Genomic DNA, 72089 nt, shown 5'->3' with positions numbered 1-72089 from the left:
GAGGGCCAGCTCCGCCTGGGCTAGGGGATCAAGGGGGTACATCCGTAGCATACTTCTCAGTCATTCTACCCAGTCCCACAGTGACATGCCATCCCCTGAAAACTTGGGAAGATGGCTGAGCATAGCCCCCAGGGGTATATGGGTCTGACAGAACCCAGCCACAGACTGATCCCCCATCTCTGCGTCTGAATGTTGCATCCTGCCGACTACGCCAAATGTAATGCAGGTGCGGGAATGCAACGCACAGAGACACAAGACGAGAACAGTCTGAGATGAAAATAAACAATTTTATGCAACAGGTATTCTGAACAAGGGATTAGTAACAAGGGTAATGAACAGTAATTCAATATATCATCAAAAGGCAAAATCTCTCAAAATAAGACACAGTCTCTCAAAGTAAGGTGAAGCCTCTCAAAGTAAGGTGAAGTCTCTTAAGTAAGGTGCAGTCTCTTTAGTAGGGTGAAGTCTCTTAAGTAAGGTGAAGTCTCTTAAGTAAGGCGAAGTCTCTTAAGTAGGGTGATGCCCTCAGTCATGGGAGACACCACGTAAGTTCTTTAACTGTACATTTGGCCCTAGCGGGGGTCATCGGTTATTCACGCTAGACCGTGAGTCTCTTCTGCATAAATTCAATTAGATCACGTTGTGCTCCTTTAGTCCCAACCGTTCCCCTCCCAACCTGAGTATCTAAACCCAATTGTCCCCGGTACTGTGGGTGAACAGTGGAAGTGACGGCCCTGTTCACGTATGCCGCTCCTCCGCTTCCGCTGGCGTGACTTTCCTGGGGCAACCGTCTCTCAACTCCTCTCTGCTTGGCTGTTGGAGGCAGTCTCTCGAGCCTATGCCCCCCGTCCAGGCCTCGTCTGTCGGCGGGCGACGTCGGGTTCCGCGAACTCACTCAGCAACGCAATCAGGTTCCTAGTCTCCTCAGCAGGCAAAACACTCAGGTAACATCCGCGAGATATCCGGAGCTCTTTTACCGGTGCCCGGCTGTGGCACCTCACAGGCCTCTGGCTTAGGCCTGTCACGCGGGGTTTCTCAGGACGCAGGGAACACATTTGCTCCTTTCTGCTGCTTGGCGCCAAAGACCCCTCAGGTTTGGTGTGCTGGCCTCTTATTTTCCGGAACTCCTGCCTGGAAGTCACCTGATCAGGTCCAGCATCTGAACTTGCTCTCCCTGCAACTTCCCTTGCATATCTTGGTTCCGCTTGACTGCCTCTGGCCAGTAGATGGCAGTCTCTTTCCATCCTTGAAACATCATGTAGAAGTTCTTTTACAAGCTCTCTTGACTGGGCTACAATCTCTCACTCACTCATGTCACCTGCACCTTAAAAACATCTCCAGAACCCCACGTTTTCTCACCTTTGATACTGCAAAAACTCTTACTGTCGCTCTTATTCACTCTCGTCTGGACTACTGCAACTCTCTTCTAATCGGTCTCCCTCTAAACAAACTCTCTCCTCTCCAATCCATTCTGAATGCAGCAGCCAGGGTCGTATTTCTATCAGGCCGCTTCACCAACGCCTCTAACCAGTGCCAGTCATTGCACTGGTTACCCATTCACCACAGAATGCAATACAAACTCATCTCTCTCACCCATAAAGCCCTCCACAGTTCTGCACCACCCTATATCTCATCCGTCATTTCTGTCTATCACCCCTCCCGTGCCCTCCGTTCTGCAACTGATCTAAAACTAACATCCTCCTAAATCCCAACCTCGCAGGCGGAGGGGATTTTACCACCTACCTCCACCCTTTCTGGGATAAATTCCATACTGGAAATATTTTTCAAAATGCACAATATGCATCTCTACATTTTCTGCTAGAGGAGGTAGGCATAGTGGACCTATGGAGAATACGGCACCCTGATGTCAGACAATATTCCTGTTACTTCGCCTCCCATCATTCTTTGTCAAGAATAGACCAAGCTATTGGCTTTGAATCAATCATACCCTATCTTAAATCGGTGAGGTATCTGCCAAGGAGTGTCTCTGACCACTCGCCTATACAGGTACAACTGCAGATGGGTGTTGTGAGGTCTCCGGGGGAATATACATGGCACATCAATCCTTTTTGGCTGCAACTAATTGGTCCTACTCTTAGCTCTAGAATCTTAGAATATTTTCGTTTTAATGATGGGTCGTCATCTACGAGATTTATATGGGATGCTATGAATGCATATGTACGGGGAATATGCATAGGGGAGATCAATAAGATAAAATCCAAAATAAAGGAGTTAACCCAAAAATTGCAACAGAATGTTTGCGAAAAGGAGGCACAAGTAGAATGAAATGGGAAAATGCACAGAAAATATTGTCTGATCATTTGCTATCATTAGCATCTCAGAAACAACTGTTTGTTAAGCAAAGATACTTTATAAAGCAAGGGTCTCAAACTCGGCTGGGTAGATGGTCCGCATTCTTTGCATGACAAAATGACATTTTTAGTGATATCATTTTTTTTATCTATACACCTTTTGAATTTGTCCTCATCTTGTATTAACCCCTTTACAGCCCATGACGTACTAATAAGCATCTGTGCCCTGGGCTTTAAGAGCCTGACCCGTATTAGTACGTCATGGCGATCGTGCGCGCACACAGGCTGTGCGGGCGCGATCACCTCCGGGTGTCAGCTGATTGTCACAGCTGACACCCGGTACTATGTGCAGGGAGCGGTCCCGCACCGCTCCCGGCACATTAACCCCCACAATGCTGCGATCGAAGTCGATCGCAGCATTGAGGTGGCAAGGGGAGGTGATCGCAATACTCACCTCCTCTTCCGGCCTCCAGAGCTGTCTGCCGTGGCTTCCCGGGTGTTGCCATGATGACCCGATGTCGTCATGACAACATCCGGGTCACCAGACAGCAGGAAGATTGTTTGGTCATGGGCAGTGCATGACCGAACAATCTTCTCACTGTGCAGCGCTGACTGCCTTCATGGCTCAGGGATAAAATAAAAAAAGAATCCACCAAAAATAAAAATATAATGTACCCATCAATAAATATTATTAGGAAAAAGAATAAAAAACAATAAAAGTACACATATTTGGTATCGCAGCGTCCGGAACGACCTGACCTATAAAACTGTCCCACTAGTTAACCCCTTCATTGAACACGGTAAAAAAAAAAAAAAAAAATGAAGCTAAAAACAATGCTTTATCATCATACCGCCAAACAAAAAATGGAATAACACGCGATCAAAAAAATTAATATAAATAAAAATGGTACCGCTGAAAACATAATCTTGTCCCGCAAAAAACAAGCTGCCATACAGCTCCATAATCCAAAAATTCAAAAAGTTATAGCTCTCAGAATAAAGCGATGCAAAAAAATAATTTTTTCTATAAAATGTCTTTTATTGTGTAAAAGCGCCAAAACATAGAAAAACGATATAAATGTGGTACCCCTGTAAGCGTACTGACCCGAAGAATAAAGCTACCTTATCAATTTTACCACACGCGGAGTAGAATAAAAAAAAAACAAACAAAAAAAAACAATTCCTGAATTGTAGGTTTTTGTTTATTCTGCCTCCCAAAAGCTGGAATAGAAAGCGATCAAAATATGTCACGTGCCTGAAAATGGCACCAATAAAAACGTCAATTTGTCCCACAAAAAAAATCCATCACATGACTCTGTCGGCCAAAATATGGAAAAATTATAGCTCTCAAAATATGGCGATGCAAAAACTAGATTTTACAAAATATGTGTCTTTTAGTGTGTGACAGCTGTCAATCATAAAAACCCGATATCATTCTGGTATCTCTGTAGTCGCACCAACCCGAAGAAAAAGGTCGTCTTATCACTTATACCGCACGAGGAACAGAGTGAAAAATAAACACTAGGGCTGGGGTTGGGGTTAGGGTTGTGCTAATGTTAGGGTTGGGATCAGGGTTGGGCTAGGGTAGGGTTAGGGTTGGGGTAAGGGTTGTTTTTTTTATATAAAAAAAAAAAAAAATGACGATATGGCAACTAGTGTTGAACACAAGTGCTCGCTAGTTGAGTTTGCATCGGGTACTCGGGTATGCATTGAGTATCGCGGGTGCTCGAGTCTCCGCCCCATATGCTTCACGGCCAAAATAACCTCGCGGGGATTGCCTGCCATGCTCAAGCGATCCTGCATGTTTTTTTGGGGGTGTCTAATAACCGTGAAACATGAGGGAGGGGACTCGAGCATTTCAAATGAGCACCTGTGATACATGGTGCATACCTGAGTACCCAATGCAAACTCAAGTAGCGAGCACTTGCGCTCAAGACTAATGACAACTTATTCAATATGATGACCTAATGTCATTAAATTTTGTGTCGTACCTCTGGGTTCAAAATGTTCACTATACCCCTTGATAAAATCCTTGAGGGGTGTAGTTTCCAAAATGGGGTCACTTGTGGGGGGTTTCAACTATTTAGGCACATCAGGGGCTCTTCAAACACGACATGGCGTCCCCTATCGATTCCAGCCAATTTTGCGTTCAAAAAGTCACACAGTGCTCCTTCCCTTCTGAACTCTGCCGTGCGCCCAAACACTGTATTTTCCCGACATATGGGGTATTGGCGTACTCAGGAGAAATTGCACAAAAGTTTTTGGGGTCCATTTTCTCCTCTTACCCTTGTGAAAATAAAAAAAATGGGGCTAAAACATCATTGTTGTGGAAAAAGTTTGATTTTTTTATATTCACGGCTCCATGTTATAAACTTCTGTAAAGGACTTGGGGGTTCAAGGTGCTCACAACACATCTAGATAAGTTCCCTGAGGGGTATAGTTTCCAAAATGGGGTCACATGTGGTTTTTTTTCACTGTTTAGGCACATCAGGGTCTCCCCAAATGCAATATGGCGTCCGCTAATTATTCAAGCAAATTTTACATTTAAAAATTCAAATGGCCCTCCTTCCCTTCCGAACCCTGCTGTGCGCCCAAACAGTGGTTTTCCCCCACATATGGGGTATCTGCTTGCTCAGAAGAAATTGGGCAACAAACTGCATGGTGCAATTTCTCCTGTTACCCTTATGAAAATGCAAAAGTGGGGCTGAAAAACATTTTTGTGGGAAAAATGTGAAAATTTAATTTTTACGGCTCAATGTTATAAACTTCTGTGAAGCACCTGGGGGTTCAAGGTGCTCACTACAAGTCTAGATAAGTTCCCTGAGGGGTCTAGTTTCCAAAATGGGGTCACTTGTGGGGGGTTTCCACTTTTTAGGCACATCAGGGGCTCCCCAAATGCAATATGGCGTCCGCTAATTATTCAAGCAAATTTTACATTTAAAAAGTCAAATGGCGCTCCTTCCCTTCCGTACCCTGCCGTGCGCCCAAACAGTGGTTTTCCCCCACATATGGGGTATCTGCTTACTCAGGAGAAATTGATCAACAAATTTTGCAGTCTATTTTTTCCTGTTACCCATGTGAAAATAAAAAAAATTGGGTCTAAAGTAACATTTTTGTGAAAAAAGTTAAATGTTAATTTTTTTCTTCCACATTCCAAAAATTCCTGTGAAGCACCTGAAGGGTTAATAAAGTTCTTGAATGTGGTTTTGAGCACCTTGAGGGGTGCAGTTTTTAGAATGGCATCACTTTTGGGCATTTTCTGTCAGAAAGACCCCTCAAAGTGACTTTAAATATCATGTGGTCCCTAAAAAAATGGTTTTCTAAATTTTGTTGGAAAAATGAGAAATCGCTGGTCAACTTTTAACCCTTATAGCTCCCCAGTAAAAAAAATTTTGGTTCCAAAATTGTGCTGATGTAAAGTAGACATGTGGGAAATGTTATTTATTAACTATTTTGTGTGACATATCTCTCTGATTTAAGGGCATAAAAATTCAAATTTTGAAAATTGCAAAATTTTCTAAATTTTTGCCAAATTTCCATTTTTTTCACAAATAAACGCAAGTGATATCGAAGAAATTTTACCACAATCATGAAGTACAATATGTCACGAAAAACAGTCTCAGAATCAGGGAGATCCGTTGAAGTGTTCCAGAGTAATTACCTCATAAAGTGACAGTGGTCAGAATTGTAAAAATTGGCCTGGTCATTAATGTGCAAACCACCTTGGGTTGTAAAGGGGTTAATGACTCATCCTGGTCCTCATCTTGTAGTAATGCCTCATCTAATGCCTCATCCTGGTCCTCATCTTGTAGTAATGTCTCATCCTGGTCCTCATCTTTTAGTAATGACCCATCCTGGTCCTCATCTTGTAGTAATGCACCATCCTGGTCCTCATCTTGTAGTAATGCCCCATCCTGGTCCTCAACTTGTAGTAATGCACCATTCTGGTCCTCATCTTGTAGTAATGCCCCATCCAGGTCCCCATCTTGTCGTAATGTCCCCCATTCAGGTCCCCAACTTGTCGTAATGTCCCCCATCCAGGTCCCCATCTTGTCGTAATGTCCCCCATCTAGGTCCCCATCTTGTTATAATGTCCCTATCTTGTAGGAATGTCCCCCATCCAGGTCCCCACATTGTAGAAATGTTCCTATCCAGGTCCCCACATTGTAGGAATGTTCCTATCCAGGTCCCCACATTGTAGATATGTCCCAATCCAGTTCCCCATATTGTAGATATGTCCCCATCCAGGTCTCCACATTGTAGGATTGTCCCTATCCAGGTCCCCACATTGTAGATATGTCCCAATCCAGGTCCCCATATTGCAGGAATGTCCCCATTCAGGTGCCACATGGTAGGAATGTCCCCATCCAGGTCCCACATTGTAGGAATGTTCCTATCCAGGTCCCCATATTGTAGGAATGTCCCCATCCAGGTCCCACATTGTAGGAATGTTCCTATCCAGGTCCCACATTGTAGGAATGTTCCTATCCAGATCCCCATATTGTAGGAATGTCCCCATTCAGGTCCCACATTGTAGGAATGTCCCCATCCAGGTCCCACATTGTAGGAATGTTCCTATCCAGGTCCCCATATTGTAGATATGTCCCCATTCAGGTCCCACATAGTAGGAATGTCCCCATCCAGGTCCTACATTGTAGGAATGTTCCTTTCCAGGTCCCCATATTGTAGGAATGTCTCCATTCAGGTCCCACGTTGTAGGAATGTCCCCATCCAGGTCCCACATTGTAGGAATGTTCCTATCCAGGTTCCCATATTGTAGGAATGTTCCCATTCAGGTCCCACATTGTAGGAATGTCCCCATCCAGGTCCCACATTGTAGGAATGTTCCTATCCAGGTCCCTATATTGTAGGAATGTCCTCATTCAGGTCCAACATTGTAGGAATGTTCCTATTAAGGTTCCCATATTGTAGATATGTCCCCATCCAGGTCCCCATATTGAAGGAATGTCCCCATTCAGGTCCCACATAGTAGGAATGTCCCCATCCAGGTCCCACATTGTAGGAATGTTCCTATCCAGGTTCCCATATTGTAGGAATGTCCCCATTCAGGTCCCTATATTGTAGGAATGTCTCCATTCAGGTCCCACATAGTAGGAATGTTCCTATCCAGGTCCCACATTGTAGGAATGTTCCTATCCAGGTCCCCATATTGTAGGAATGTCCCCATTCAGGTCCCACATAGTAGGAATGTCCCCATCCAGGTCCCACATTGTAGGAATGTTCCTATCCAGGTTCCCATATTGTAGGAATGTCCCCATTCAGGTCCCTATATTGTAGGAATGTCTCCATTCAGGTCCCACATAGTAGGAATGTTCCTATCCAGGTCCCACATTGTAGGAATGTCCCCATCCAGGTCCCACATTGTAGGAATGTTCCTATCCAGGTTCCCATATTGTAGGAATGTCCCCATTCAGGTCCCTATATTGTAGGAATGTCCGCTGTTCCATTCTTCACATACATATATAAGAAAAAAAAAAGTCTCTTCTCACCTGTCCTCCGTTCCCTCGGTGTCCTTTCTGCATATGCGGGCGCAGGCACCATAGACCCCTTGACGATCGCGGCCTGGTCCAGGAGCTTCCGGCAGCTGCGCTTTAGTTCAGTGTATTGCTGCGCAGAGACCAATGCCTACCACCGGCCTATCAGAGGCCAGCAGTTGACATCTGCCCATGTTAGTGATGTCATGCACCGCTGCGCTGGGACGCGGATGTCCGCTGCTGGCCTCTGATAGGCCGGTGGCTGGCATTGGTATTGTATCATGCAGAGAGCCGGTCTCTGCGCAGCAATACACTGAACTAAAGTGCAGCTGTCGGCAGCTCCTGGACCGGGCCGCGATCGGGGTCTATGGTGCACACAGGCCGCATGAACCAGTCTGAAGGGCCACATGCGACCCGCGTGTTTGAGACCCCTGGTTTAGGATGAGTCTGTCTCTCATACTCTGCTGACCTCACCCCTCCTTGGATAAACCCCCTTCCCACTGCCCCCTTTACTTTTTCCCTGCCCCTCTTCAGGGACGCCTGGAGCTGGTGTTCACACACTATCATACAGGTCACCACTCAATAAAGGTAATATGAAGCAATTAAAGTAGTGAAAGAGGTTAAAACATAACCTTTAATGAATACATAGGTAAAAAAGATATAAAACGTCACTAGGACCTAAAATCCAGTTAATGCCTGCCAATGGTAGTAAAACAAAGCTACCTATCATAAATATGTACTCGTTATAAACAGGAATTTATATGGCATGAACACCAAATGTATCCAACCTGTATATTTAACAAGACAGTGGCAAGAAAAACGATAGAGCTGTCAATAACACATCTCAATAAGCGTGCAACATATCCGACGACCAGTCCTCACACTGTACTCACACAGTGGGTCCTCACACTGTATGCAGGAGGCTGTGTGGGTCCTCACACTGTATGCAGGAGGCTGTGTGGGTCCTCACACTATATGCAGGAGGCTGTGTGGGTCCTCACACTATATGCAGGAGGCTGTGTGGGGACTGATACTGTATATAGGAGGCTATGTGAGGGCTCATACTCATATAGGAGGTTGTGTGAGGGCTCACATTGTATAGAGGAGGCTATGTGGGGCTCACACTGTACAGTATATGGAAGGCTATGTGGGGCTGTAAAAAGGAGACTATGTGGTGGCTCCTGTTCAGCAGCCACAGAATATTCATCTGACCACTGGACCACGGTTCTACAAATTGCTCGTCTCTATATACCAGTCATACTGTATATTCTCCTATATATATTGTACTGTATGTGGTATACTATGTATATGACGCGCCCCCTGGGCCTGTGCTGCTGCTGCTGTGCAGGGGGAATACCCGGAGCCGGATCGCTGGGGGTTGTAGTTCTCCGTGGCGGTGACCCGGTCCGTGCCCAGGGTGGTCAAACCAGTGGCAGTCTATATGTTGTAATAAGTGTCCGACTACGCCACCCGTGGATTGCGGTCAGTGAGGACCGCCGCTGCGCTGCCGACCGCTGAGGCTGATGTTGGTTGCGCAGCCGAGTATGGGATAACTCCCCACGGGAGGAGTATTGCCTCAGGGCAGCTAGTGTGGATAATGAGAGTGATGGTGTGAGGGTCCCAGTACTAATGGTGCTGGTGCGGCGAGGAATCACAGAGACGTGCAGTTGCAGTTTTCAAAGCTTTACTCACGGTTGTTATTCTGGTCACTTGTGCACATGAGGGACCGCCTGAGCCGTGCTGCGTTCACCAGGCAAGGGACTCGGTCAACTCCCAGGCAATTCCAGAGTGTGGTTCAGAGCTCCCCTCTCTTCCTTTCTACTGGCCGTCCCCACCAGTGACCCACCTTTGTCCAGCTTCCTCGGGCCTTCTGTTGGCGAAACCTCTCTCCGGTTTCCCTGACCCTATACGGTATTCCTTTCTGGTGGATGTAGTGAGGGGTCGCACCAAGATGTGGTCACAACCTCCGGTTTTGGCTGAGGATTAGTCGCCTCCACCAATTCGGGTTCCGGTACCCTGCTCTGCCAACCCTTCACCCTGTATCTCCTGGGCATATGGGGTTCCTTCTGCCTTCGTGTCTCTGGGCCTTTCTCTGTGTTCTTTGCTTCCTTTCTCCTCTGTTCCAGTTCCTTTCTTACTTTCCTCTCCGTTCCTCCTCCTCTCTCTTTCTGCTGTTCCTGGCCTCCACTCCAGGCCTGGCTCTGGAGCTGGGCCCAGACTGAGCCACAGCTCCCTGTCAGCCCTCTCTGGCTGAACTCCTTTCTGAACTGACCACCCTCCTAAGATGGTGCCCACCTTATATACCTCCTTCTGACACCCGAGCCCAGGTGACTAGCAACCAATGGGCTCCTACCTATGCCCAGAGACCCACCCCTATCTGCTCCTACACCACTGGGTTTTCCTTTCCCTGCCCCACTCCAGCCAGGGACAGAAGCTGTCGTGCCTGCACTTCTGTGGGAGAACCGTTGAGCTGTCCCTCGGAAATGGGGTGTGTGTGGTGCATGCAGCTACTGAGTCCTGGTCCACACTCCATCCTTACCCGGGAGTGGAATATCACACCTCTGGTCTGAGGTGCAATACCCCTGTAGCAGCCGAGCCCTCGGGGTGCTACATTCCCCCCTGGTAAATCACAGCACGTCCTCGGGCTGGAAAAGAGCAAAGACAATTCAAAAACATGCAATACTTTTTCAAAACTTTTCACATTTGAAACCGGCCGGCATTATTCAACTTCCCTTTATGGGAAACACTTTCTCTTTACTAGACATTATACTGCACTTTTTATATTACTGGAACTCTTTTGTCATATAACATTTTCTAGCAGCATATAAAACTATTCAGCATATCAAAATTTTTCTGGTAAAACATTTTAGTAGATTCTCTTCTTCACTGGCCACTGTGCAACTTGCGACCAGGTAAAGGTGCAACAGTCCATTTAATTCCGAGGTAGGCGTTGCAGTTTTTGTATAAAACCAGTAGGGGGCGCTTTAAGAAGCGCAACTATATACAAGGGATGGCCGCTCTCAGTCCTCGGCCAGTGGGGATAGGGGAATGGCTGCTCACAGTCCTCAGCCTGGTTAGGGATTAGGGGCACACAGGTAACAGTTCTTTAACAGTTCCATACTAGTCCCAACGGGGACCACACTTCAATCAGCAACAGTTCTTGTACCCTGACGGGTAACTATATACAGTTCCACTTTACCGTTCACTGGTAACGGTGTCCTCCTCGCTCTTCCGGGTAATCTTCTGGTCCGTCCGGACCCTCGGTGTACTCAGTTTCTGGACGGTACTGTAGTTCCTCTTCCGTGAGCCGGTGAACGTGGAGGGCGTACGGTCCCTTGGCACCCTTGTGCCGGGTGAAGGTGACCACATCACCCGGGTAGAGATCGAGTCCGCGGTGTCCCTCTGGCAGGTGGCTCTCGACGTCCCTGCGGGTGACAAAGACGTCGCCGGGGGTTCGATGGTCTCGGATAAAGCCCCAGCCATGCTCCAGCTGGAACTTTATTACGGTCCCGTTGACTCGGGGACCGCGGGCGGCTCGGGGGTCTTGTCGGGCCCTGCGCTTCTGCTTCGCGCTCCGGGCCTGCAGCTGTTCCTCTCGGATTCGCCTCTCCCGCCGTTCCCTTTCAAATACCTCCAGCTGTTGACGGCAGCTCTCCTCACGCCGGGCTGCGTCCGCCCGGGTCTCCTGGGTGAACCCCATGAGATTCTCACCAGTGGGATCCCATGCGAATTGAGTGTCCTCCAGCGGGAGCAGAGCGATTTTGGCGGGCTCCGGAGCCGGGATCAGAGGCTCACACAGGGGTCGTTCCCTCCGGAGACGGGGGTTGACGTACTCCGGTGGCCACACGAAGGGCAGCCTGTCCGGGCTGGTATGTTGCGCAAAGAAGTCTGCGCCCAGGGGTGGCACCACAGGCCTCGGTCGGGGAGCAGCGCCCGGGGGCACTCGGCCTTGCGACCAGGCCGGGGAATTTCCGGTTGGGTCTGGGGGTGGCACTGTTGAGGAAGAGGGCGCTGGAGGGGCAGCGGCGCCCGGGTTCACCAGGCCTTGCAACCACGCCGGTGGTACTTCCTCTTTTGCCGCGCCTGGGGTCGAGGGGTGTGGCACGGAACGGGGCGTGACCGCGGCTCCTGCCGCTTGAGGCCTAGTTGGGAGCAGTGGCGGCACGGCAACGGGTGTGGTGAGTAGGGCTTCGGGCTCTGCGACGGGAGGCTGGGGCAGGCTTACAGCTGCTGGGCTCGGGGTGATGACGTCCCCATTACCTGCCTCAATTCTCGCGGCTCCCTCCGCGGCGTCGTCTCCGGCCTTCGTCCCTCCTGCACCATCCTCAGAGGCAGGCGTGCTCCAGGTTGCGGGTGGTGCCTCCTGCTGGCGGGTTCCAGCCTGCCGGGCCATCTCCCTTCTCCACTCGGCCAGCGCATCCTGCTGTGCCCGGACCATCCTCTGGTCCAAGTCCTCCAGCGCAGCCTGTGCACGCTCCGGGTCTCTGGGGAGCTGCGCCAGGATCTCCACCAGGCTGTCCGGCGGTGCGGCCTGCAGCAGGCTCCGGACCAAGGTGTTGGCACTGCTGGACGCTTCCTCCATTTCCGGGTGCGGTCTGTCCAGACTGATCCAGACCGCGCCCTGCCCCACAGTTTTCTTCACTTTCCGCCCCCATTGGGGGTGGTCCTGGGGCAACTTGGTGACAGTCAGTTTCAAGGGCAGCCCTCCCACGCTGATGGACATCTCCACTGCTGCATTCATGGCTGGTGGGGGCGGGCTCCTTCTTTGGCGCCACTCTGGGACCTGGCCCACGATGGGAGGTGGCTTCCTGCTGTCCTTTGGTGCGCACATAATGGCATCCGCTCTGCCAGGGCGGGAAAAACGGATGAAGATGGCGGGAAACGGTCCAAGATGGCGTCCGATGGCGGGAATCGGCTCCGGACGGCGGGAAACTTCTGGAAATGGCGGGAGACTTCTTTTTAAGGTACATGTGCAGTTTTCTTCAGGCACGCAATACCCGCTTGTGGCGGGTTGGTAATGATCCTGCCGACTACGCCAAAGTTGACGCGCCCCCTGGGCCTGTGCTGCTGCTGCAGTGCAGGGGGAATACCCGGAGCCGGATCGCTGGGGGTTGTAGTTCTCCGTGGCGGTGACCCGGTCCGTGCCCAGGGTGGTCAAACCAGTGGCAGTCTATATGTTGTAATAAGTGTCCGACTACGCCACCCGTGGATTGCGGTCAGTGAGGACCGCCGCTGCGCTGCCGACCGCTGAGGCTGATGTTGGTTGCGCAGCCGAGTATGGGATAACTCCCCACGGGAGGAGTATTGCCTCAGGGCAGCTAGTGTGGATAATGAGAGTGATGGTGTGAGGGTCCCAGTACTAATGGTGCTGGTGCGGCGAGGAATCACAGAGACGTGCAGTTGCAGTTTTCAAAGCTTTACTCACGGTTGTTATTCTGGTCACTTGTGCACATGAGGGACCGCCTGAGCCGTGCTGCGTTCACCAGGCAAGGGACTCGGTCAACTCCCAGGCAATTCCAGAGTGTGGTTCAGAGCTCCCCTCTCTTCCTTTCTACTGGCCGTCCCCACCAGTGACCCACCTTTGTCCAGCTTCCTCGGGCCTTCTGTTGGCGAAACCTCTCTCCGGTTTCCCTGACCCTATACGGTATGCCTTTCTGGTGGATGTAGTGAGGGGTCGCACCAAGATGTGGTCACAACCTCCGGTTTTGGCTGAGGATTAGTCGCCTCCACCAATTCGGGTTCCGGTACCCTGCTCTGCCAACCCTTCACCCTGTATCTCCTGGGCATGTGGGGTTCCTTCTGCCTTCGTGTCTCTGGGCCTTTCTCTGTGTTCTTTGCTTCCTTTCTCCTCTGTTCCAGTTCCTTTCTTACTTTCCTCTCCGTTCCTCCTCCTCTCTCTTTCTGCTGTTCCTGGCCTCCATTCCAGGCCTGGCTCTGGAGCTGGGCCCAGACTGAGCCACAGCTCCCTGTCAGCCCTCTCTGGCTGAACTCCTTTCTGAACTGACCACCCTCCTAAGATGGTGCACACCTTATATACCTCCTTCTGACACCCGAGCCCAGGTGACTAGCAACCAATGGGCTCCTACCTATGCCCAGAGACCCACCCCTATCTGCTCCTACACCACTGGGTTTTCCTTTCCCTGCCCCACTCCGGCCAGGGACAGAAGCTGTCGTGCCTGCACTTCTGTGGGAGCACCGTTGAGCTGTCCCTCGGAAATGGGGTGTGTGTGGTGCATGCAGCTACTGAGTCCTGGTCCACACTCCATTCTTACCCGGGAGTGGAATATCACACCTCTGGTCTGAGGTGCAATACCCCTGTAGCAGCCGAGCCCTCGGGGTGCTACATATACTATGTGCACGGACATCAGATGAAGCACTCAAGATAATTAGTGACTGCTACATCATATACTATTATGTGGAGTTGAAGTTTACAATGATGATTTCATTGATCAAGTATGTTTGAAAACATATACAAAATAATAATTCATAGGTATCTATCTAGCAGACCTGGGCTTATGTGTGACCACCTTTAATCTGCTGATATGTTATTTTAGGAGTGTAGAAAAACACAGCGTACTACACAGGGGCAGACACAGACTGTAGTGGGCCCCTGTGCAAGAATTTTTTGGGGGCCCCCCCGCCCTTCATAGGGGGCATGAAGGCCCCCCCCCCGTGCATCTCTCATCCCCCCGTGCATCTCTGATTCCCCCCTCTCCAAGTTAATTAATTGTATGTAAAAAAAATACAACTTGTTATACTTACCCCCAGGGCGAGCTCCAGGTTTTTGAGGGCCCTGGGCGACAGAGTTTCAGTGGGCCCCTTTAACACATACCATGATTCATGATGCACAGATACCGCAGAGAAATATATATATATATAGTACAAGGCCAAGGATTTCACTTACTACATTACATGAGCGATATCTATTGTAAATTCTACAATAGCTCAGAAACCGGCGAATCCTCACAACGCACAGTGCAGACCGGACAGTATAGTCCTCCATACAGTATTATGGGCACCATATCATGCTCCATACAGGATACTGACCCCCTTATAATGCTCCATACAGGATACTGGTCCCCATATAATGCTCCATACAGGATACTGGTCCCCATATAACGCTCCATAGAGGATACTGGTCCCCATATAACACTGCATACAGAATACTGGCCCCAATATAACGCTCCCTACCGAATACTGTCCCCCATATATCGCTCCATACAGAATACTGACCCCCATATAACGCTCCATACAGAATATTGGCCCCCATATAACGCTCCATGCAGGCTGTTCCCCCCTTATAATGCCCCATTACACAAGTGATATCTATTGTAAATTCTACAATAGCTCAGAAACCGGCGAATCCTCACAGCGCACAGTGCAGACCGTACAGTATAGTCCTCCATACAGTAATATGGGCACCATATAATGCTCCATACAGGATACTGACCCCCTTATAATGCTCCATACAGGATACTGGTCACGATATAACTCTCCATACAGAATATTGGCCCCCATGTAACGCTCCATGCAGGCTGTTCCCCCCTTATAATGCCCCAAGCAGAATGACACCCGTCTTTTAATGCGCTATGCAGGATGTCACATCTACCTCCCATAAAATGCCCCATGCAGGATGTCACCTCTTCCCCCCATATAATGCCCCTTGCAGGATGTCACTTCCCCCCTTTTCAATGCCCCATGCAGTATGTCAGACCACCCCCTCCCTTATTATGCCCCATGCAGGAGGTCATACCCCCTCCGTATAATGCCCCATGCAGTATGTCACACACCCACCCTCTATATAATGCCCCATGCAAGATGTCAATTCCCCCCTCCCCCTCTTATAATGCCCCATGCAGGATGTCTCACCGCCTCCCTTATAATTCCCCATGCAGAATGTCATGCCCCCCCTCCCTTATAATGCCCCATGCAGGATGTCACTTCCCCCCTTCCCCACTTATAATGCCCCATGCAGGATGTCACTTCCCCCTTCCCCTCTTATAATGCCCCATGCAGGATGTCACTTCCCCCCTTCCCCTCTTATAATGCCCCATGCAGGATGTCACTTCCCCCTCCCCCTCTTATAATGCCCCATGCAGGATGTCACTTCCCCTCTTATAATGCCCCATGCAGGATGTCACACCCCCCCACCCCCATATATTGCCCCCATGCAGGATGTCAATTCCCCCCTCCCCCATATAATGCCCCATTCAAGATGCCAATCCCTACCCCTATATAATGCCCCATGCAGGATGTCACACCACCTCCCCCATATAATGCCCCATGCAGGATGTCACACCCACTCTCCCCCCACCATTAAATGCTCCATACCCCCATACATAAAAAAAAATAAAAAATAAAATACTCACCTCACTTCTTACCTGCTGCTGATCCGGACTCCAGCGTTGCGCGCGTCTTCCCGCTCTGTGATGTGACAGCTCAGGAGAGAGCGCGCGGTGTAAAGACGTCACCGCGCCCTCTGACCTGAGACGTCACAGTCAGAGGACGCGGCAGATGCTGCGGAGGCACGGGGAGGGGTACGTATTGTGCCGGCGCCATCACATGACCGGAAATGTCCCTGCGCTCAGCATGGGGCCCATGCTGAGCGCAGGCACATCTCCGGTCATGTGACGGCGGGGGGTCTTGCGTGGGGGGGGGGCCCATGAGGAGACGCACAAGAGGGGGGCTCCGAGGGGGCCCCGACCGGCCGGGCCCCATGCTGGAGTCAGGGCAGTCATGCCATGATGGCGGCCCTGCTGGAGGCTGGAGGGGCCCCCTCTCCCTCGGGGGCCCCCGTTCAATGAACCAGCTGCACGGGCAGTAGGTCCGCCCCTGGTACTACATCTCTAAAAAGGTATATCTGCTTTAAAAATAGTAATACATAAGAATAATATGTACTATGTCTGACCACTACAAACACTCATCTGAACTGGTCCAAGTGCTGTCAGCTTTTTTCACGGGCAACACTTAGACAATACGGTCGTGTGAATATAGGCTTATGATGCATCTGGTAATAAACATGTTAAGGATGGGCCGCTACTCATGGGCCACTGCTGTGTGCTTGCCCCCCAGGCTAAAATGTGCCAGCCAGCCCCTGCTGCACCGGGTGCCAGAAAACCTAGATACACCTTTGGAATAGGTATCTTGCAAAGTAAGGATGGGGTTTGGTGTTTTTAAGTGATATTATTGACTCTGTGCATTTATATTTTGTATCAATAATATGATATGGTTATATATATCTTCTGGATATCAGGAGGGCTTATCCCTGTGCATTGACTCTCTCCTTCTCCTTTGATGTCCTGTATAGGCCAAAAAAACTACGCGTTTCGAGGACTCACAGTTCCTCTTCGTCAGCTTCTCGCTGGTAGTCAAACTGGTAACCTAATAAAGTCCAAACGCCCCCCACAAAGATAATACAACCAAAGAAATGGAGGAGGATCCAATACTGTCAAGACGGTGCAAAAGGACATATGGAGGTGCAATAGAACTAAGATAGAATTCCAATAAGAATAGACTGTGTGTGAAAAAAATAATAATAAAAAAGACTTTGTTCAAACTTTCACAATTAGTTAAAAATTAATAAAAATTATTCTGCAGATTTATCACAACCGTCCACAAGAAGAAACTGCCATCACAGAGCCGCCTTTAGCTGCTGGAAAAGTTTAAACTTAGTTTTGAATAGTTGCTATAGGCAACAAGGACTTTCTATTTATGCTGGGTCACATGATGCTGGTGCTGGGTGATGTCATGTGACGGAATGTTGTGGGTGATGATGTCACAGAGGGCGTTGTGATGTCACCCTTGGGGAATATAAGGGGGCTCCATCCACCTGGAGCTCATATCTCATTGGCCATATCTTGGTGCTGAGATACCCCCTGGAGACAATGAGGATCGCCATATTGTTTCTGTGCTGTACCCTGTTCTACCCTGTGAATTACCATAGGCTGCCGGTGAGTACCTGTCTATTATTACATATGGAGGACGTTTAGAATCAGCTGCGGCAGGGGAAGGGGATGGGGAGGGGGGTCCTGTAAGAATTTACCTGCGGGAATAAGAGGTTATGGCAGGGAAAGGAGCTTAGGAAGTGACAGTCAGAGGGGATATAAGTGTGGGGTGACCCCTCTGACTCCCACATTCCTGCCTTGTCCTTGTAGTGATTAATGACTTTGGTGTTGTCCCTTATATATCACTTTGCAGTCACCAGTGATCGCTCCGCACTGTGATCCTAAACTACAGTCTCATTTACCTTTCTGCAAACGCCCAGAAGGGGAGGAGTGACATCACACCCATGTGAGCAGATCCCGCCCACTTTTACTGCAGTCGTAATGCGAGCTAGCTGTATTCTGTTTTCATGGAAATGTCCACAGCAGCTCCCCCTAGTGTTTACAAGATGAAAACATCAAAAGAGTTAAAATATTTTTTTCAGATTTTATACCATTGAAACCTTTTTAAATATATATGTGTATTTATATATAAATATAAATACTTTACAATTTTACAATTGTAAAAAAATTGCTGACACTTTCCCTTTAAAAGATCTAAAGACGTTCTGCTTCATGTGCCATTGTGACCAATCACAGCACAGATTATATTTTTTAAACTTTTCTTGAAAAACTGAAGCTGCTCCGTGATTGGAAATCATGTGGAAGGGTTCGCTTTTAGACACTTAGTTAGGTCCAAAGTATCAGTGACATGATGGATAGAACTGTGCAATGATGTCACAGAGGGCTTTGTGATGTCACCCCTGGGTATATTAGAAGCCTCGGCCCATCTGCAGCTTGTATCTCATTGACCATACCTTGGAGCTGAGAGACCTCTGGAGATGATGAGTATCATCCTATCATTTCTGTGCTTTATGTTGCTCTACCCCCCACATTACAGTACACTGAGGGCGAGTATGTTCTCATCAATATGGAGGTCACAAGGATCAGCTAATGAGAATATCGCCTCTTGCAGGACTTCTCATACTGGACACGTGACCGTCCGTCATATCAAAGTCCAACTGTAAATAATATTCCATGGACCCTGGAGGTGAATCCCAAACTTCTTCCTGATCCTCTCAATGGGATATTTCTGAAAGTTGCTTGATAATGTATCCATCACTGTATAATAACAAGGGCTCTCTGTTTGACTGGATTGGGTATAAATATACAGGACTTTATTATGTTTTTTTTCTTTATTATAGGATGACCCACTACCCGTGGATCTCAGGAGAAGCACCTATCAAGCTTCCATCAATCTTCCTCTTTGGCTCTTCCGTGACGCAGTTTTTGTTGCGGTGATGACACTACTGACAATACTAGAGTATTTGGCCTTAAGTCTTGTCCTGAGCAAGTGGGCAATGTCTGAACCTGGTGAAACAATCAGAAAACTCCTGAGAACAAAACCATTCTGAAGGAACAAAGTGCTTGTAAGGAGCCGATTTGCATCCCTCAGATTCAGGAGCAAGACTCCAGGAGAACACCTGTCCTGCCCAATGGCAAATGTTCTACTCCATCCATGGCTCCTGCACCGCAGGATGCGAAAAAGGTTCCTAGTTGCAACTATAAAGTGGCGCTCAGTGATATTGTCTGGGTCAGAACGATCCCTCACAACAATATAGGAAGAAGAGCTCGAAGTTCCACGGAGCATAAAGAGAGGTTACTGATTTTTCAGAGAAGCCAACAACCCAGAATTCCAGAGCCAAGAGCACCAGAACCTAGAACACCAGAACCTACCATGTCAGAACCTAGTATGTCAGAACCTAGAATGCCAGAGCCTGAAATGCCTACAACACCTCCACCCAAAATCAAGAGGAGATGTTTCCTTAGATGTCTTAGAGGCGAGGAAGATTGAGAAGGCAACTGCTTGAACTTTCCCATTGCTCGTGTTTTCATCACAGGTTAGTCCTATACATGCTGTCTGATGGGCACCATCTTACTACATACAATGCAGCATTGCAGCTGAAATCGAATGGATATTTTGTCACACACTTGCACTTTAGCACCTTATCATATGGCGCATATATCTATGAACGCTTTGCTAAGTATCACTGTCTAGTATGTGCTTCTGATGAACCTATTTTAGGAAAACGTGTCGAGGTTTGGCATACTATGTACTTGAGTTTGGCGTACTATGTGCTTGTTGGTAAATTCTATTGCCATCTATAATCTACTAGATATTATAATGTCTCTGGTGGGATGCCCCATGCCGAATTGTTGATAACTGACTATGAGCATTGTCCTCTATTTCTTATCTACTATGGTTACAGGTTGATGGGAAGAGAGCTGTGCCATTGGTAGCGATTTTTCTACTGATTTGTCAGTTATATTTATGTTAGTTTAGCAAATTTCTGCTTGTAGGGTCTAATGTTTTAGCATAGTGTATGTTCTGTGAGCTAAATTGTCATACTTATGCACTAGATAGATTATAAATTGTGATGCTTATGTACTAGATAGATTATTAGTTTAATCGGTGATTTTTTAAATATTTTTTAACATCAGGAGACTCAAGAATCGCATCTTACAGAAGACAAGAAGCCTAAATGCCGAAGGGTGATGACCTGTTGATGGCCCACAGCTGGAGGGTCATTACCTCTTGATGGCACAAAACTGGACAGAAGATAAAAACATTTGATGGCACACAGCCGGAGGGTGATGACCTATTGATGGACATAGCCAGAGGGTCATTACCTGTTGATGGCACACAGCCGGACAGAGGATCATTACCTGTTGATGGCGCACTGCCGGATGGACATTACCTGTTGATGGCACACAGCCGGAGGGTGATGACCTACTGATGGCCATAGCCAGAGGGTCATTACCTGTTGATGGCACACAGCCGGAGGGTGATGACCTATTGATGGCCATAGCCAGAGGGTCATTACCTGTTGATGGCGCACTGCCGGATGGTCATTACCTGTTGATGGCACACAGCCGGAGGGTGATGACCTATTGATGGCCATAGCCAGAGGGTCATTACCTGTTGATGGCGCACTGCCGGATGGTCATTACCTGTTGATGGCACACAGCCGGAGGGTGATGACCTATTGATGGCCATAGCCAGAGGGTCATTACCTGTTGATGGCACACAGCCCGACAGAGGATCATTACCTGTTGATGGCACACAGCCGGATGGTCATTACCTGTTCATGGCACACTGCCGGATGGTTATTACCTGTTGATGGCACACAGCCGGAGGGTGATGACCTATTGATGGCCATAGCCAGAGGGTCATTACCTGTTGATGGCGCACTGCCGGATGGTAATTACCTGTTGATGGCACACAGCTGGAGGGTGATGACCAGTTGATGTCGCACTGCCGGATGGTCATTACCTGTTGATGGCACACAGCCGGCCAGAGGATAAGATCTTTTGATTGCCTACACCGGGTCCCTCCCTGATAACAAGGAACCCTGGGAAATACTGGTCATCTTGATCCCCCACTGACTATATACTTGCTCCACCTCAGCCTACACCATCATGGAGGACACTTCCACCTGTGTCCACTGTAAGGTTGGACTTTCTTTTATAATTACAGCAGATTAATAAACATCATAAAGCTGTAAAACTATCGAGTAATTTATTATAAATTATTATAAAGAAATATAAAGTATAATAGATAACTATAGAGGGCACAGAAGACGACTAACTATAGAAAGCATGGTATCGCCTGATATATACTGTATATTCTAGATGGCGCTATTACACTAAATACATCACAACCTCCAGGGTGATATTACCGTACAATGCGAGATCACTAATAATGGCCACAGATTATGAGAAAATGACCAGCTCCATAGTCCTGGAGTTATTATAAATGTCTCTAGTGTGAGGCAGGGACTGGACGAGTGTTGGAGGGAGGTATATTCCCCCAGGACGTCCTTTATGTATCCATGCTGTAGAATCTGCCGTATACTTCTGTTCTAGCAGTCAGACATTTCACTCTGCAAATCACAGGCTCAACATTGTGTAAAACTACCACCGTATATAAGAGCACTCAGAATAAAAACTAGCGGCATGCCGTGCACTGCCCACGTCATATGTACGGGATACAGGACCTGCAGGACCTGGTACGGCCATTATAGTTGATAGATTAATGATACCTGTGCAGATGAAGGGAAAAAAAATATGTGCAACAACAGGAGGAGAAAGTCTCAAAATGTAATTTGAAGAGTATAATAGAGAAATGGGAAACTTCTGGAGATGCAGATAAGTGGTACCAGGGCGAAACGTAAGTGCAGTCAGACAAGGGAAAAGTGCAAATGATCCAGCGTAAAGGTTTGTTTAGTAGAAAAAATATTAAAACTTAGCTTTTATTAGCCATATAAACCACTGCTCCACAAAGAATACAGCAAATGTGCAACTATCATAGCTTACAGACCTACGCGTTTCAACAAATCATGTCTTAATTATGGCCCTACTACTAGAATGACAAAAAGGCACATATATATATATATATATATATATAAATATATATATATCAACGTGCCTGTATGACCTCCCTACAACGCCTGGGCATGCTCCTGATGAGGTTGCGGATGGTCTCCTGTGGGATCTCCTCCCAGACCTGGACTAAAGCATCCGCCAACTCCTGGACAGTCTGTGGTGCAACGTGACATTGGTGGATGGAGCGAGACATGATGTCCCAGATGTGCTCAATCGGATTCAGGTCTGGGGAACGGGCGGGCCAGTCCATAGCTTCAATGCCTTCATCTTGCAGGAACTGCTGACACACTCCAGCCACATGAGGTCTGGCTATGTCCTGCATTAGGAGGAACCCAGGGCCAACCGCACCAGCATATGGTCTCACAAGGGGTCTGAGGATCTCATCTCAGTACCTAATGGAAGTCAGGCTACCTCTGGCGAGCACATGTAGGGCTGTGCGGCCCTCCAAAGAAATGCCACCCCACACCATTACTCACCCACTGCCAAACCGGTCATGCTGAAGGATGTCGCTCTCCACGGCGTCTCCAGACTCTGTCACATCTGTCACATGTGCTCAGTGTGAACCTGCTTTCATCTGTGAAGAGCACAGGGCGCGAGTGGCGACTTTGCCAATCCTGGTGCTCTGTGGCAAATGCCAAGCGTCCTGCATGGTGTTTGGCTGTGAGCACAACCCCTATCTGTGGACGTCGGGCCCTCATACCACCCTCATGGAGTCGGTATCTAACCGTTTGTGCAGACACATGCACATTTGTGGCCTGCTGGAGGTCATTTTGCAGGGCTCTGGCAGTGCTCCTCCTGTTCCTCCTTGCACAAAGGCGGAGGTAGCGGTCCTGCTGCTGGGTTGTTGCCCTCCTACGGCCCCCTCCACATCTCCTGGTGTACTGGCCTGTCTCCTGGTAGCGCCTCCAGCCTCTGGACACAGCCAACCTTCTTGCCACAGCTCGCATTGATGTGCCATCCTGGATGAGCTGCACTATCTGAGCAACTTCTGTGGGTTGTAGAGTCTGTCTCATGCTACCACGAGTGTGAAAGCACAACCAACATTCAAAAGTGACCAAAACATCAGCCAGAACGCATTGGTACTGAGATGTGGTCTGTGGTTCCCACCTGCAGAACCACTCCTTTATTGAGGGTTTCTTGATAATTGCCAATAATTTCCATCTATCATCTATTCCATTTGCACATCAGCATGTGAAATTGATTGTCAATCAGTGTTGCTTCCTAAGTGGACAGTTTGATTTCAAAGAAGTTTGATTTACTTGGAGTTATATTCTGTTGTTTTAAGTGTTCCCTTTATTTTTGGAGCAGTGTATATAGATACATACAGTGAGTACGGAAAGTATTCAGACTCCTTTAAATTTTTCACTCTTTGTTTCATTGCAGCCATTTGATAAATTCTAAAAAGTTCATTTTTTTTTTCTCATTATAGTACACTCTGCACCCCATCTTGACTGAAAAAACAGCAATGTAGAATTTTTTTGCAAATTTATTAAAAAAGAAAAACTGAAATATCACATGGTCATAAGTATTCAGATCCTTTGCTCAGACACTCATATTTAAGTCACATGCTGTCCATTTCCTTGTGATCCTCCTTGAGATGGTTCTACTCCTTCAATGGAGTCCAAATGTGTTTAATTAAACTGATAGGACTTGATTTGGAAAGGCACACACCTGTCTATATAAGACCCCACAGCTCACAGTGAATGTCAGACCAAATGTGAATCATGAGCTCAAAGGAACTGCCCAAGGAGCTCAGAGACAGAATTGTGGCAAGGCACACATCTAGCCAAGGTTATAAAAGAATTTCTGCATTACTAAAGGTTCATAACAGCACAGTGACCTCCATAATCCTTAAATGGAAGAAGTTTGGGACTACTAGAAGTCTTCCTAGACCTGGCCGTCCAGCCAAAGTGAGCAATCGTGGGAGAAGAGCCTTGGTGAGAGAGGTAAAGAAGAACCCCAAGATCACTGTGGCTGAGCTCCAGAGATGCAGTAGGGAGATGGGAGAAAGTTCCTCAAAATCAACTATCAACCACTAGTTGGGCCTTTATGGCAGAGTGGCCAGACGGAAGCCTCTCCTCAGTGCAAGACATATGAAAGCCCGCATAGAGTTTACTCAAAAACACATGAAGGACTCCCAGACTATGAGAAATAAGATTCTCTGGTCTGATGAGACAAAGATAGAACTTTTTGGTGATAATTCTAAGTGGTATGTGTGGAGAAAACCAGGCACTGCTCATCACCTGCCTAATACAATCCCAAAAGTGAAACATGGTGGTGGCAGTTGTTAGAACCCTCCTGTTAGTTTTTCCTATTTTGTGGTCACGTGACCTTCTGCCTATTTATTCCAGCTCCACCCTTCAGGCTTTGCTGGACTTCAGTGTTACTTTGACTCTTAATCTAGCCAGGTGCTTTGTACCTACTGTATCTCTCTAGTTTGTTTGGTCCTTGGACCACTAAGTACTTTTGTCTGTTTGTCTTCTTCTGCTACTACTTCTGCCCGGAGGTGTCCAATTTTGTCCCAGTCCTTAGTTCTTTTAGGGACCCCTCCCTTTAATCTATAGGTCTGCGTTCAGACTAGCCGCGGACGAAGGCGGGTCTGTTCACAAGGAACAGGTTGCCCGCTGCATCGTAGGGAATCAGCTTAGTCCTATTGTATGGACAGATTTCCTCTCTTTCCTTAGTTCTTGTAGCAGATCATAACAGCAGTACCATGCTATGGGTGTGTTTTTCAGCTGCAGGGACAGGACGACTGGTTGCAATTGACGGAAACATGAATGCAGCCAAGTACAGAGATATCCTGGATGAAAACCTCTTCCAGAGTGCTCTGCACCTCAGACTTGGCCAAAGGTTCACCTTCCAACAAGACAATGACCCTAAGCACACAGCCAAAATAACAAAGGAGTGGCTTCAGAACAACTATGTGACCATTCTTGACTGGCCCAGCCAGAGCCCTGACCTAAACCCAATTGAGCATCTTTGGAGAGACCTGAAAATGGCTGTCCACCAACGTTTACCATTCATCCTGACGGAACTGGAGAGGATCTGCAAGGAAGAATGGCAGAGGATCCCAAAATGCAGGTGTGAAAAACTTGTTGCATCATTTCCAAGAAGACTCATGGCTGTACTAGCCCAAAAGGGAGCTTCTACTCAATACTGAGCAAAGGGTCTGAATACTTATGCCCGTGTGATATTTCAGTTTTTCTTTTTTATTAAATTTGCAAAAATTTCCACATTTCTGTTTTTTTTCAGACAAGATGGGGTGCAGAGTGTACTTTAATGAGAAAAAAATGAACTTTTTAGAATTTACCAAATGGCTGCAATGAAACAAAGAGTGAAAAATGTAAAGGGGTCTGAATACTTTCCGTACCCAGTGTATATGCATGGAAATAAATGCTGAATTATATTTCTTAATACCGCAGTATCAGATCCTGTCTTGAATTTAACCCCTGTGGTATCCAATGTGAAAATCCTCCGGGACTCCCGGTTCAGAAGTTTGCACTTATGATCCCTCCCTCGTGTGGATCTATATACCTTCTCTATCTCCATATATTTAAAGAATGAGGTGTCACCTTTATGAACTCTCGCAAAATGCCTCGATACTGCTGATGTATTTATGGCTTCCAAATTAATCGCATCAGAAAGATGTCTTCTGATACGGACTTTCAGCGCACCTGTGGTACAACCCACATAGTGGACCTTACACAAGGTGCATTCTATAAGGTATATAACCCCTGATGAATTACAATTGAGGAAATCATGAATTTTATATTCTCTATCATTACTTAAGGACATAAAACGATCTGTTTTAACCGCGTGTAGACACGCTTTGCACCGATTGGCTCCACATCTGAAGAAACCTTTTGTGCTGAGCCAATTTGGTTGTACAGTATTAGTCTCACTGGTGTATAAGCTAGGAGAAAGGATGGTTCCCAGAGCGGGCGCTTTCCTGGCTACAAAGCGGATGGCATTAGAAAGTAGGTTTTTTAGTTTCTTGTTCTGATATATAATAGGGTTATACTTTTTAATTCTAGATGTAATTTTATTATACTGAGGACTATAGGTGGTAGAAAACGTTACCCTAGTATCCAATGTGTTAATGTTATTTTTCTGTTTATTTCGGAGTATATCTTTACGATTTATATTGGAGACAATTCTACTCGCTTTTCTTAAAGACCACTCGGGATAGCACCTATTGGATAGTCTGTTACACATTTTTTCTGATTCCTTCTGAAAAGTGATGTTATCTGAACAATTTCGTATTGTTCGTATTAGCTCACCGTAAGGGATATTTCTCTTAATATGTGGCGGATGACAACATTTAGCTGATAGAATAGAATTTGAGGCTGTAGATTTTCTGTGGGGATTAATTTTGACCAATTCTTTCTCCTTGGTAGCCTCAAGTTCCAGATCCAAAAAAGTAATTTTGGATGAATGATAGAACTACGTGAATTTAAGATTAAAATGATTGCAGTTGATGTACTGTACAAATTGTACCACCTCCTCCTGTGTGCCCCCCACACCAGGAGGAGGTCATCAATAAATCTACCGTACCACACAATGTGTCCACTATATGTGTTATCATTATGGTAAATGAAAAGCTCCTCCACCTACACATCACTATGTTCGCTAGCGAAGGAGAAAATTTACTGCCCATGCTGACTCCTCTTTTCTGTAAAAAAAAACTTTTATCAAAGCTAAAATAATTACTCTCTAAGAGGAACTGTACTGCTATGACCAGAAATTCTTTTATTTCTATAGTGTACGAACTGTATGTGTCAAGGTGGTAGGTTAAACATGCTAAAGCAATATGGTGTGGAATTGAGGGGGTATAATGCCACCACATCACAGGACAATCATCCAAAGTTTTTTTGGCCATTCAAATTTATCAAAAATGGTCACTATGAATTTTGAATCCCTAATGTAACTCGGAGTTTCCTGAACCAGAGGCTGTAGGTAAAAATCCATCCAGGCACTTAATTTTTCACCATGGGAACCAATCCCCACCACTATGGGTCTTAACCCCTTTACAGCCCAGGGCGTACTAATACGTACTGTACCTGCGCCCTGGGCTTTAAGAGCCAGGTACGTATTAGTACGCACTGTTGATTTCGGCCACACACAGGCTGTGCGGGCGCGATCGCCGCCGGGTGTGAGCTGATTTTTGCTATGTGCTGGGAGCGGTCACGCACGGCTCCCGGCACATTAACCCCCACAATGCTGCGATCGAAGTCGATCACAGCATTGTGGAGGTAAGTACTGCATACTCACCTCTTCCCCGCCGTCGCGTGCTGTCTGAGGCTGGGTTCCGTGGTTGTCATGGTAACCCAGATGTCGTCATGAAAACATCCGGGTCACCAGACAGCAGAAAGATACTTTGATCATGCACAGTGCATGACCAAAGTATCTTCTGCATCTACAGCGCTGACAGCCTGTATAGCATAGGGATGGTGCTCCATCCCTATGTTATACAGGCCATCAGAGTATAAAAAGTGAAAGTCCCATATTGGGACAAAGCATAAAAGTAAAAAAAAGTGGTAAAAAAATGTAAAAAAAAAATAATCCAACAATAAAAGTACACATATTTGGTATCGCCACGTCCAGAACGACCTGACCTATAAAACTGTCTCACAAGTTAACTCCTTTAGTGAACACGGTAAAAAATTAAAATAAAAAACAAAGCAAAAAGCCATGCTTTATCATCATACCGCCAAACAAAAAATGTAAACGTGGTACCGCTGTAAACGTACAGACCCAAAGAATAAAGCTACCTCATCAATTTTACCACACGCGGAACAGCATAAAAAATAAAAAAAAACAATTCCTGAATTGTTGGTTTTTGCTTATTCTGCCTCCCAAAAATTGGAATAGAAAGCGATCAAAAAATGTCATGTGCCTGAAAGTGGTACCAATAAAAACGTCAACTCATCCCGCAAAAAACAAGTTGTCAAATGACTCTGTCGGCCAAAATATGGAAAAATTATAGCTCTCAAAATATGGCGATGCAAAAACTAGATTTTGCAAAAAAATGCGTCTTTTAGTGTGAGACAGCTGTCAATCATAAAAACCCGATAGGATTCTGGTATCGCTGTAATTGCACCGACCCAAAGAATAAAGTCGTCTAATCACTTATACTGCACAAGGAACTGTGTAAAAAATTAACTCTAGAGTTAGGGTTGTGCTAGGGTTGGGATTTTTTTCAAAAGCAAAAAAAAAAAAGATGACGATATGGCGACTAGTGTTGAGCACAAGTGCTCGCTACTTGAGTTTGCATCGGGTACTCGGGTATGCATTGAGTATCGCGGGTGCTCGAGTCTCTGCCCCATATGCTTCACAGTCAAAAAAACGTGCGGGGATTGCCTGCCATGCACCAGCATTCCCTGCATGTTTGTTTTGGGTGTCTAATAACCGTGAAACATGTGGGCAGGACTCGAGCATGTCACTCGAGCACGTGCGATACATGGTGCATACTCGAGTACACGATGCAAACTCAAGTAGCGAGCACTTGTGTTCAAGACTAATGACAACTTATTCAATATGATGACCTAATGTTATCAAATTATGTGTCGTACCGGGTTCAAAATGTTCATTATACCCCTTGATAAAATCCTTGAGGGGTGTAGTTTCCAAAATGGGGTCACTTGTGGGGGGTTTCAACTTTTTAGGCACATCAGGGGCTCCTCAAACGTGAAATGGCGTCCGCCCTCAATTCCAGCCAATTTTGCGTTCAAAAAGTCACACAGTGCTCCTTCCCTTCTGAACTCTGCCGTGCACCCAAACACTGTATTTTCCCCACATATAGGGTATTGGCGTACTCAGGAGAAATTGCAAAACGTTTTTGGGGTCCATTTTCTCCTCTTACCCTTGTGAAAATAAAAAAATTGGGGCTAAAACATAATTTTTGTGGAAAAAGTTTGATTATTTATTTTCATGGCTCCATGTTTAAACTTCTGTAAAGGTTCTCTGAGGGGTCTAGTTTCCAAAATGGTGTCACTTGTGGGGGGTTTCTACTGTTTAGGCACATCAGGGGCTCCCCAAACACAACATGGCGTCCGCTAATTATTCAAGCAAATTTTACTTTCAAAAATTCAAATGGCGCTCCTTCCCTTCCGAACCCTGCCGTACGCCTAAACAGTGTTTTTTCCCCACATATGGGGTATCTGTGTGGTCAGGGGAAATTGAACAACAAATTTTGGGGTCCATTTTTCCTGTTAACCCTGTGAAAATAAAAAAAATTGGGTCTAAAGTAACATTTTTTTGAAAAAAGTTAAATGTTAATTTTTTTCTTCCACATTCCAAAAATTTCTGTGAAGCACTTGAAGGGTTAATAAATTTTTTGAATGTGGTTTTGAGCACCTTGGGGGTTCAGATTTTAGAGTGGTCTTACTTTTGGGTATTTTCTGTCATAAAGACCCCTCAAAGTGACTTCAAATGTGATGTGGTCCCTAAAAAAATGGTTTTGTAAATTTTGTTTGAAAAATAAGAAATCTCTGGTCAACTTTTAACCCTTATAGCTCTCTAATAAAAAAAAATTTGGTTCCAAAATTGTGCTGATGTAAAGTAGACATGTGGTAAATGTTATTTCTTAACTATTTTGTGTGACATATCTCTCTGATTTAAGGGCATAAAAATTCAAATTTTGAAAATTGCTAAATTTTTTCAAAAATTTTCGCCAAATTTCAGTTTTTGTCACAAATAAATGCAAGTGTTATCGGAGAAATTTTACCACAATCATGAAGTACAATATGTCACGAAAAAAATAGTCTCAGAATCAGGGGGATCCGTTGAAACGTTCCAGAGTAATTACCTCATAAAGTGACAGTGGTCAGAATTGTAAAAATTGGCCTGGTCATTAGTGTGCAAACCACCTTGGGTAGTAAAGGGGTTAAAGGTGGTGGGAAAATATTTTTATGTATTTTTGGAGGCGAATGGTAAACTGGAACAATTGGGTGATCTACGTATAAATATTCCATTAATTTTTTTTTAGGGCCCCTCAGTGCAAACCTTCGTTTAATAGATTATACATAGCAGCATTAAACTCAACAGTAGGATCTCTAGCTAACTCCAAATAAACATCCCTATTTTCTAAATCCATCAAATTCAATTTTTTATACAATCCTGCATTCAGTACTATAGTGCCACCTTTATCCGCTGAGCGGACTAGTATGTCTGAATTATCCTTTAATTTTTTCAGAGCGTCTTTTTCTCTATATGTCAGATTAGAGTCCAAATGATTAGTAGAAGATAATTCATTCTTTAATTCCACTAGTTCTTTTTCAATTAAGTCCTGGAACTGATCCAGATCCAATGGTCTGGACTGAAGTGGGTAAAAGAAAGGATTACCAGCCCGAAAGTCGTCATTTAAATTTACATTTGGAATTAAAGATTCCGTCTCGAATTGTTTCATTTGTAACAAAGACTGTTGTTCTGTGAATAATAACATGGAATCCTGGCTTGTCCTAGGAGAAACTTCTTCTGAAGCTGTATTCTGTGGATTTTTCATGTCCATAAAATGACATCGGATGGTGAGGTTACGTGCTAGTTTGTTAACATCCAGAATTGTTCTGAAAATGTCGAATTCGGTAGAAGGTGAAAAGCTCAGGCCTTTAGCCAGGAGAGAAATTTGACTCTCAGATAAGATGTAGCTAGAGAGATTCCAAACAGGTGACTCTAATAATGGCGTTTTTTGCTCTCTGTTGGGTACTTGTTTGCATTTACGCTTACGTCCCGCCCTTGTGTGACCCGCCACTAGCTGTTTCAGTAGCGGCTAGCCCTCCCTTGGAAAGGGGTGTACTCGGACGGCGGGCCCAGTTGGTAGAATGGGGATGCAGTCGCGGCCTCGGCCCGGTCCGTGCCCAGGGCGCACACATTAAAAATAGAGGCCAGTTGATGAGTGGCAATTATGAGTGAATAAACGACTACGCCACCTGTGGTGTCTGGTGATGCGCCACCAGCGCTGCTGCAGTCCTCTGAGGCGGGATGTTGTGGCAGCCGATGGTAGTACTACTCCCCACAGGCGGAGCAGGGCCTCAGGGCAGAGGAAAAAGGAGGATGAGGGGAGTCGTAGTAGGTGCAATGGTGCGGTGTGGTGTCGCGCTGCAATAATGGACCGGAGGCAATGGATGTAGTCTTCTAAGCTTTACTCACGTTGTTAGAGGTCAGCTGCAAGGCTTCTCCTTGCTCCTCATGGCGTGCTGTGGCCACCAGAGAAGGGGATTCGGCACACCCCGGAAGTTCAGGTGCGTCTATCAGGACCCCCAGCACCAGCGTGTTCCTAAAAATCTCCCCCTTGGGCCTCTCCTGTCCGTGTGCGGTGCGTGTTGCAAGGCTGGGTCTCCCTCTGGATATACACAGAACAAGGGCACGGGTGGCGACTCCGCTCCGTCCGTTACCCGGTGGGAACAACTTAGCCTCCAGGCTTTTCCGACTGAGACGTGAAGTAACAAAGTCAGATATCGGGGGTCGGTACCCCTCTTGCAGCAGGAGTCCCTCTGACTAGGCCAGAATGGAGAGTACAGGTGGCGTATGCCGCTCTGTCCATATTCCCTGGGATCCTTTTGCCTGCGGAGCTCTCCTCCTCAGCTCCCCTCCAGGCCTTCTTAAGCAGGGACCTTGACCGGGTAGAGACCTCCGTTAACTCTATCCCGCTCCTCGTCTCAAGGCCAGAGCACGAGGACCGTGCATCTCCAGCACGCTGCAGGCTCCTACACAAGGCCACTGCCAGCTGTGAAGACCACAATCAAACAACCTTGAACTTAAGATAGCTGGCTATTAAATATGTACTGTATCTACAAGTGTAACCTAAAAGCGAGTCCTCCCCCCTCACCCACTACATGGTTCCCCCTATCTTTGGTTCCCCCATCTCCATTATCCTGCTGGGGCAGCACACTAGTGCATACTAGCCCCCCATAGGACAGGAGTGTGTAGTGTTGAGTGATGAGGTGGGGTCCTGACAAGTACTCCATCCTTACCTGGGAGAGGAGATACAAAACCTCTTTCACAGGATGCAGTACCCCCCTGTGGCGACCGAACCTTCAGGGGCGCCACATTCCCCCCTGGTGAAACACCGCACGTCCGCGGGCTGCAAAGAGAGCAAAACATGGTACAGACTTTTTATATGCTTTTTCACAACAATCAACAATCTTCCCATTATGGGAGGCTCTGATTCTTAAACGTTGCAGATAAATAGTACAAAAATATAAAAACATCAAAGAGACATTATGCATGTAGACAGCTTGGTAGGAAAATAGAAAAAGAGGCAGTTCAGCAGCAAGAGGGACCTGTCCCAAACCCTCAACGTAGGCCCTGGGGTGGCTGCAGGGCATGGAGATCCTGTGTTGGACCTCCAGGAGAGCCACTCCAAACAGGTTTTGCTTCTGAGGTCTGAGGTAGAAATAGAAGTGTGTTTTGTATAAAACCAATAGGGAGTACCTAAATAGATGCATAACTATATACAATAGAGTCTGTCTACAGCCAGTCCGCAGGGACAAATGTCTCTCTAAACCTGGAGGAAAGCATGGTAATAAACATAAACAATCAACAAGTCAACTCAAAGGTACAGCCTCCGGGGCCGCTTAGTCCAGGTACCTCCACCTAGGGAAAGGCTCGTTCTTGCTCACGGAGCCAGACCGGTCCCCTACCAGCAGGTGCGCAGGGGCCTCACCCTGGAATACTCTATGCACATCCAGGGAGTACCACCCACGCTCCCCATGGTGGCGGGTGTATGACACCAAGTCACCCGGGTAGAGATACCGGCCAGGGTCAGCCCTCCTCAGTTGTGGCTTGAAGTCTCTGCGGTTCACAAATACGTCCTGAGCAAACTGGGGACTCCTGATGAAGCCCCACCCCGCCTCCTGGTGGAAGCAGACGATCAGCCCCTCCTCCTGGGGGATTGGATGGGCTGCCTCCTCCTGGCAGGCCTTGGACTTGGCGGCCTTAGAGCACACCTCCAGGCGCTTGCAGCATACCCGCCTCTCCCGCCGCTCCTTGTCCAGCTGGAGGAGCTCCTTGCGGCAAAAGTCCTTACGCCTCCGCGCTTCCACTCGGGTCTCCTGGAGGAAGCCCATTAGGTCCCCCCCTGGTTGTCCCAGACCATCTCCTCCACCGCTGGGCAGGTAACCAGAGGCGCTGGCAGCAGCGACAGTAGGGGTTGCTGCAGGTCCTTCGGTGACGCGGACCAGTCCGGGTTGGGGCAGGTGGTGTCCCCACTAAGCACAGGCTCTTCTAGGCCGGGAGTCGGGAGGCATTGCAGGCCTCCGGCGGAGAACGACACGTGGGCCTCCAGCTCCGGAGCGAAGATCTGCTCCCAAACAACGGCGCCCTGGGACAGGGGTGCCGGCATTAGATCCAATAGGGCCTCCATGCGTCTCTCACCCGGGACAGGGGTTTGTATCTTACCCAGTCCTGGGTTGCACGCAGCCTCTGAGGTTTCTTCCTCCTGGGTTGCTGCTCCGCTTTCTTGGCTTGCAGCACCTTGGCGGCGGGACCGGATCTTCTGCAGCACCTCCTCTCTCCATGTCTCCATGCTGCGGACACCGCACGCTGGGCCTCTGCGACCCTCCGGGTCAGGTCCTGTGACTCCACTCGGAGGAACTCGGTCTCCTCCGGGGTCAGGTGAATCCCCCGTATTCCGAGCGAGGCAGCAGTTGGTGGGGCGTCATCGGAGCATCTCTCCTGCGCTGCTTCCATCCTCGCTGCTGGGTGTGGAGTCTCTAGGATTGTTGTGGCCACACCTTGTTGTGATTCCTCCTCCTTCTCTTGGGGCGGCACCAGGGCGGCTGGCTGACAGGCACTCCTTGGGGCGTCCCATCCGTCTTGATGGACACTAACTCGCGGACAGTCTCTAATGCAAGGGGCGGTCCTAGCTGTTGGCGCCATGGGGGAAGCCAGACCCACGATGGGAGGTGCTGGGTGGTTGTCCTTTTTGCACACAATGGCGTCCATTTTTCTTGGACGGGCGCCATCTTGGGTGTTAAAGACAGTCTGTTGTAAAGGCGCGCAGTACCCGCTGGCAATGGGAATCACTTCTTCCGTTGCTGCGGGCACGCAATCCTGCCAACTACGCCAGTGATGTTTGACCCACCACTAGCTGTTTCAGTAGCGGCTAGCCCTCCCTGGGAAAGGGGTGTACTCGGACGGCGGGCCCAGTTGGTAGAATGGGGATGCAGTCGCGGCCCAGGGCGCACACATTGAAAATAGGGGCTAGTTGATGAGTGGCAATTATGAGTGGATAAACGACTACGCCTCCTGTGGTGTCTGGTGATGCCCCACCAGCGCTGCTGCAGTCCTCTGAGGCGGGATGTTGTGGCAGCCGACTGTAGTACTGCTCCCCACAGGCGGAGCAGGGCCTCAGGGCAGAGGAAACAGGAGGATGAGGGGAGTCGTAGTAGGTGCAGTTGTGCGGTGTGGTGTCCCGCTGCAATAATGGACCGGAGGCAATGGATGCAGTCTTCCCAGCTTTACTCACGTTGTTAGAGGTCAACTGCAAGGCTTCTCCTTGCTCCTCACGGCGTGCTGCGGCCACCAGAGAAGGGGGTTCGGCACACCCCGGTAGTTCAGGTGCGTCTATCAGGACCCCAAGCACCAGCCTGTTATCTCCCGCTTGGGCCTCTCCTGTCCGTGTGCTGTGCGTGTTGCAAGGCTGGGTCTCCCTCTGGCTATACACAGAACAAGGGCACAGGTGGCGACTCCGCCCCTTCTGTTACCCGGTGGGAACCACTTAGCCTTCAGGCTTTTCCGACTGAGACGTGAAGTAACAAAGTCAGATATCGGGGGCCGGTACCCCCCTTGCAGCAGGAGTCCCTCTGACTAGGCCAGAATGGAGAGTACAGGTGGCGTATGCCGATCCATCTGTATTCCTTGGGATCCTTTTGCCTGCGGAGCTCTCCTCCTCAGCTCCCCTCCAGGCCTTCTTAAGCAGGGACCTTGACCGGGTAGAGACCTCCGTTAACTCTATCCTGCTCCTCGTCTCAAGGCCAGAGCACGAGGACCGTGCATCTCCAGCACGCTGCAGGCTCCTACACAAGGCCACTGTCAGCTGTGAAGACCACAATCAAACAACCTTGAACTTAAGATGGCTGGCTATTAAATATGTATCTACAAGTGTAACCTAAAAGTGCGTCCTCCACCCTCACCCACTACATGGTTCCCCCTATCTTAGGTTCCCCCATCTCCATTATCCTGCTGGGGCAGCACCCTAGTGCATTCTAGCCCCCCATAGGACAGGAGTGTGTAGTGTTGAGTGATGAGGTGGGGTCCTGACAGGTGCTCCATCCTAACCTGGGAGAGGAGATACCACACCTCTTTCACAAGATGCAGTACCCCCCTGTGGCGACCGAACCCTCAAGGGCGCCACACCCTCTTCCTCCGTTTTTTGTAATCGTTCCACCAGCACTAGATAATTTATTTTTGATAAAATACAATTGTTCCATTTCTCCCATTGAACTCATAGATGAATCTGAGTAATCATCAGAGGTGGCAGCAAAAGAATTATCCGTAACATCATCATGCTCCTTAAAACTCCCTCTTCCAGATCTCTGAAAAACGTTTGTGGGAGCGTTTTTTTTAAGATGGATGGTAATTGTTTATTCCAACTATAAATCTTGTTCTGCGCATAGTCCTCACTGTCCCTTTTGAACTTGGATCTTTTTATATCCATAATGGTGTTCTCCAACTTGGCCAAATTAGATTTCATTTTGTCATTACAAATATTAAATTCTTTTAGTTGCACATATTTCCCCAAAGACGATTGTATATTTTTAATATCCAATTTAATTGCATAAGATTCAGTGAACATTGACTAAGAATCGCATTCTGATCTTCTTGAAAACCGTCATTGTATATAGTGGTGGCGACTTTTTTTTAAACGCAGACCTCTAGGGATCATTTCCTTTTTTATATATGTGTCCAAGGTTGTGAGATCCCACCAAACTTTAAGTTCTCTGGTCATTTTGTTTTCCATCTGGAACATGAGATCTTTAAATTCATCCGGTTCTGTTGTCACCACTGACGGTTTATTATCAAAAATAGATGCTAGCTTGTTCAGTCTAGCCGAACAATCCTCTGTGTCACTGAAATTCATTATGTCAAATTGAGGGGATGTGAAAATCCACAGGGACTCCCAGTTCAGAAGTGTGCACTTGCAGTCAGACAAGCCAATGGCCTGGTAACAGGGGCCAAGCAGAGCCCGGTATGTGGTAATACAAGTGGGCAGTTTAATTGTGGCACCCCAGGGGTCTGGTTGCCACAGTAATAGAAATATTACGTCTGAGAGCAAGTGGGAGGTTTCCTGGTCAGGAGCCCTAAGCATGCCACACCTCCAGCCCCAGTCCTGGGAGGGGAGGAATCTGCCCTATATAAACTGGGTCTGGGGCGGGGTTAGTAGAGTACAGACACAGGGAGAGTTACAGCAGGAGCTCTGTAGGAGCAGGAGCTGAAGACCAGAGGCTGGAGCTAAGCAGAGCTCGCCCTGGCAGAAGAATCCAAGTACCGGACACCGGAGTCCGAGGCTGTGGGGACGTATATTCACCCAGCAGCAGAAACCAGCCGGCAGGGGATTCCAGGTCCTCTGGCCATAGAAGCCCGGAGGCTCAGTCACAAGGAAGGGACCAGCACCGCCATTGAGGAGCGGAGGCTATCAGAAGGCCCCAAGTCACCAGCCATATGGGTGAGCACCACACGGCATAATCAGGGACGTGGGCTACTTACACTCGCTTACAGCAAGGTAGCCAGGAAGAGTGCAGATAGACGGGGAGGCCTACAACTCCACCTGGCCAGGGGAGTTCCAGCTTGCTCACAGACTAACCAGGCCTCTTATGCTAGCCTGTACTCCCGGGAGGGTCTGCCTTAATGTCATCAGTAAAGACCCTGAACTGCACTGCAAAGACTCTGAGTCGTTCCTGCTTTCTCACCGCATACAGCACTATTAGTACTGGGACTTCCGTGCACCATCACTCCCATCATCCACATTCCCTGCCCTGAGGCTATACTCTTCCCGTGGGGAGTTATCCCATCTTTTGCTGCGCACACCACACCAGCCTCAGCGGACTGCCTCGCAGCGGCGGTACACCCTGACCGCAATCCATGGGTGGCGTAGTCGTAGAATTATCATACAGCTTGCCTGCCACCGGTTTGACCACCCTGGGCACGGACCGGGTCATCGCCACGGAGACTACAACCCCCAGCGATCCGGCTCCGGGTAATCCCACACACATTCACATTAGGCCCAGGGGGCGCGTCAGAATGAGTCGAGGTTTTGGTAATCATGGTGTAACAGATCGGGCAGACTGAATGGGCAGGAGAGAATTTAATGTTTTCTTGATTTTAGCATCATGCGGAGAATTCCTGCTCCTTAATATTAAAAGGGGTTGTCTGGGACTTTTTTTTGGCATGGACCTAAGAACTAACAGGCAAGTATTTGCTAACTATGTGCCTGTTGTGCCAGGCGCCGATATCTGCTGGTTCAGAGTGGTCACGGACCGCTCCTGACAGTGATTTTTCAGCTCCCGCTCTGATCTGTTGATGGGGTGTGACTGCTGGTGTCATGCTGATTGACAGCTGGCTCCCTGCTGCCTAACTGCAGGGAGCCATCTGTCAATCGGCATAAAGTTGGCAGTCACGCCTCTTTGACAGAGCAGTCGGGAAGAGGAAGAGCTGTTCTGTTGACGTGAAGCAGCAGAATCGCTGTTAGGAGCGGTCCAGGAGCAATCTGAGCCACCACAGGGTAGAACAAGCACGTAATAAGCAATTACCTGCCTGATAGTTCTTAGGCCCATTGCATTTTTCTATCTCACCCTGTAGGAGTCACCTTCTCCTCAACCAAAAAGAGAAGGTGCATATCCACCGACATTGTGATGCGCCAGCTTCCAGATCCAATTGCAGATAAAATTATGATTTTATTGTTAATTCATTAAAAAGATATACACATTGCAAAAATTAAATAAATAAAGGTGGAGACCTCTGTGAAACCTACACGTTTCGAACGCCAAACGTTCTTCGTCCTGCTACAGAAATACATGTAGGGAGTTACAATTTACATGCTCGACCGCCCCATCATATGGGCGTGTTGATCGTTCCTCACGCCCAATTTTCTAAGTAAAGAAATGATAGGGTGTGGGAATAACAGAATAAAAACAAGTGATCTAATCTTGAAAAGTAGGCAGTGTGTATAAAAAATACACAAAGATGATACAAACAATATGATATATATGTGACACCCCAGGGGTCTGGTTGCCACAGTGATAGAGATATTATGTCTGAGAGCAGGTGGGAGGTCTCTTGGTCAGGGATCCTATGCATGCCACACCTCCTGCCCAGTCCTGGGAGGGGAAGAACTTCCCCTATATAAACCTGGGGCTGAGGCAGGGTTAGAGAGTTCAGAGGGAGAGTTGAGCCAGGAGGGCTGACAGGGAGCTGTGGCTCCGGCTGGGTCCAGCTCCTGGGCCATGCCAGAAGTAGAGAAGAGAAGCAGCATAGGAAGAAACAACAGGAGCTCTGTGGGAGCAGTGTTACAAAGAGTCAGGGGCTGGCAGCTGCAGAGCTCGCCCTGACTGAGAAGATTTCTTACCGGACCCGGAGTCCGAGGCTGTGGGGACTAACTCCTACCCAGCAGCAGAATCCGTCAGGCAGGGGATTTCAGGTCCTCTGGCCAAGAAACCCGAAGGCACGGTCACACGCATGGGACCAGCACCGCCGTCGTGGAGCGGAAGCTACTAGAAGGCCCCGAGTCACCGGCCATACGGGTGAGCACCACACGGTACACTCAGGGACGTGGGCTACTTATACTCGCTTCTAGCAAGGTAGCCAGAAGAGTATCGTTAGTTTGGGAGGCCTACAACTCCGCCTGGCCAGGGGAGATCCCATCTGCTCAAGGACTGACCAGGCCCCAATCGCTAGCCAGTACTCCGGGAGGGTCTATCTTTGTCACCAGTAAAGACCCTGAACTACACCGTACCGTCTCCGAGTGGTTCCTGCTACCCCCATCATCCACGTCGGCTGCCCTGAGGCCATACCCCTCCCGTTGGGGGTGATACTACCACGCTGCACAATCCTACCACCGGCCTCAGCGGTCTGCCCTGCAGCGGCAGCTCCTTCGCTGCATTCAACGGGTGGCGTAGTCGTCCAACATCTACCGCTAATACAACGCCACTTAGTCTGACTCCCTGGGCACGGACCGGGTCACCGCCACGAGACTACAACCCTCAACAGATCCGGCTCCGGGTAAGCTCCCGCGTGCGCAACGCTGCGCGATACAGGCCCAGGGGTGCGTCAACTTTTGGCGTAGTCGGCAGGATCTCGTGCCCGCAACCACCGGGTACTGCGTGCCTGAAAAAGAGACTTTTCAAACTTACCTGTGGTGAAGATTCCCGCCATCCGGCGCCATCTTCAGCCTTCTTCCCGCCATCGGTGAAGTTTCCCGCCATCCGGCGCCATCTTCTGCCTTCTTCCCGCCATCCGTGGAGTTTTCCCGCCATTGGACGCCATCTTGAGGACGCCGCGCGGGAAGAAGAGGGGCGTGGACTCCGAAAGCGCGCGAGAACTGAAGCCCCGCCTCACGTCCGGACGTTGCGTAAGGTCCTGGAAGGAGCCCAGCAGACGCCGACGTCACAGGAGCGCGACGGAAGGTCCTCAACCCTGACGATCCACTGCGGAGCCGCGGCCTACGGAAGTGGATCATCGCAAGGTAGGCCACTGTCCACTAGGGGGGAGGAAGATGTCGGATACGGAGGAGAGCTTCACTGCCTCAACCCCCGCCAGCGCTACCGCTGCTGCAGTTATGCCCTTCACCATGCCCTATATCCCGGGGGCAGCCTGGCTACCCCAGTACTCAGGGGAGTCACATACCCTGCATGACTTTAGAGAAAAGCTGGATAGCCTCTTCCAGGTGTACCCCCTCACAGAGGAGCAAAAAGTGAGCATCCTGGTGGCCCAATTAACCGGGGCAGCCCAAAGGGAGGTAAAGTCCTGGCCACCTGGGGGGAGGACTGTCGCAGAGATACTAACCCAGCTAACCGAGGAGGAGCTGCAGTACTACCAATACGAGGAAAGCCAAGAGGACCCGGACGGGTCTGAGGACTACCCTCAGGAGGGAGCACAAAGAGGACATAGCTACTGAAGGGAAGTAGCGTGAATAAAGAGCTGTACATAGTTACCCGTTAGGGTACAAGGACTGCTGCTAATTAAAATATGGTCCCCGTTGGGATTAGTGAATTGTTCCCCGTGTGTCCCTATCCCTTACCAGGCTGAGGACTGTGAGCAGCCATCCCCTATCCCTTACCAGGCTGAGGACTGTGAGCAGCCAATCCTTATCCCCACTGGCCGAGGACTGAGAGCGACCATATCCTGTAAATAATTATGTGTTTCTAGTAATTTATAGGAGTCCTTGGTGGATTTACCGGGAATCCTTTGTACAGTTAGTGGAGCGTAACCCAGGATGGACTAAAAGACTGTTAAGGACTCGGGGCAGGACAGACCCCTACCTGGTTACGTCTCCCTGTTTTGGTGAAATGGACACCTTTGTTTTCTTCAAAGACTGCACCCGGTTGCGGACACGCCGTAACCATCTTTATGTGTTTTTCTTATTGTATTATTATTGTTTATACCTTGTTATGTTTTTCTAAAAATATGTTTAGTCCCGGAGTACTAAATTTCACTAGGGGGGAATGTGACACCCCAGGGGTCTGGTTGCCACAGTGATAGAGATATTATGTCTGAGAGCAGGTGGGAGGTCTCTTGGTCAGGGATCCTATGCATGCCACACCTCCTGCCCAGTCCTGGGAGGGGAAGAACTTCCCCTATATAAACCTGGGGCTGAGGCAGGGTTAGAGAGTTCAGAGGGAGAGTTGAGCCAGGAGGGCTGACAGGGAGCTGTGGCTCCGGCTGGGTCCAGCTCCTGGGCCATGCCAGAAGTAGAGAAGAGAAGCAGCATAGGAAGAAACAACAGGAGCTCTGTGGGAGCAGTGTTACAAAGAGTCAGGGGCTGGCAGCTGCAGAGCTCGCCCTGACTGAGAAGATTTCTTACCGGACCCGGAGTCCGAGGCTGTGGGGACTAACTCCTACCCAGCAGCAGAATCCGTCAGGCAGGGGATTTCAGGTCCTCTGGCCAAGAAACCCGAAGGCACGGTCACACGCATGGGACCAGCACCGCCGTCGTGGAGCGGAAGCTACTAGAAGGCCCCGAGTCACCGGCCATACGGGTGAGCACCACACGGTACACTCAGGGACGTGGGCTACTTATACTCGCTTCTAGCAAGGTAGCCAGAAGAGTATCGTTAGTTTGGGAGGCCTACAACTCCGCCTGGCCAGGGGAGATCCCATCTGCTCAAGGACTGACCAGGCCCCAATCGCTAGCCAGTACTCCGGGAGGGTCTATCTTTGTCACCAGTAAAGACCCTGAACTACACCGTACCGTCTCCGAGTGGTTCCTGCTACCCCCATCATCCACGTCGGCTGCCCTGAGGCCATACCCCTCCCGTTGGGGGTGATACTACCACGCTACACAATCCTACCACCGGCCTCAGCGGTCTGCCCTGCAGCGGCAGCTCCTTCGCTGCATTCAACGGGTGGCGTAGTCGTCCAACATCTACCGCTAATACAACGCCACTTAGTCTGACTCCCTGGGCACAGACCGGGTCACCGCCACGAGACTACAACCCTCAACAGATCCGGCTCCGGGTAAGCTCCCGCGTGCGCAACGCTGCGCGATACAGGCCCAGGGGTGCGTCATATACATTAACATAAAATCAGAAAGATAATAAAAGAAAAGTGCTAAACCTGTGTCAGAGAAATAGGTCAGAGCTTAGCGCAAGGAAGCACTCCTTAGAAGAACTCCTTAGGAAAACAGATACAACTACAGCAAGCTGTACCTTCCAGGACTGACCAATGACCAAAATCCAAGCTCTGATTTAATAAGATCACGGTTACACCCACATACCTTCTATTGGTGAGCTCATATGAGGACTTGTCATAGGTGTGCTAGATCTTTTAGAAGTTTATGAGATCCCCAACTTTCAGGATATCTTCGCCCATGGAGGTCTCGGGCGGGAAATATCATGGTCATGTTTTCTATCATGATTTTACCTTTCTATAGAGATGAAACATGGCATGGATAGCATTATCCATCTATACGATATTAAGTTGGGGGTGTTCGGCTGGCCTTACAATGATGTGAGTGAATGCGTTATGATCGTCCCTTTGCTACGATGTCGAAAATACATCTCCCATGAATATTGGATCGATGCAAACCCCAATATTCATCACTGACCACAGTCTTCAGAGTGTCTGAGACAAGTCCTTTGAAAAGAGGAAGCCCTTGCTTCGGAAATGTACTTATCCGCCTCTGAGTATGCAAATTCTAGACTTGTTGGCTGGTTCTCATCAGATTCTTTGTTGAATTTACCTGACCACGGCAGGAGGCCCTACGTCAATAGAGGTTGAAGTGTCAGCTCTTTCTCACTTTTCTAGTTATAATCCTATATGTTCAATGTGAGGGTGATATGTCCCCTCTCCAGAGATGTCTTTTTGGATTTTACAATTTTTCTTTACGACAGGGTGTAAAATTACCCTCCCCACCCCCAACCAGGATCAAACTGGGGTGTCTGGGGCCCCAATAGGAATTGATTCTAGGGGCCCACACTACAGCTGTATATGAAAACCTGTTAGCCATTATCCTGATTATAGTGGAGCGTCGGCTGTAAAATACAGGAGGCTCCTGCACCTCTTACTGTGCGCTACCATAACTGGGATGTACAATTACGGTAATTTGCAGTAAAGGACTTTGTTGGTGAAAACAAGTTATGACCATAGGATCCACAGGAGAGGTGATAACTCCATAGGATCCACAGGAGAGGTGATATCTTATTGGTCAGTGATTGATTGGTCTGACCATTTGGGACTGTACCGATTGGAAGAATGGGGAATTTTTATCCCTGACAGGGCACTTTTATTCCTATTGTAAAATGGAGCGGCAGATCGGGTGTGTCATCTTCTCTGCCAGAAAAAGCCAAGTGCAGTGCTCATATAAAATACATATAATACAGACTGTCTTTGATGTGAGCTCAGGAGCAGATGATGGGAGTGTTACAGATTCCCCTTTAAAAAGGACCTTTTGCTGACAGCCTCTTCACATGGAAGCTCTGTGCTTTGCTCCTGCTCTGCATCCTTTCATTTCCACCTATTAGCAGTGAAATATTGATTCCTTCACACCAAAGGCTGGAAGAAAGTACACAGAGAAGCTTAAAGTGCACTCAGACATGACCAGAAGCAAGCAGAAGGAGCAGAGTCCAGATAGTGGGCCTTCCAACCAGGGGTGGATTAAGAGTAGCAAGGGCCCCGGGCAGTTTAGAAGGCGCGGGCCCCCCCCCCCACCTGATTTATCACGTGACATGTCACATGATCCCCTGTGATAGATCATGTGATGGTTCATGGGAAATTAATTTGGCACAATATTAATTGTGCTGCCTCATCTGAGAGCAGCACAATATTGGGGCAGATACCCTGATTCCAGCGATGTGTCTCTTTTTCAGCTGCTTGTTGTCATTTTGAGAAAATCACCGTTTTATCTGCTGCAGATCTAGCAGCTCTCTGAATGCTGCGCTCTGTATAGCTCCACCCACACCACTGATTGGCAGCTTTCTGCCCATGCTCAGTGTACACAGAAATCTACTGATCAGTGATGGGGGTGGGGTCCTACAGAACTTACTAGTCATCTAGTGATAATTACCTTCTGACAAATCAATGATTTTATCAAAACAACACTAAGCAGCCCAGTAAGTGACACATTACTGGAATCAGTGCCTCTAACCCTGCATTATGCTGCTCTCAGAATAGGTGGCAAAAACCTGATGACAGATTCCCTTTAAAGGAGCTGTAAACACAAAAAAGTTTGTATTAAAAAAATACAAGCCATTTGTTAAATTAACTTTTTTTCATTGTTAATTCACATTAGACTGTATCTTCAACACTTTTGTCAGCAGGTCTTATTACAGACTCTGAATAGGGCAGCTCTCTCCCTCTCCCTCAGCAGAAAGTCACAGCATGGTTAAAAAACGGGATCTTTTATGATTTTCTCATAATAAATAAAAAAGGACATGCAAGTCCTCCAAACTATTTTCCGTCTCTCTATAGGGGAGGTCCTAAATCTTTCTTGTTCTTTAGTTGATCACATGTCAAAAATGCAAAGCATTTACTATGAACTCGCCTAAAAAAATATACACTTGGAGAGTAATATCATCATCTGCATGTAAATATTCCTTGACTCTAAGGGCTCGCTCACACTGTCGTATAACACGGCCGAATGCTATGTGATGTTTTATCGTATAGGACTTGGCCCTATGTTATACTATGGGACAGTGCAGATCTGCGATTATTAGCATGAGAAAATAATCTCATTTGATATTCGGATCATGTGCACCCATACAAGTCTATGGGTGCACGTAAAACATTGGACTGCACTCGGATGTCATCCAAGTGCAGTCCGATGAACACTCACAGAGACTATGGAGAAGATGGAGAAATTAAGTTCTCCATCTTCTCCATATCTGTGCTGCGAGAGAATCGGATCACACTCAGTTGAAGCTCTGACAGAGTTTGAGCCCAGTGTCATTAGCATAATTGGCCCTATTCTCTTGCATGAGAGAATATATGGCTTAGTGAGTGGACCCTAAAACTGAATAGTAGTGACGGACAGGCACCTCACAAGCGGGATCCATGTAGCTCTCAGATGTCATGTAGGTAGGGCTTCATTCCATGGGGTAGGGCTTAATTTCAAGGTATATAAAAAAAATGGACTTCAAATAAAAATTAAATGAACACAAAAAGCACTAATTGAATTATTTTTTTCGTATTTATGTTTGCAGCCCCTTTAAAAACCCTTTGAGGACCAAGGCACATATATGTCCCATAGTTTTAAACTGGAAAAAAATTTAAATGAATAAAATTTAAGGTCCTCCAAGGTTTAAGTAGGTCATAAATTCATATGAATACTTGCTCATACAATTGCACATGCCAAAAGATGAAGAAGAATAGAATCAAAAATATGACATTAAGGGGAGCACTTACAGGTATTCAAGGTGAAAGAGACCAGCAAAGGCATCATCTCGAATGACAGTAAATGAGTTAGAATTCAGCAAGCTGAAAATGAAAACAGCAGGTTAGAAGCGAACCAGACTTTATGGTGCTCAGAATTAGTCAAGCAGAATTTATTGACTGCTCTTGCAAAGCACTGAGACTCCCGCGGTGTATAGATGGTGCCGTGCGGCCTCCCGCTGTGTATAGATGGCGCCGTGCGGCCTCCCGCTGTGTATAGATGGCGCCGTGCGGCCTCCCGCTGTGTATAGATGGCACCGTATAGATGGCTACGTGTGGCCTCCTGCTGAGTATACGTGTATAGATGGCTACGTGCGGCCTCCTGCTGAGTATACGTGTATAGATGGCGTCGTGCGGCCTCCCGCTGTGTATAGATGGCGCCGTGCGGCCTTCCGCTGTGTATAGATGGCGCCGTGCGGCCTCCCGCTGTGTATAGATGGCGCTGTATAGATGGCTACGTGCGGCCTCCCGCTGTGTATAGATGGCGCTGTATAGATGGCTACGTGCGGCCTCCTGCTGAGTATACGTGTATAGATGGCTACGTGCGGCCTCCTGCTGAGTATAGATGCCGCACGGCGCTCCCCCCAGAGACGGCAGGAGGCCACACGGCGACATCTATACTCAGCGGGGGGCCGCACGTAGCCATCTATACACAGCGGGGGGCGCACGTAGCCATCTATACACAGCGGGGGGCCGCACGGCGCCATCTATACACAGCGGGGGGCCGCACGTAGCCATCTATACACAGCGGGGGGCCGCACGTAGCCATCTATACACAGCGGGAGGCCGCACGGCGCCCCCCCCAGAGACATCAGGAGGCCGCACGGCGCCAACTATACTCAGCAGGAGGCCGCATGCAGTCATACACACACACAAACATATACAGACACGCATAAACACATTTGAAACACAAAAATACATACAGACAGACATCACACAATGACATCTGCCCACACACACACACACAAACAGACAGACATCACACACACACACACCTGCCCACACACACACACCTGCCCACACGCACATCTGTGTGTGTGTATGTAAAGTGTGTGTGTGTGTGTGTGTGTATAATGTGTGTGTATGTGTGTCTGTGTGTGTGTGTATAATGTGCGTGTATGTACAGTACAGACCAAAAGTTTGGACACACCTTCTCATTTAAAGATTTTTCTGTATTTTCATGACTTTGAAAATTGTACATTCTCACTTAAGGCATCAAAACTATGAATTAACACATGTGGAATTATATACTTAACAAAAAAGTGTGAAACAACTGAAAATATGTCTTATATTCTAGGTTCTTCAAAGTAGCCACCTTTTGCTTTGATGACTGCTTTGCACACTCTTGGCATTCTCTTGATGAGCTTCAAGAGGTAGTCACCGGAAATGGTCTTCCAACAATCTTGAAGGAGTTCCCAGAGATGCTTAGCCCTTGTTGGCCCTTTTGCCTTCACTCTGCGGTCCAGCTCACCCCAAACCATCTCGATTGGGTTCAGGTCTGGTGACTGTGGAGGCCCGGTCATCTGGCGTAGCACCCCATCACTCTCTCTCTTGGTCAAATAGCCCTTACACAGCCTGGAGGTATGTTTGGGGTCACTGTCCTGTTGAAAAATAAATGATGGTCCAACTAAACGCAAACCGGATGGAATAGCATGCCGCTGCAAGATGCTGTGGTAGCTATGCTGGTTCAGTAGGCCTTCAATTTTGAATAAATCCCCAACAGTGTCACCAGCAAAGCACCCCCACACCATCACACCTCCTCCTCCATGCTTCACGGGGGGAACCAGGCATGTAGAGTCCATCCGTTGACCTTTTCTGCGTCACACAAAGACACGGTGGTTGGAACCAAAGACCTCAAATTTGGACTCATCAGACCAAAGCACAGATTTCCACTGGTCTAATGTCCATTCCTTGTGTTCTTTAGCCCAAACAAGTCTCTTCTGCTTGTTGCCTGTCCTTAGCAGTGGTTTCCCATCAGTTATTTTACCATGAAGGCCTGCTGCACAAAGTCTCCTCTTAACTGTTGTTGTAGAGATGTGTCTGCTGCTAGAACTCTGTGTGGCATTGACCTGGTCTCTAATCTGAGCTGCTGTTAACCTGCGATTTCTGAGGCTGGTGACTCGGATAAACTTATCCTCTGAAGCAGAGGTGAATCTTGGTCTTCCTTTCCTGGGGCGGTCCTCATGTGAGCCAGTTTCTTTGTAACGCTTGATGGTTTTTGCAACTGCACTTGGGGATACATTCAAAGTTTGCCCAATTTTTCGGACTGACTGACCTTCATTTCTTAAAGTAATGATGGCCACTCGTTTTTCTTTACTTAGCTGCTTTTTTCTTGCCATAATACAAATTCTAACAGTCTATTCAGTAGGACTATCAGCTGTGTATCCACCAGACTTCTGCACAACACAACTGATGGTCCCAACCCCATTTATAAGGCAAGAAATCCCACTTATTAAACCTGACAGGGCACACCTGTGAAGTGAAAACCATTTCCGGTGACTACCTCTTGAAGCTCATCAAGAGAATGCCAAGAGTGTGCAAAGCAGTCATCAAAGCAAAAGGTGGCTTCTTTGAAGAACCTAGAATATAAGACATATTTTCAGTTGTTTCACACTTTTTTGTTAAGTATATAATTCCACATGTGTTAATTCATAGTTTTGATGCCTTCAGTATGAATGTACAATTTTCAAAGTCATAAAAATACAGAAAAATCTTTAAATGAGAAGGTGTGTCCAAACTTTTGGTCTATACTGTATATGTATAGTGTGTGTATGTATAGTGTGTATAATGTGTGTGTATGTATGTGTGTGTGTGTGTGTGTGTGTGTGTGTATTTTTTTAAGTTAAAAACAAGTAAAATGCATGTGGCATCAATATCAAGACTCCAGATATAAGGGCCTATTCACACTGAATTTCGCAATGCATTCATCTCCTCTTTCCAGGCTTCTATCTAAATCCCTGAAAAATGGCATTCAGATGGGCCTCGACATAGCCATTGATTTGAACAAAGGCAAACCGAGGCTAAAGTCTGAATCTTTAGGCTCCATTTGCTCTGCTTTCAGATGTCTCATTTCAGACAGCACAATCCTAAATTTCAGGGATTCAGTTGTAAGCCTTGTGTAAAGACCTGAATGCAGCGCTGAATGTAGTGTGAATAGGTCCTTACATCCTACACCACCTCAGGGGATTGTTGTTATAGAGTATTGCCCCTGGGTGGCCGCAGTTATGACCGCCACCAGGGCTCGCGGTCACCCACCCTAGCTTTGGTATTCTGGGGAGCTGGTATAATGAATATCTGAGAAGAGCCCTAGAGAAGCAAGAACATTGGACAACCAAGAGGTGGTGGCCTCAAGTCAGGTGTAGTGTTCAACAGGGCAAGACTTTCTAACCTGCCCACACACACACACACATATATATATATATACACACACCTGCCCACACACACACACCTGCCCAAAAACACACACACACACATATACACGCACACACACACCTGCCCACACAGACACCTGCCCACAAACACACACACACACCTGCCCACAAACACACACACACACCTGCCCACAAACACACACACACACACACACCTGCCCACACACACACACACTCACCATCCCCCGGCTCCATTCCTCCTGCCTGCTCTGTCTCTTTTCCGGTGCAGCACTGCAGGCCGGGGCGCACTGCGTGACGTCACAGCTAGGAGACACAGCCGCGCACAGGGCCGTGTCTCCAAGCAGTGACGCGGCCGGGCCAGCACAGGGAAGTTAACTGCTGCAGTGCTGGCCCGGCCGATGAAGAAGTAGCGGCGGCCGCTGCTGGGGGAGCGGTCCGGGCCCCCCCCCTCCCGCCACTGCTACCGCTATGTGCCGCGGCGGCCCGCACATATAATGAGGGCAATCCGGCATTAGACACCCCGCCTGGAGCCGCGGGCCCCCTGCCGGCTCGAGGCCCCGGGCGGTCGCCCGGATTGCCCTCATTATAATCCGCCTATGCTTCCAACATGGCGCCTCCTCCCCCACACCAGCCAGAGTGAGAGATGCTGAGGCTGTTGCAGCAAAGCTGGGGAGATTTGCCAGACTGACCTTAGATTCTGACCCTTCAGATGATTTGCAACCTGATCAGGTATGCTCACAGAGGAAGAGAGATACAGAGACTGTGCAGGGGAGGCAATGTGGCACCACTCTCACAGCAACAGTTAAACAGAGAAGTGAAGGAAATGCAGAGCACTAACAACACCTATGGAGAAGTCAATGATTCTGGGCAAGAGCCTACACGACAAGATGTTTTCTCTGCTGGAAAATCCTGTAGCTTTTCATTAGAAATTCTCAACAAACACATGGGAGGGCTTAGAGAGGACATTAATTTCATCAGACAAAACATGAAGAAAATAAACAGCCGAGTCAATGAGTTGGAGGAAAGAGTGTTGCGGACCAAATGCCTACTATACATAAATATCTCAGGAGAGGTCTTCAGAATATCAATGCCCTTCTCAAGAAGGTTGATGACCTAGAGAATAGGCATCGGCGAAATAACATACGTTTAGTCGGGGTTCATGAAAAAGCAGAGGGTCGTAATTCAGTTGATTTTTTTTTAATCCTGGCTGACTACAGTGTTCGGCAAAGACACTCTCTCAATTTTTTGCAATTGAAAGAGCTCACAGAGTTCCTACACGTCCTTTGCCATCGGGTGCTCCACCAAGACCTGTACTCATCAAATTACAAAATTTTAAAGAGAGACCTTATCCTACGAAAGGCCAGGGACCACTCTTCACTTACCATTGATGGAAGGAAAATATCTATTTATCCTGACTTTTCAACAGAAGTTCAGAAGAAGAGGGTCAAGTTCTGGGATAGAAAAAGGAGGCACTGTGAAAAGCAAATTTCCTATTCTATAATCTACCCTGCTCGGCTCAGGGTGGAGTTCATATGTTTGACTCCCTTCCAGATGCTTTATCATGAATGGATGCCAATAAGAGATCTCTGCGAAATGGAGCTGGATGAGAGACTTCTACTTGAGGCGGTTTTCTCCAAGCACTTTTCATATACCATTATGAAAAAATGCCTATCCCTGAATCTATTCCGTTATTCTATTATGAGCGGGAAATGTTGAGCTATGATGAGTTATGTACCTGCCTTATTGTACATACAAAGCATTCTTATTTTGTGAGTGGAGCATCTGTGGAGAAAATCTCTTTTGACAGAATACTTCATCCACTATACATTTACTTTCAATTATTTGGGTATTTTTCTTGTTTTTGGTTTCTCTTCATCCACTATAAGTTCATGCTCAAAACTTATAATTCTGCTCTCCATCCGGCTAAACAAGTCTACTTTACCACTCTCATCACATCTCTAGCCAACAATCCTAAACAACTCTTTGATACCTTCCACTCCCTTCTGAGCTCTAAAGTACAGACCCCCGTCACCAACCTAAGCGCTGACGATCTGGCCACTTATTTCCTACAAAAAATCAATCATATCTGTCAAGACATTTTTACACAATCCCCTCAGAGTCTGGATTCCCTTCCCTCCCGCACCTCAAGTTCACTTTCCATCTTCGAGCTGGTCACAGAAGAAGTGACCAGACTCCTCACTTCTTCCCGCCCTACAACCTGCAACAGTGACCCTATTCCCTCACAGCTCATTCAGTTCCTTTCCCCAGCTGTCACTGTGGAGGTTTCACCAATTTAAGATACACTAGGTAACTGCTCTCCTCCTAATTAAAGATGTCCGAGTGAATGTGACGCGCCCCTGGGCCTGTGTCGCGCTGCGTTGCGCACGCGGGAGCTTACCCGGAGCCGGATCTGTTTAGGGTTGTAGTCTCGTGGCGGTGACCCGGTCCGTGCCCAGGGAGTCAAACTGGACGGCAGTCTGTTAGCGGTAGAAAATGGTTGATGACTACGCCACCCGTTGAATGCAGCCAGGGGGCTGCTGCTGCAGGGCAGACCGCTGAGGCCGGTGGAAGGATGGTGCAGCGTGATAGTATAACCCCCAACGGGAGGGGTATGGCCTCAGGGAAGCCGACGTGGATGATGGGGGTAGCAGGAACCACTCAGAGACGGTATGGTAGCGTTCAGGGTCTTTACTGGTAACAACGATAGACCCTCCCGGAGTACTTGCTAGCGAACGGGGCCTGGTCAGTCCTTGAGCAGATGGGATCTCCCCTGGCCAGGCGTAGTTGTAGGCCTCCCAAGCTGACTGTACTCTTCTGGCTACCTTGCTAGAAGCTGATGTAAGTAGCCCACGTCCCTGAGTGTACCGTGTGGTGCTCACCCGTATGGCCGGTGACTCGGGGCCTTCTAATGGCTTCCGCTCCACGATGGCGGTGCTGGTCCCACGCGTGTGACCGGGCCTTCGGGCTTCTGGGCCAGGGGACCTGAAATCCCCTGCCTGACGGATTCTGCTGCTGGGTAGAAGTTAGTCCCCACAGCCTCGGACTCCGGGTCCGGTAAAGAATCTTCTTAGTCAGGGCGAGCTCTTTAGCTGCCAGCCCCTGACTCCTTGTGACTCTGCTGCTTCCTATGCTGCTCTTGTCTCTACTCTTCCTGGACTCACTAACCCTGCCTCAGCCCCGGGTTTATACAGGGGAAGTTCTTCCCCTCCCAAGGCTGGGCAGGAGGTGTGGCATGCACAGGATCCCTGACCAAAGGACCTCCCACCTGCTCTCAGACGTAATATCTCTATCACTGTGACAACCAGACCCCTGGGGTGTCACACTCCCCCCTAGTGAAATTTAGTACTCCGGGACTAAACACTTTTTAGAAAAATATAACAAGGTATATCAAAGAACAATAAAATACAATAAGGAAACACAATAAGATGGTCACGGATGTCCGCAACCGGGTGCAGTCTTTGAAGAAAAGCAAAGGTGTCCATTTCACCAACACAGGGAGACGTAACCAGGTAGGGGTCTGTCCTACCCCGAGTCCTTAACAGTCTCTAGTCCATCCTGGGTTACGCTCCAACTATATACAAAGGATTCCCGGTAAATCCACCGAAGACTCCTAAAAACAACTAGAAACACAAAATTACACACAAGCAACAATAAACAGGTAAACATTGTAAAACAACTTAAACATTTAGATCCTCCAACGTGCGGGTAACTGGCCTCTAGTGGCCCTAGTGGACCTACGGAGCTGACTGTCTGGCCCTGAACTACAGGGTGTAGGAGCTGTCAAGGGTAAACTGGGCAGCTGTCTACCGGCTCTTTGTCTCACTAGGGGTACGGCAGGCTCACTATAAGCAGAGGGTGGATTCTCCTGTTCCGCTTGGGTGGAGTCTTCTGCCTCCTGGACCGGCTGCTCTTCCAGCTCTACCCGTTGCTCCGTAGGTTCTTGGGATGATGGTTGGAGGAAGGTGAGTACGGGTACCACAACTGCACCATTGACTTGAGTCCAAGACCGAGGGAAGTCCCCGAGCACGGTACTAACCATATCTTCCCTTTCTTCCACGGGTCGATGGTCTTCCTGTTCCTCCTCAGGGTTCCTCAGTTGTTCGGGGCACTTCTTCAGGTGGTCCCGGGATACAATGGCTGTGGTTTCCCCTCCGTCTTTACTGATGGTACAGACCTTCGGGTTCTCGTGGCTTGAGGGCAGTACGGTGTACGGGTCCTTCTCCCACTGGTCGTCCAACTTGTGGAGCCGTCTCTTCCTCTTCAAGACCTGCTCTCCGGGTACCAGGGGAACAGCGGGAGCATACTGGTTGTAAGTCTTCTCTTGTCTTTCCCTAGCCTGACAGAGACTTCGCTCCACGCTCTCCTGTACTTTCCGGTACTGCTGCTGCCTCTCTGTGTCCCAGTCCGTTTCTGGTGAAGTGTCCTCGGGCGTCAGGACTCCCATTTCCAGGTCAACAGGTAACTTACCAGGTCTTGCCCTCATTAGGTAAGCCGGGGTACAGTTGGTGGAACCTACCGGGATGTGGTTGTATAGGTCCACCAGATCGGGCAACTTCTCAGGCCACAGACTGCGTTCTTCCAGGGGCAACGTTTTTAGAAGATCCATTACCACCTGGTTCATTTTCTCACAAAGTCCATTAGTTTGCGGATGGTAGGGTGTCGTCCTTATCTTCCGGCAGCCATACAGATTGCAGAATTCCTGGAAGACCTCCGCTTCAAAGGCAGGTCCCTGGTCCGTCAGCACTTGGTCCGGGTACCCGTGTGGACGGCAAAAGTGCTGCTGGAAGGCTCTAGCTGCTGTTCGAGCCGTTAAGTCCTTGACGGGGACGACAACCAGAAACCGGGAGTAATGATCCACGATGGTTAACGCGTAGACGTAGCCACTTCTGCTGGGGGTCAGTTTTACATGATCCAAGGCTACCAGTTCCAACGGTTGCCGGGTGACGATGGACTGCAGGGGAGTCTTCTGGCTGGCCCGGTCCTTCCTTCTCAGATTGCACGGGCCACAGTCTCTGCACCACTTCTCGATGGTTCCCCTCATGCCTACCCAGTGGAACCGCTCGCGCAGCAGGAACTCCAGCTTTTTCCACCCGAAGTGTCCAGCTCCGTCGTGGTATGCCTCCATCACCATGGCTGCGTCTCTTCGTGGCACCACTACTTGCCAGAGTAGTTCATGCGTTCTGGAGTTAACCATTCTGCGGCACAACTTCCCCTTGTAAAGGAACAGTCGACTCTTCTCTGCCCATAGTTGTTTGGCTTCCTCTGGAGCGTCTGATTCCAGGCTAGCCTCCGGGCGAGTCAGCATCTCCTTCACCAGTCGGACGGCAGGGTCGCTGTCTTGCGTTTCCGCCCAGTTGTAGTGAGGTAAGGGGTTCAACGTAGCAGCCTGCTTACTCCTTACCCGGTGGGAATACTGGATAGTCCCATGACGGTGGAACGCAGGGAGTTCAACTTCTTCCAGTCCCTCCGGATCTTCTCCTCCGTCCGGCAGGTTGGGCATCCTGGACAGGGCGTCCGCGTTGGTATTGGAGCGCCCTGCCCGGTATTTAATTGTGAACTCGTAGTTGGACAGACGGGCCATCCACCTCTGCTCCAGGGCACCGAGTCTTGCCGTGTCCAGGTGTGTCAGCGGGTTGTTATCCGTGTATACGGTGAACCGGGAAGAAGCGAGGTAATGCCTAAAGCGCTCGGTGACTGCCCATACCACGGCCAGGAACTCTAGCTTAAATGAGCTGTAATTTTCGGGGTTCCTTTCGGTGGGTCGCAGTTTTCGGCTGGCATAGGAGATTACTCGTTCTCTCCCCTGCTGAATCTGGGACAGTACGGCTCCTAGCCCGATGTTACTGGCGTCGGTGTAGAGGATGAAGGGCTGGCTATAGTCCGGGTACGCCAAGATTTCACCCCCGTGAGGGCCATCTTCAGCTGGCGGAAGGACTCTTCTTCTAGCTTTTCCCATTTGAAGGGCGGCTTCTGGTTCTTGGCCTTCCGGGACTGGCCTATCAGGAGGTCCTGCATAGGTGCTGCCTTTTTGGTGAAACCGGGAATAAACCTTCGGTAGTAGCCTACCAACCCTAGGAACTGCCGCACTTCTTTTACGCTGGAGGGGCTTGGCCATCCCTTAATTGCGGTGATCTTATCGGGGTCGGGAGCCACTCCGTCAGCGCTCACCACGTGTCCCAGGTATTGCACCTTTGGTTTCAGGAGGTGACACTTGGAGGGTTTCACCTTTAGGCCGTAACTCGCCAGAGCTTCGAACACCTCCGCCAGGTGTTTCAGGTGGTCCTCATAAGTTTTGGAGTATACGATGACATCGTCCAGGTACAACAGGACCGTCTCGAAGTTTCTGTGGCCCAGACAGCACTCCATTAATCGTTGGAAGGTTCCTGGGGCGTTGCAGAGTCCGAACGGCATGCAGGTGAACTCGCTAAGTCCCATCGGGGTGGTGAATGCGGTCTTCTCCCGGTCCGCCTCTGCTACAGGAACCTGCCAGTACCCGCTAGTGAGATCCAAGGTAGAGAAGAAGTTAGCAGATCTTAAAGCAGCCAATGACTCCTCTATCCTTGGTAAGGGGTACGCATCCTTGTGTGTGATACGGTTGATTTTCCGGTAATCTACACACATCCTCATGGTGTTGTCTTTCTTTTTGACTAAAACTAGTGGGGCTGCCCAGGGGCTACAGCTATCCCGGATTACCCCAGCCTCCTTCATGTCTCTAAGCATCCCCTTGGCGTGTTGGTAATGTGCAGGGGGTACGGGTCGATACCTCTCTTTTATGGGAGGATGATCTCCCGTGGGGATGCGGTGTTCTACCCCCTTGACTCGCCCGAAGTCTAACGGGTGTTTACTAAACACTCTCTCATACTCTTGAACCACCCGATAGACTCCTTGTTTCTGGTGTGAGGGAGTGGAGTCAGTACCCAGATGTAGTTGCTGACACCAGTCCTCCATGTCTTTCTTAGAGCCGTTACCTTCCTCCGGGTGAGATGGAGGCAAGGGTTCCACAGATTGTATAGAATTTTGATTAGTGGTATATAATTTGGCTAGCGTGGCATACCGGGGCAGGTACACTTCCCTCTCCCCGATATTTATTATGCGAACGGGCACCCTCCCATGGCGTACATTGACCACCCCCCGTGCTGTCAAAATGGTGGGCCTACTGTCTGAGTAAACTGGTTCTACCATTGCCTGGTAATCTCTACCTCTCAGACCAATAGCTGCCCGGCACCAAATCATCATTTCACTTTTTGGGGGCATGGCAATAGGAAAAGGGTCACACATTCTTACGCTACCAATCTCACCGCCGGAGAGTTCCACTTGTTGCCGTTGCATCAGTGCCCGGATCTCTTTCTGGAGCACCCGCTGCTCGCCGAAGCTGGCATTCTTGGCAACCTGCTGTAAAAGGAAAATCACCTCTGCAAGACAATTTTCAATTACATTAGTTCCTAGAGTTATTTTTGGGTGACTCTCATGTTTGTCAATATCTACAATGATCAGTCCCTGTGCGGCCAGTTCGACTCTACCAATTTTGATGGTCACCTCTTTAAATCCGATCTGTGGCACGGGCTGACCATTGCTGGCGATGATACTCAAGTCGTCGTCAGGGTAGCGGGTAATATCCGAGTCATTCCAGTACTGCTTGAAGAGCACGTACGGGATGGTGGTGACCTGTGACCCGGTGTCCAGTAGGGCACTCATGGGAATGCCATCCAGTACCACAGGCAAGACTGGACGTCCTCCCACATATCTGTCGCGCCAGTTCAATGGGCCTGGTGATCTTTTTCCTGGGGGTTGGCCCTCTACCCCAGGTTGTGCCCGTTTAAAGAACAGTACCTTTCCATATGTCCGGGTTGATTGCAGCGGCGGCAGATGGGTCGTCCGTCCTCGCTGTATCGGTCACTGGGTCTTCCTCTGGCCGGTGGGGTCCTCCTTGGTCGACGCCACGGGATGTCCTCCGGTCCGGATGCCAGCTGGATCTTCCCTGGAGTGGAAACCTGTAAAGACTGCACAGTTCGGGTTAGCGCAGCAACGCTTTTAGCTAGCTCTTGGACCTGATGGTGTAGGTCTGGAGCCGGGTCATTGTCCAAAGCCTGCGCATCAGCTCCCACAGGCCCTGCTGACAAGGGCGCCGCCTCCTGGTAGTAAGTGGTAGTGGGGCGTCTGTGGGTCACAACGCCACCTGGTGCCGGTTCTCGGAGCACCCGGATGGCTCTGTCCTTGAACTGTGCAAATTCTAGATGAGGGTCCTGTAAGGCCATTGCCCGCAACTGGGTGCGGTGGGCATTGCAATATAAACCCTCTATAAATTGTTCGGTCAACAGCCTGTCCTCGTTTCCCACTCCATTAGGGTCGGTCTGCTTAATGGCCCTCAGGGCCTCTTGTAGGTTGAGTGCATAGTCCCTTATACTCTCATGCGCTCGCTGCTTGCACCCGTAGAATCTAAGTTTAATCTCGGCTGAGGTGCGGGTATCAAAGGTGTCCTTCAGCCGGGTTAGTATCCCTGCGACAGTCTTCCTCCCAGGTGGCCAGGATTTTACTTCCCTTTTGGCTGCCCCAATTAGTTGGGCCACCAGGATGCTCACTTTTTGCTCTTCTGTGAGGGGGTACACCTGGAAGAGGCTATCCAGCTTTTCTCTAAAGTCATGCAGGGTATGTGACTCCCCTGAGTACTGGGGTAGCCAAGCTGCTCCCGGGATATAGGGCATGGTGAAGGGCATAACTGCAACAGCGGTAGCGCTGGCGGGGGTTGAGGCAGTGGAGCTCTCCTCCGTATCCGACATCTTCCTCCCCCCTAGTGGACCGTGGCCTACCTTGCGATGATCCTGTTCCGTAGGCCGCGGCTCCGCAGTGGATCGTCAGGGTTGAGGACCTTCCGTCGCGCTCCTGTGACGTCGGCGTCTGCTGGGCTCCTTCCAGGACCTTACGCAACGTCCGGACGTGAGGCGGGGCTTCAGTTCTCGCGCGCTTTCGGAGTCCACGCCCCTCTTCTTCCCGCGCGGCGTCCTCAAGATGGCGTCCAATGGCGGGAAAACTCCACGGATGGCGGGAAGAAGGCTGAAGATGGCGCCGGATGGCGGGAAACTTCACCGATGGCGGGAAGAAGGCTGAAGATGGCGCCGGATGGCGGGAATCTTCACCGATGGCGGGAATCTTCACCACTGGTAAGTTTGAACAGTCTTTGCTTTTCAGGCACGCAGTACCCGGTGGTTGCGGGCACGTGATCCTGACGACTACGCCAAAGTTGACACGCCCCTGGGCCTGTGTCGCGCTGCGTTGCGCACGCGGGAGCTTACCCGGAGCCGGATCTGTTTAGGGTTGTAGTCTCGTGGCGGTGACCCGGTCCGTGCCCAGGGAGTCAAACTGGACGGCAGTCTGTTAGCGGTAGAAAATGGTTGATGACTACGCCACCCGTTGAATGCAGCCAGGGGGCTGCTGCTGCAGGGCAGACCGCTGAGGCCGGTGGAAGGATGGTGCAGCGTGATAGTATAACCCCCAACGGGAGGGGTATGGCCTCAGGGCAGCCGACGTGGATGATGGGGGTAGCAGGAACCACTCAGAGACGGTATGGTAGCGTTCAGGGTCTTTACTGGTAACAACGATAGACCCTCCCGGAGTACTTGCTAGCGAACGGGGCCTGGTCAGTCCTTGAGCAGATGGGATCTCCCCTGGCCAGGCGTAGTTGTAGGCCTCCCAAGCTGACTGTACTCTTCTGGCTACCTTGCTAGAAGCTGATGTAAGTAGCCCACGTCCCTGAGTGTACCGTGTGGTGCTCACCCGTATGGCCGGTGACTCGGGGCCTTCTAATGGCTTCCGCTCCACGATGGCGGTGCTGGTCCCACGCGTGTGACCGGGCCTTCGGGCTTCTGGGCCAGGGGACCTGAAATCCCCTGCCTGACGGATTCTGCTGCTGGGTAGAAGTTAGTCCCCACAGCCTCGGACTCCGGGTCCGGTAAAGAATCTTCTTAGTCAGGGCGAGCTCTTTAGCTACCAGCCCCTGACTCCTTGTGACTCTGCTGCTTCCTATGCTGCTCTTGTCTCTACTCTTCCTGGACTCACTAACCCTGCCTCAGCCCCGGGTTTATACAGGGGAAGTTCTTCCCCTCCCAAGGCTGGGCAGGAGGTGTGGCATGCACAGGATCCCTGACCAAAGGACCTCCCACCTGCTCTCAGACGTAATATCTCTATCACTGTGACAACCAGACCCCTGGGGTGTCACAAATGCAAATCAACCAAATTTGCTAATATGGTTGAAAAACTTCACTCAGAGACTAAACCACGCAAAATGACATACTTTATTATGTAGACATGGGGTTATATAGTATTCTACTTCTAGGTGGGATTAGTAAAATTCATTGCTCCTTCTGATAACTTGGCACACTGCAATTTGCTCATCCATGTATCTCCTGGCCTCAGTAACACCTTAGGAATTCTGATGGGAGGGGTGAAGTCGTCTCTCAGCGCCATCTTTGCCAACTCGACATGAATCTCTCTGTTATCAGCCATGCACATACATACGTCATTCCCAGGAAATCATTTAGTTGTTCATGTCTACAATAAGGCTGTGTGCCCACAATGCGTTTTTAAGCGTTTCCGCAGCGGCAATTCCGCTGAAGAAACGCTTAAAAAATGCTTGGTAGAAAGCCAGCCATGTTCCCCAATGATAATCTGCATATGCTGTGCACATGCTGCAGAAATTTCCGCTGCGTCTTATCATTGCGGAAAAAAACGCAGCACGATCAATTATTTTGCGGAAGCGCTGCGTTTTCGCCGCCATTGACTTGCATTGGAACGCATGGAATCCGCATCACTGGATCTGTACATGCGCATTCCATGCGTTTCAATGTGCGGATGGTACCCGGGTCTGGAGAAGAGGAGACTCTCCTCCGGACCCAGGTACCATAGTACCTGTAAAAAAAGAATAAAATAAAAAATAAATATTATACTTACCTTCTGATGGCCCCCGGTGTGCTTGTCTTGGCTTGCTGGCAGATCGCGGTGGACTCAAGGACCTGCGCTGATGTCATTTAGTCATGTGACGGCAGGTCCTTCAGTGTACCGCCAGCTGCCGGCAAGCTGAGACGCATCGGATAAAGACACCGGGGGCCATCAGAAGGTAAGTAAGACATTTATTTTTTATTTTTTAACATTCTTTCGGATACACTATATAAATCCATGCCGTTTGCATGGATTTATATAGTGTGACCAAGTTGTCAAGCACTTTCCAAGTGATGTTAAAATCGCTTGGAAAGCGCTTTTCAATGCGCATGCGGAAATGCATGTGAAGAACGCTTCACATCCGCTTGTCCCTGGCAGGAAAAACGCATGTAAAATCCGCATGTACAATCCACATGTAAAATCCGCATGTACAATCCACATGTAAAATCCGCATGTACAATCCACATGTAAAATCCGCATGTACAATCCGCATGTACAATCCGCATGTACAATCCGCATGTACAATCCGCATGTACAATCCGCATACATTTTTTCTGCCAGGGAGATGCAGAAACGCTCAGGAAAAATCCGGAGTATTTCTGCATCGTGGGCACATAGCCTGAGAACAGAAACTGTTATATATCATTATCTATTAACATAATCAATGTGCATATACACATTTGCATACATACATACACATAGATTATTCCATCATCTCTATATTAATTCACACTGATTAGGTAATCTATTAAAATAAACTAATTGATTTTCTATAATATATATATTTTACCTTGACATCACTACCCACCTAACTAAAATATTTGACCTCTCTCTTTCTTCAGGTATCTTTCCCTCCTCACTTAAACATGCCATCATAACCCTTTTACTGAAAAAGCCATCCCTGGACCAGAACTGCACTGCTAACTACAGACCGGTCTCTAATCTTCCCTTCATCTCTAAACTCCAGGAACGCCTGGTCCATTCCCGCCTAATCCGCTATCTCTCAGATAACTCTCTTCTCGACCCTTTACAATCCGGTTTCTGCTCCTCACACTCTACTGAAACTGCCCTCACTAAAGTCTCTAATGATCTACTAACAGCTAAATCTAATGGTCACTACTCCCTGCTGTTTCTCCTGGATCTCTCTGCCGCTTTTGACACTATAGATCATCAGCTCCTCCTCACTATGCTCCGCTGTATAGGCCTCAGGGACACCGCTCCCTCCTGGTTCTTCTCCTACCTCTGACCGCTCCTTCACGGTATCTTTTGCCGGCTCTTCTTCCTCTAATCTTCCTCTTACTATCGGGGTTCCACAAGGATAAGTCCTAGGTCCCCTCCTCTTCTCCTTGTATACTGCTCCTATTGGACAAACCATCAGCAGATTTGATTTCCAGTACCATCTCAATGCTGATGACACCCAACTATACACCTCTTCACCTGACATCACCCCCACTCTAATACAAAATACCAGTGATTGTCTGTCTGCTGTCTCTAACATCATGTCTTCCCTCTATCTGAAACTGAATCTCTCCAAAACTGAACTCCTTGTTTTTTCTCTCTCTACTAACCTACCTATACCTGACTTTTCAATTTTCTTGGGTTGCGCCACCATAACCCCCAAGCAGCAAGCTCGATGTCTTGGAATCATATTTGACACACAACTTTCCTTTATCCCCCATATACAATCATGTAATGCAAGTGCAGGAATGCAATGCACAGAGACACAAGGCGAGAACAGTCTGAGATGAAAATAAACAATTTTATGCAACAGGTATTCTGAACAAGGGATTAGTAACAAGGGTAATGAACAGTAATTCAATATATCAGCAAAAGGCAAAATCTCTCAAAATAAGATGCAGTGTCTCAAAGTAAGGTGAAGCCTCTCAAAGTAAGGTGCAGTCTCTTTAGTACGGTGAAGTCTCTTAAGTAGGGTGATGCCCTCAGTCATGGGAGACACCACGTAAGTTCTTTAACTGTACATTTGGCCCTAGCGGGGGTCACCGGTTATTCCCGCTAGGCCGTGAGTCTCTTCCGCATAAATTCAATTAGATCACGTTGTGCTCCTTTAGTCCCAACCGTTCACCTCCCAACAGTGAACAGTGGAAGTGACGGCCCTGTTCACGTATGCAGCTCCTCCGCTTCCGCTGGCGTGACTTTACTGGGGCAACCGTCTCTCAACTCATCTCTGCTTGGCTGTTGGAGGCAGTCTTTCGAGCCTTGGATAGGGGGGTCCAGGCCTCGTCTGTCGGCGGGCGACGTCGGGTTCCGCAAACTCACTCAGCACCGCAATCAGGTTCCTAGTCTCCTCAGCAGGCACAGCACTCAGGTAACATCCGCGAGATATCCGGAGCTCTTTTACCGGTGCCCGGCTGTGGCACCACACAGGCCTCTGGCTTAGGCCTGTCACGCGGGGTTTCTCTGGATGCAGGGAACACGTCTGCTCCTTTCTGCTGCTTGGCGCCAAAGACCCCTCAGGTTTGGCGCGCTGGCCTCTTATTTTCCGGAACTCCTTCCTGGAAGTCACCTGATCAGGTCCAGCATCTGAACTTGCTCTCCCTGCAACTTCCCTTGCATATCTTGGTTCCGCTTGACTGCGTCTGGCCAGTAGATGGCAGTCTCTTTCCATCCTTGAAACATCATGTAGAAGTTCTTTTACAATCTCTCTTGACTGGGCTACAATCACTCACTCACTCATGTCACCTGCACCTTAAAAACATCTCCAGAACCCCACATTTTCTCACCTTTGATACTGCAAAAACTCTTACTGTCGCTCTTATTCACTCTCGTCTGGACTACTGCAACTCTCTTCTAATCGATCTCCCTCTAAACAAACTCTCTCCTCTCCAATCCATTCTGAATGCAGCAGCCAGGGTCGTATTTCTATCAGGCCGCTTCACCAACGCCTCTAACCAGTGCCAGTCATTGCACTGGTTACCCATTCACCACAGAATACAATACAAACTCATCTCTCTCACCCATAAAGCCCTCCACAGTTCTGCACCACCCTATATCTCATCCCTCATTTCTGTCTATCACCCCTCCCGTGCCCTCCGTTCTGCAACTGATCTAAAACTAACATCCTCCTATATCCCAACCTCGCAGGGGGAGGGGATTTTACCACCTACCTCCACCCTTTCTGGGATAAATTCCATACTGGAAATATTTTTCAAAATGCACAATATACATCTCTACATTATCTGCTAGAGAAGGTAGGCATAGTGGACCTATGGAGAATACGGCACCCTGATGTCAGACAATATTCCTGTTACTTCGTCTCCCATCATTCTTTGTCAAGAATAGACCAAGCTATTGGCTTTGAATCAATCATACCCTATATTAAATCGGTGAAGTATCTGCCAAGGAGTGTCTCTGACCACTCGCCTATACAGGTACAACTGCAGATAGGTGCTGTGAGGTCTCCGGGGGACTATACATGGCACATCAATCCTTTTTGGCTGCAACTAATTGGTCCTACTCTTAGCTCTAGAATCTTAGAATATTTTCGTTTTAATGATGGGTCGTCATCTATGAGATTTATATGGGATGCTATGAAAGCATATGTACGGGGAATATGCATAGTGGAGATCAATAAGATAAAATCCAAAATAAAGGAGTTAACCCAAAAATTGCAACAGAATGTTTGCGAAAAGGAGGCACAAGTAGAATGAAATGGGAAAATGCACAGAAAATATTGCCTGATCATTTGCTATCATTAGCTTCTCAGAAACAACTGTTTGTTAAGCAAAGATACTTTATAAAGCAAGGGTCTCAAACTCGGCTGGGTAGATGGGCCGCATTCTTTGCATGACAAAATGACATTTTTAGTGATATCATTTTTTTTTCTATACACCTTTTGAATTTGTCCTCATCTTGTATTAACCCCTTTACAGCCCATGACGTACTAATACGCGTCTGTGCCCTGGGCTTTAAGAGCCTGACCCGTATTAGTACGTCATGGCGATCGTGCGCGCACACAGGCTGTGCGGGCGCGATCGCCGCCGGGTGTCAGCTGATTGTCACAGCTGACACCCGGTACTATGTGCAGGGAGCGGTCCCGCATTGCTCCCGGCACATTAACCCCCGCAATGCTGCGATCGAAGTCATGACCGCAGTGCATGACCGAACAATCTTCTCACTGTGCAGCGCTCCATCCCTATGCTATGCAGGCGATCAGAATAAAAAAAGTGAAAGTCCCAGAGTGGGACAAAGTAAAAAGGTGTAAAACCTCTCAGAAAGTGGAAAAAAAAAAATTAAAAAAATTGTGAAAATATTTAAAAAAAAAATAAAAAAAATAATCCACCAAAAATAAAAATATAATGTACCCATCAATAAATATTATTATGAAAAAAACAAACAAACAATAAAAGTACACATATTTGGTATCGCCGCGTCCGGAACGACCTGACCTATAAAACTGTCCCGCTAGTTAACCCCTTCATTAAACACGGTAAAAAAAAAAAAAAAAAAAAGAACGAAGCAAAAAACAATGCTTTATCATCATACCACCAAACAAAAAATGGAATAACACGCGATCAAAAAGCTGAATATAAATAAAAATGGTACCGCTGAAAACGTAATCTTGTCGCGCAAAAAACAAGCTGCCATACAGCTCCATAATCCAAAAATTCAAAATGTTATAGCTCTCAGAATAAAGCGATGCAAAAAAATATTTTTTTCTATAAAATGTCTTTTATTGTGTAAAAGCGCCAAAACATAGAAAAAATATATAAATGTGGTACCGCTGTAAACGTACTGACCCGAAGAATAAAGCTACCTAATCAATTTTACCACACGCGGAGTAGAATAAAAAAAAAAAAAAACAATTCCTGAATTGTAGGTTTTTGTTTATTATGCCTCCCAAAAGCTGGAATAGAAAGCGATCAAAATATGTCACGTGACTGAAAATGGCATCAATAAAAACGTCAACTTGTCCCGCAAAGAAAAATCCATCACATGACTCTGTCGGCCAAAATAAGGAAAAATTATAGCTCTCAAAATATGGCAATGCAAAAACTAGATTTTACAAAATATGTGTCTTTTAGTGTGTGACAGCTGTCAATCATAAAAACCCGATATCATTCTGGTATCTCTGTAGTCGCACCGACCCAAAGAATAAGGTCGTCTAATCACTTATACCGCACGAGGAACGGCGTAAAAAATAAACACTAGGGCTGGGGTTGGGGTTAGGGTTGTGCTAATGTTAGGGTTGGGGTCAGGGTTGGGCTAGGGTAGGGTTAGGGTTGGGGGTAAGGGTTGTTTTTTTTTATGAAAAAAAAAAAATGATGATATGGCAACTAGTGTTGAACACAAGTGCTCGCTACTTGAGTTTGCATCGGGTACTCGGGTATGCATTGAGTATCGCGGGTGCTCGAGTCTCCGCCCCATATGCTTCGCGGCCAAAATAACCTCGCGGGGATTGCCTGCCATGCTCGAGCAATCCCCGCATGTTTTTTTGGGGGTGTCTAATAACCGTGAAACATGCGGGAGGGGACTCGAGCATTTCACTTGAGCACCTGTGATACATGGTGCATACCTGAGTACCCGATGCAAACTCAAGTAGCGAGCACTTGCGCTCAAGACTAATGACAACTTATTCAATATGATGACCTAATGTCATCAAATTTTGTGTCGTACCTCTGGGTTCAAAATGTTCACTATACCCCTTGATAAAATCCTTGAGGGATGAAGTTTCCAAAATGGGGTCACTTGTGGGGGGTTTCAACTATTTAGGCACATCAGGGGCTCTTCAAACACGACATGGCGTCCGCTATCGATTCCAGCCAATTTTGCGTTCAAAAAGTCACACAGTGCTCCTTCCCTTCTGAACTCTGCCGTGCGCCCAAACACTGTATTTTCCCGACATATGGGGTATTGGCGTACTCAGGAGAAATTGCACAAAAGTTTTTGGGATCCATTTTCACCTCTTACCCTTGTGAAAATAAAAAAAATGGGGCTAAAACATCATTGTTGTGGAAAAAGTTAGATTTTTTTATATTCACGGCTCCATGTTATAAACTTCTGTAAAGGACTTGGGGGTTCAAGGTGCTCACCACACATCTAGGTAAGTTCCCTGAGTGGTCTAGTTTCCAAAATGGTATCACTTGTGGGGGGTTTCTACTGTTTAGGCACATCAGGGGCACATCCGCTAATTATTCAAGCAAATTTTACAATCAAAAAGTCAAATGGTGCTCCTTCCCTTCCGAACCCTGCCGCGCTCCCAAACAGTGGTTTTCCCCCACATATGGGGTATCTGCTAACTCAGGAGAAATTGAACAACAAACTGCATAGTGCAATTTCTTCTGTTACCCTTATGAAAATGAAAAAGTGGGGGCTGAAAACATTTTTGAGGGAAAAATGTGAACATTTTATTTTTACGGCTCAATGTTATAAACTTCTGTGAAGCACCTGGGGGTTCAAGGTGCTCACCACACATCTAGATAAGTTCCCTGAGGGGTATAGTTTCCAAAATGGGGTCACATGTGGGTTTTTTTCACTGTTTAGGCACATCAGGGGCTCCCCAAATGCAATATGGCGTCCGCTAATTATTCAAGCAAATTTTACATTTAAAAAGTCAAATGGCGCTCCTTCCCTTCCGAACCCTGCTGTGCGCCCAAACAGTGGTTTTCCCCCACATATGGGGTATCTGCTTACTCACGAGAAATTGATCAACAAATTTTGGGGTCTATTTTTTTCCTGTTACCGCTGCGAAAATAAAAAAAATTGGGTCTAAAGTAACATTTTTGTAAAAAAGTTAAATGTTAATTTTTTTCTTCCACATTCCAAAAATTCCTGTGAAGCACCTGAAGGGTTAATAAAGTTCTTGAATGTGGTTTTGAGCATCTTGAGGGGTGCAGTTTTTAGAATGGTGTCACTTTTGGGCATTTTCTGTCATAAAGACCCCTCAAAGTGACTTTAAATATGATGTGGTCCCTAAAAAATGGTTTTTTAAATTTTGTTGGAAAAATGAGAAATCGCTGGTCAACTTTTAACCCTTATAGCTCCCCAGTAAAAAAAAATTTTGGTTCCAAAAGTGTGCTGATGTAAAGTAGACATGTGGGAAATGTTATTTATTAACTATTTTGTGTGACACATCTCTCTGATTTAAGGGCATAAAAATTCAAATTTTGAAAATTGCTAAATTTTCAAAATTTTTGCCAAATTTCCATTTTTTTCACAAATAAACGCAACTGATATCGAAGAAATTTTACCACAGTCATGAAGTACAATATGTCACGAAAAAACATTCTCAGAATCAGGAAGATCCGTTGAAGTGTTCCAGAGTAATTACCTCATAAAATGACAGTGGTCAGAATTGTAAAAATTGGCCTGGTCATTAATGTGCAAACCACCTTGGGTTGTAAAGGGGTTAATGACTCATCCTGGTCCTCATCTTGTAGTAATGCCTCGTCTAATGCCTCATCCTGGTCCTCATCTTGTAGTAGTGCCCCATCCTGGTCCTCATCTTGTAGTAATGCCCCATCCTGGTCCTCATCTTGTAGTAATGCACCATCCTGGTCCTCATCTTGTAGTAATGCACCATCCTGGTCCTCATCTTGTAGTAATGCCCCATACAGGTCCCCATCTTGTCGTAATGTCCCCCATTCAGGTCCCCAACTTGTCGTAATGTCCCCCATCCAGGTCCCCATCTTGTCGTAATGTCCCCCATCTAGGTCCCCATCTTGTTATAATGTCCTCATCTTGTAGGAATGTCTCCCATCCAGGTCCTCACATTGTAGAAATATTCCTATTCAGGTCCCACCATTGTAGGAATGTTCCTATCCAGGTCCCCACATTGTAGATATGTCCCAATCCAGTTCCCCATATTGTAGATATGTCCCCATCCAGGTCCCCACATTGTAGGAATGTCCCTATCCAGGTCCCCACATTGTAGATATGTCCCCATCCAGGTCCCCATATTGCAGGAATGTCCCCATTCAGGTCCCACATTGTAGGAATGTCCCCATCCAGGTCCCACATTGTAGGAATGTTCCTATCCAGGTTCCCATATTGTAGGAATGTCCCCATCCAGGTCCCACATTGTAGGAATGTCCCCATCCAGGTCCCATATTGTAGGAATGTCCCCATTCAGGTCCCTATATTGTAGGAATGTCCCCATCCAGGTCCCACATTGTAGGAATGTCCCCATCCAGGTCCCATATTGTAGGAATGTCCCCATTCAGGTCCCACATTGTAGGAATGTCCCCATCCAGGTCCCATATTGTAGGAATGTCCCCATTCAGGTTCCCATATTGTAGGAATGTCCCCATTCAGGTCCCTATATTGTAGGAATGTCCGCTGTTCCATTCTTCACATACATATATAAGAAAAGAAAAAGTCTCTTCTCACCTGTCCTCCGTTCCCTCGGTGTCCTTTCTGCATATGCGGGCGCAGGCACCATAGACCCCTTGACGATCGCGGCCTGGTCCAGGAGCTTCCGGCAGCTGTGCTTTAGTTCAGTGTATTGCTGCACAGAGACCAATGCCTACCACCGGCCTATCAGAGGCCAGCAGCTGACATCTACCCATGTTAGTGATGTCATGCACCGCTGCGCTGGGACGCGGATGTCCGCTGCTGGCCTCTGATAGGCCAGTGGCTGGCATTGATATTGTATCATGCAGAGAGCGGGTCTCTGCGCAGCAATACACCGAACTAAAGTGCAGCTGTCGGCAGCTCCTGGACCGGGCCGCGATCGGGGTCTATGGTGCCTACAGGCCGCATGAACCAGTCTGAAGGGCCACATGCAGCCCGCATGTTTGAGACCTCTGGTTTAGGATGAGTCTGTCTCTCATACTCTGCTGACCTCACCCCTCCTTGGATAAACCCCCTTCCCACTGCCCCCTTTACTTTTTCCCTGCCCCTCTTCAGGGACGCCTGGAGCTGGTGTTCACACACTATCATACAGGTCACCACTCAATAAAGGTAATATGAAGCAATTAAAGTAGTGAAAGAGGTTAAAACATAACCTTTAATGAATACGTAGGTAAAAAAGATATAAAACGTCACTAGGACCTAAAATCCAGTTAATGCCTGTCAATGGTAGTAAAACAAAGCTACCTATCATAAATATGTACTCGTTATAAACAGGAATTTATATGGCATGAACACCAAATGTATCCAACCTGTATATTTAACAAGACAGTGGCAAGAAAAATGATAGAGCTGTCAATAACACATCTCAATAAGCGTGCAACATATCCGACGACCAGTCCTCACACTGTACTCACACAGTGGGTCCTCACACTATATGCAGGAGGCTGTGTGGGTCCTCACACTATATGCAGGAGGCTGTGTGGGGACTGATACTGTATATAGGAGGCTATGTGAGGGCTCATACTCATATAGGAGGTTGTGTGAGGGCTCACATTGTATATAGGAGGCTATGTGGGGCTCACACTGTACAGTATATGGAAGGCTATGTGGGGCTGTAAAAAGGAGACTATGTGGTGGCTCCTGTTCAGCAGCCACAGAATATTCATCTGACCACTGGACCACGGTTCTACAAATTGCTCGTCTCTATATACCAGTCATACTGTATATTCTCCTATATATATTGTACTGTATGTGATATACTATGTATACTATGTGCACGGACATCAGATGAAGCACTCAACATAATTAGTGACTGCTACATCATATACTATTATGTGGAGTTGAAGTTTACAATGATGATTTCATTGATCAAGTATGTTTGAAAACATATACAAAATAATAATTCATAGGTATCTATCTAGCAGACCTGGGCTTATGTGTGACCACCTTTACTCTGCTGATATGTTATTTTAGGAGTGTAGAAAAACACAGCGTAATACACAGGGGCGGACACAGACTGTAGTGGGCCCCTGTGCAAGAATTTTTTGGGGGCCCCCCCCGCCCTTCATAGGGGGCATGAAGGCCACCCCCGTGCATCTCTCATCCCCCCGTGCATCTCTGATTCCCCCCACTCCAAGTTAATTAATTGCATGTAAAAAAAATACAACTTGTTATGCTTAGCCCCAGGGCCGGCTCTAGGTTTTTGTGGGCCCTGGACGACAGAATTTCAGTGGGCACCTTTAACACATACCATGATTCATGATGCACAGATACCGCAGAGAAATATATATATATAGTACAAGGCCAAGGATTTCACTTACTACATTACATGAGCGATATCTATTGTAAATTCTACAATAGCTCAGAAACCGGCGAATCCTCACAACGCACAGTGCAGACCGGACAGTATAGTCCTCCATACAGTATTATGGGCACCATATCATGCTCCATACAGGATACTGACCCCCTTATAATGCTCCATACAGGATACTGGTCCCCATATAATGCTCCATACAGGATACTGGTCCCCATATAACACTCCATAGAGGATACTGGTCCCCATATAACACTGCATACAGAATACTGGCCCCCATATAATGCTCCCTACCGAATACTGTCCCCCATATATCGCTCCATACAGAATACTGACCCCCATATAACGCTCCATACAGAATATTGGCCCCCATATAACGCTCCATGCAGGCTCTTCCCCCCTTATAATGCCCCATTACACAAGCGATATCTATAGTAAATTCTACAATAGCTCAGAAACCGGCGAATCCTCACATCGCACAGTGCAGACCGGACAGTATAGTCCTCCATACAGTAATATGGGCACCATATAATGCTCCATACAGGATACTGACCCCCTTATAATGTTCCATACAGGATACTGGTCCCCATATAATGCTCCATACAGGATACTGGTCCCCATATAACTCTCCATACAGAATATTGGCCCCCATATAACGCTCCATGCAGGCTGTTCCCCCCTTGTAATGCCCCATTACACAAGCGATATCTATTGTAAATTCTACAATAGCTCAGAAACTGGCGAATCCTCACAGCGCACAGTGCAGACCGGACTGTATAGTCCTCCATACAGTAATATGGGCACCATATAATGCTCCATACAGGATACTGGTCACCATATAATGCGCCATACAGCATCCATACAGGATACTGGTCCCCATATAACTCTCCATACAGAATATTGGCCCCCATGTAACGCTCCATGCAGACTGTTCCCCCCTTATAATGCCCCATGCAGGATGACACCCGTCTTTTAATGCGCTATGCAGGATGTCACATCTACCTCCCATAAAATGCCCCATGCAGGATGTCACCTCTTCCCCCCATATAATGCCCCTTGCAGGATGTCACTTCCCCCCTTTTCAATGCCCCATGCAGCATGTCAGACCACCCCCTCCCTTATAATGCCCCATGCAGGAGGACACCCACCCTCTATATAATGCCCCATGCAGGATGTCAATTCCCCCCCCCTCTTATAATGCCCCATGCAGGATGTCACACCACCTCACTTATAATGCCCCATGCAGAATGTCACGTCCCCCTCCCTTATAATGCCCCATGCAGGATGTCACTTCTCCCCTTACCCTCTTATAATGCCCCATGCAGGATGTCACTTCCCCCCTTCCCCTCTTTTAATGCCCCATGCAGGATGTCACTTCCCCCTTCCCCTCTTATAATGCCCCATGCAGGATGTCACTTCCCCCCTTCCCCTCTTATAATGCCCCATGCAAGATGTCACTTCCCCCTTCCCCTCTTATAATGCCCCATGCAGGATGACACATCCCTCCCCCCCACCCCCATATAATGCCCCCATGCAGGATGTCAATTCCCCCCTCCTCCATATAATGCCCCATTCAGTATGCCAATCCCCCCCCTATATAATGCCCCATGCAGGATGTCACACCACCTCCCCCATATAATGCCCCATGCAGGATGTCACACCCACTGTCCCCCCACCATTAAATGCCTCATGCCCCCATACATAAAAAAAAAAAAAATCAAATACTCACCTCACTTCTTACCTGCTGCGTGCGTCTTCCCGCTCTGTGATGTGACAGCTCAGAAGAGAGCGCGTGGTGTAAAGACGTTACCGCGTCCTCTGACCTGAGACGTCACAGTCAGAGGACGCGGCAGACGCTGCGGAGGCACGAAGAGGGGTAAGTATTGTGCCGGCGCCGTCACATGACCGGAGATGTCCCTGCGCTCAGCATGGGGCTCATGCTGAGCGCAGGCACATCTCCGGTCATGTGATGGCGGGGGGTCCTGTGGGGGGGGGGCCCATGAGGAGACGCACAAGAGGGGGGCTCCGAGGGGGCCCCGACCGGACGGGCCCCATGCTGGAGTCAGGGCAGTCATGCCATGATGGCGGCCCTGCTGGAGGCTGGAGGGGCCCCCTCTCCCTCGGGGGTCCCCGTTCAATGAACCGGCTGCACGGGCGGTAGGTCCGCCCCTGGTACTACATCTCTAAAAAGGTATATCTGCTTTAAAAATAGTAATACATAAGAATAATATGTACTATATCTGACCACTACAAACACTCATCTGAACTGGTCCAAGTGCTGTCAGCTTTTTTCACGGGCAACACTTAGACAATACGGTCGTGTGAAT

This window comes from Phyllobates terribilis, unplaced genomic scaffold (genome assembly GCF_046119375.1).
Source record: "Phyllobates terribilis strain yellow unplaced genomic scaffold, ASM4611937v1 Scaffold_69__1_contigs__length_7402412, whole genome shotgun sequence".
Classification (NCBI taxonomy): Eukaryota; Metazoa; Chordata; class Amphibia; order Anura; family Dendrobatidae; genus Phyllobates; species Phyllobates terribilis.
This window is presented reverse-complemented; position numbering follows the sequence as displayed.